This window comes from Mya arenaria, chromosome 10 (genome assembly GCF_026914265.1).
Source record: "Mya arenaria isolate MELC-2E11 chromosome 10, ASM2691426v1".
In the NCBI taxonomy this organism is placed as follows: domain Eukaryota; kingdom Metazoa; phylum Mollusca; class Bivalvia; order Myida; family Myidae; genus Mya; species Mya arenaria.
Window position 1 is genome coordinate 72,328,186 of NC_069131.1, and position 72,089 is coordinate 72,400,274.

At 36.2% G+C, this 72,089-nt stretch overlaps 3 protein-coding genes across 3 annotated transcripts in view; all 3 read left to right on the plus strand.

Moving 5' to 3' along the window:
• The first annotated feature begins 9,126 nt into the window (after positions 1-9,126).
• LOC128205619 (protein archease-like) lies at positions 9,127-22,339 on the plus strand. The gene is made up of 7 exons (XM_052907378.1): positions 9,127-9,422; positions 10,063-10,087; positions 11,576-11,618; positions 13,419-13,500; positions 16,065-16,147; positions 17,149-17,201; positions 20,995-22,339. Exons 1-7 carry the CDS (start codon positions 9,251-9,253, stop codon positions 21,119-21,121), a joined length of 585 nt encoding a protein of 194 aa, XP_052763338.1. The 5' UTR covers positions 9,127-9,250; the 3' UTR covers positions 21,122-22,339.
• A 1,713-nt stretch (positions 22,340-24,052) lies between these two features.
• On the plus strand, positions 24,053-53,554 carry LOC128205006 (dentin sialophosphoprotein-like). Its single transcript, XM_052906401.1, has 5 exons — positions 24,053-24,128; positions 25,920-26,006; positions 50,611-50,898; positions 51,421-51,555; positions 53,532-53,554. The coding sequence occupies exons 1-5, from the start codon at positions 24,053-24,055 to the stop codon at positions 53,552-53,554; spliced, it is 609 nt and encodes a 202-aa protein (XP_052762361.1).
• Positions 53,555-60,878: 7,324 nt separating this feature from the next.
• LOC128205007 (uncharacterized) overlaps positions 60,879-72,089 on the plus strand; it is a 19,230-nt gene continuing 8,019 nt past the window's right edge. The window contains exons 1-3 of the mRNA XM_052906402.1: positions 60,879-62,022; positions 63,953-64,111; positions 64,609-64,807. Coding sequence (XP_052762362.1) covers positions 61,282-62,022; positions 63,953-64,111; positions 64,609-64,807 — 1,099 coding nt within the window. The 5' untranslated portion in view covers positions 60,879-61,281. The remainder of the gene's footprint in view (positions 62,023-63,952; positions 64,112-64,608; positions 64,808-72,089) is intronic.

Below are 72,089 nucleotides of genomic sequence, written 5' to 3' on the forward strand. Positions count from 1 at the left end.
TGATTAAAGGCTGCCATATAACATATGGAACATCTATAATCCAAGCATTTTCTTATTTACTGAATGATTAAAGGTGCCATATAACATATGGAACATCTATAATCCAAGCATTTTCTTATTTACTGAATGATTAAAGGTGCCATATAACATATGGAACATCTATAATCCAAGCATTTTCTTATTTAATAAATGATTAAAGGCTGCCATATGACATATGGAACATTTATAATCCAAGCATTTTCTTATTTACTGAATGATTAAAGGCTGCCATATAACATATGGAACATTTATAATCCAAGCATTTTCTTATTTACTAAATGATTAAAGGCGCCATATGACATATGGAACATTTATAATCCAAGAATTTTCTTATTTACTGAATGATTAAAGGCGCCATATGACATATGGAACATGTATATACCAAGCATTTTCTTATTTACTGAATGGTTAAAGATGCCATATAACATATGGAACATCTATAATCCAAGCATTTTCTTATTTACTGAATGATTAAAGGCGCCATATAACATATGGAACATTTATATACCAAGCATTTTCTTATTTACTGAATGATTAATGGCGCCATATGACATATGGAACATTTATATACCAAGCATTTTCTTATTTACTGAATGATTAAAGGTGCCATATAACATATGGAACATCTATAATCCAAGCATTTTCTTATTTACTGAATGATTAAAGGCGCCATATAACATATGGAACATTTATATACCAAGCTTTTTCTTATTTAATAAATGATTAAAGATGCCATATGACATATGGAACATCTATAATCCAAGCATTTTCTTATTTACTGAATGATTAAAGGTGCCATATAACATATGGAACATTTATAATCCAAGCATTTTCTTATTTAATAAATGATTAAAGGCGCCATATGACATATGGAACATTTATAATCCAAGAATTTTCTTATTTACTGAATGATTAAAGGCGCCATATGTCATATGGAACATTTATAATCCAAGCATTTTCTTATTTAATAAATGATTAAAGGCGCCATATAACATATGGAACATTTATAATCCAAGCATTTTCTTATTTAATAAATGATTAAAGGCGCCATATAACATATGGAACATTTATAATCCAAGCATTTTCTTATTTACTGAATGATTAAAGGTGCCATATAACATATGGAACATTTATAATCCAAGCATTTTCTTATTTAATAAATGATTAAAGGCGCCATATGACATATGGAACATTTATATACCAAGCATTTTCTTATTTACTGAATGATTAAAGGCGCCATATGACATATGGAACATTTATATACCAAGCATTTTCTTATTTAATAAATGATTAAAGGCGCCATATGACATATGGAACATTTATATACCAAGCATTTTCTTATTTAATAAATGGTTAAAGGTGCCATATAACATATGGAACATCTATAATCCAAGCATTTTCTTATTTACTGAATGATTAAAGGCGCCATATGACATATGGAACATTTATATACCAAGCATTTTCTTATTTAATAAATGATTAAAGGCGCCATATGACATATGGAACATTTATATACCAAGCATTTTCTTATTTAATAAATGGTTAAAGGCGCCATATGACATATGGAACATCTATAATCCAAGCATTTTCTTATTTACTGAATGATTAAAGGCGCCATATGACATATGGAACATTTATAATCCAAGCATTTTCTTATTTAATAAATGATTAAAGGCGCCATATGACATATGGAACATTTATAATCCAAGCATTTTCTTATTTACTGAATGATTAAAGGTGCCATATAACATATGGAACATTTATAATCCAAGCATTTTCTTATTTAATAAATGATTAAAGGCGCCATATAACATATGGAACATTTATAATCCAAGCATTTTCTTATTTAATAAATGATTAAAGGCGCCATATAACATATGGAACATTTATAATCCAAGCATTTTCTTATTTACTGAATGATTAAAGATGCCATATGACATATGGAACATTTATAATGCAAGCATTTTCTTATTTACTGAATGATTAAAGATGCCATATGACATATGGAACATTTATAATGCAAGCATTTTCTTATTTACTGAATGATTAAAGATGCCATATGACATATGGAACATTTATAATGCAAGCATTTTCTTATTTACTGAATGGTTAAAGATGCCATATGACATATTGAACATTTATAAACCAAGCATTTTCTTATTTAATAAATGATTAAAGGCGCCATATGACATATTGAACATTTATAATCCAAGCTTTTTCTTATTTACTGAATGATTAAAGATGCCATATGACATATGGAACATTTATAATGCAAGCATTTTCTTATTTACTGAATGATTAAAGATGCCATATGACATATGGAACATTTATAATGCAAGCATTTTCTTATTTACTGAATGATTAAAGATGCCATATGACATATGGAACATTTACAAACCAAGCATTTTCTTATTTACTGAATGATTAAAGATGCCATATGACATATGGAACATTTATAATGCAAGCATTTTCTTATTTACTGAATGCTTAAAGGTGCCACATAACATATGGAACATTTATAATCCAAGCATTTTCTTATTTAATAAATGATTAAAGGCGCCATATAACATATGGAACATTTATAATCCAAGCTTTTTCTTATTTAATAAATGGTTAAAGGCGCCATATAACATATGGAACATTTATAATCCAAGCTTTTTCTTATTTACTGAATGATTAAAGATGCCATATGACATATGGAACATTTATAATGCAAGCATTTTCTTATTTACTGAATGATTAAAGATGCCATATGACATATGGAACATTTATAATGCAAGCATTTTCTTATTTACTGAATGCTTAAAGGTGCCACATAACATATGGAACATTTATAATCCAAGCATTTTCTTATTTAATAAATGATTAAAGGCGCCATATAACATATGGAACATTTATAATCCAAGCTTTTTCTTATTTAATAAATGGTTAAAGGCGCCATATAACATATGGAACATTTATAATCCAAGCTTTTTCTTATTTACTGAATGATTAAAGATGCCATATGACATATGGAACATTTATAATGCAAGCATTTTCTTATTTACTGAATGATTAAAGGCGCCATATAACATATGGAACATTTATATTCCAAGCATTTTCTTATTTACTGAATGATTAAAGGCGCCATATAACATATGGAACATTTATATTCCAAGCATTTTCTTATTTACTGAATGATTAAAGGCGCCATATAACATATGGAACATTTATAATCCAAGCATTTTCTTATTTAATAAATGATTAAAGGCGCCATATGACATATGGAACATTTATAATCCAAGCATTTTCTTATTTACTGAATGATTAAAGGCGCCATATAACATATGGAACATTTATATTCCAAGCATTTTCTTATTTAATAAATGGTTAAAGGCGCCATATAACATATGGAACATTTATAATCCAAGCATTGTCTTATTTACTGAATGATTAAAGATGCCATATAACATATGGAACATTTATAATCCAAGCATATTATTATTTACTGAATGCTTAAATGTGTGATATACCTTTATACCCTTAACATTTTTATCATCATCATCTATATATGTCATGTGATACCTTATTCCATAGAAATTGTTTTAGTTCATCACTTGGTATTTTTTTATTTATTTTGATATTTCAGTTGTATTTTTTAGGTATGAAATATATATTTTGTGATTATTTTTGATCTATTTGGAGTATCTGAATTATGATTTGTACTGAATTGTCAGATCAGCCAAAGTCCATTTTTAACGTGTTAGATGTTCCAGTGGTTACACAGACAATATTTCATTTCAAGAGATCAGGAAGTTGGAATGAAGGCGTGTATCTTAACAACCCCACCGTCGTTTGCCCTCAACAAAAATATGAAACTTTGCTATGGCGTGATTGGTGTGCACTATTCTTTTAACCGTTTATAATATCCTTCACGAGATTAACATTATTTTGTATACAATGTATTTAGATTAGCAAAAACGACTGAAGCCATACGATATCACCCGTACATAAGGCACATTTCGTGTCGGAATAAATAAGTGATAGGTTAATATAATATCATGGGCAATGCCTTTTCGTGGATACCGTTGCCACACTTAACATAGCGTAGTTTTGCCTGAAGTTTTATGATTTGAACTATCCGAAAATGGATAGTCTTTGTAAGATTCACTCGGAGCTCCTCGGCCATTTTTATCGAAATCAACCTCGGATGTATATGGACGTTGTGCATACTTAGCAATCGGTATGTTTAAGTCCGCTGCAAGTAGATGGCATACTAACATATCGACTGAGTACTGATATATCATGTCCTTGTTCAATCGGATCACCTCGGCCAGTATCCAACAGGAAGCTTGCCGGAGATGGCCGAGTTCATTCGGAACTCCTCGGCCATTTTTATCGAAAACAACCTCGGATGTATGCCGGTACATAAGTTGAAGTAGTTCGTAATTTTTTGAATTATATCATTAATAAAATGTAGTGTTTTAGAGTTGTATTTATTGATCTAAATTTACATTGATTGCCAGTGAAGTGTATTATTGCAAACATAAATGAGATTCCCAAGAGTTAAGTCATAAAGTTTAACTGCTAAACAAAATTACTACGCGATCTACTTGCAGCGGACTTAAACATGCCAATTTCTGGGTATGTAAAATGTCCAAATACATCCGAGTTTGTTTTCGATAAAAATGGCCGAGTAGTTCCGAATGGGCCGAGTTGTAATTACGATTGGTTCTTGTTGTGATAATAAGGTAATTATTAGCTGTAATTGTACCGTTACTTTGTTAAATATTAAACGGGAAACACATTTGACAAATAAATCATTGTAACGTTTGCTTGGAATATCTTGGTAAAAAAAGCTGCTGATATCGAGTGATAATACCACACAGGTTTTGACACGACTTTTTGACCACCGCGACCCCTCCCCCAACCCATTAAAAAAAAAACTTAGTGATAATGACGGGGGAACTGTCACAAAATGATAACTTACAAAAAAATCTTAATTCTTTTATCTTTTGTCAATACAAATCATACTTAAGTTTCTTTCTTTGACTTGACAACTGTGATATCTCCTAGATGTTTTCATTCACCTTATCGTGACCTTTAATTATTGCTTTAATAACGATGATTTAAAAAGCAAATAAAGTAAGAAACTCTGCAATCAACATTCCATTGAAAAATGTTACATTATATATTATATTCTTTCATGCAAAATATACTTAGTATTTTGCATTACATATATTTGTATCATTTTCTTTATTATTAAAGAATAATATGCCATTAAAAATAGTGTGTAATTGATAACAAGCTGTACATGCTTTCTTTACTAAATAAACTGTAGACTCTATGTTATGTTATGTTATGCCATATGTTTGTGACATGAATAATGTGTGTTTGTTGTCGTCTTTGAATGTGTCCGTTGAGTGTCTGCTATAAGGATTTGCTCAGGATGTGTGTGTATATATGTACCTAACCAGGGGTGTAGCTAGCCCTCGATATATGTGGATTCATAATTTTGCAAGAGGAATCAGGGCGCATGCCCCCTCGGAAAATATTGAAAACCAAGGTGCAATCTGGTGCATTCTGAGGTGCTTTATTTAGTACTATAAAATGGACAGTTTTAGTGTCATATAGTCAAGTATGCATACTGCATTTTTGACTGATTTTTCCTTGTCAGAATCATGTGGATTCATCCTCGTACTTGCGTATAGGCAGCTACGCACCTGCTATATATAACTACCTACAGCTACCACGAGTTATCATATATATTAACATAATCTTGCGAGACTTTGGCGAGTATTTATATTTCGTGGACGATTTGAACAAACATTGAGTAATGATTACGAATGTCAGATTCATATTATCACATACACATACACACATATATATATATGTATGTATATACAATTTGCATAGCCAATGTATCAATTTGACCGATGGGAAATAAATAATAAACAAATATGAGTTATAAGTGTGTTAATAGTGATATAACTATATTACAAGTTAAAGAAAGTATATGTATCTCAGTGCTTTGTGATTACTTTGTTCCGTAATTAAGTAATAAGCAGAAAAGAATATTGACACAATTATCACGCTGACGATGTGGAATTGACAGTCCTGCATATGCTCTACATTTGAAATAGGAGCATTTTCATTTTACTGGCCATGTCTACAGTTGTTTGCCCTGATTTGTTAATACATGATAAGTGTTCACTCCATGACACATTATTTAAACATAGAGGATTTTAGACTTCGCCAAATTTCCTCACTAACTTGGCGCTAATTATAGGTTCCATATATGCACCGTCATTGTGACGACATGTGTTTGTTTTTTTTTTCTTCAAATAAGCTATATGCTAGCCTTTACACTTGATTTACATCCTAGAAAAAGTAGTTAGTGTTATACATGTAACACAGTCTGAACGATTGAGCGGACAAACAGGCAACTGGAGAAGCAATGCATTATGATATGTTTCTGATTTAAGCGAGAAGGCTGTCAGTCGATTGCAATATTATAAGTGACCCAAACTGTATGGTTACTGGTAAGTTTATGTCATTACCTAAGATAAGGTGATGTAAATTGAGTGTTTTAATACAATGAGCTAAGTGATAAACCTTTGTACTAGGATATACAATGTATGAACATTGCTTTTGTCTCGCAAGTGTATTGCTAGTGTTATGTGAAGACCGATATTGGATGAGCACTTTGTCTTGTTTTCAATCGGTAGTACGTAAATAAAGGCAGTGTCTTTTAGTCAACATATTTCTATAATCTGCTTAATTATCCATGATTATCTATCCCCTCGGCTCCTCACCAATTCTAAAATAAGATAATTCGCCTTAGTGTCAAATTCACATTCACGTGCAACCTCATGAACGTATCTGAATCAAGTGTTATTTTCGTTTGCATTATTTTAAACCGCATAACATCAAGTGTCCCAACCCCGGCGTAATAATCATTTTAACATGACATGTCAAAATGTAGATCTGTCGATACCTGATTTCGATTTGCGGTACTAAAGTATGTAGGCCAACAGTCTAAAAGCAACAAAGCATTACATATATATGCCCCCATTTTAGGCATTAAAAACTTGAAAATAAAAATAAATCATATACACAGTGTGTGTGTATACCACGTGATAAATTACGTCATATATGCTACGTCGGAAGGCAACATTTTGCTTAAAATAAATACTTAAATCAAAGATAACTTTTCTTTTTACTACACCATTTTAAATAAAACAAAGGGCAATTTATGCCGCTTAAAGAGCTCGGCCTTCGTTTAATTACCGAAGTTTGATAAGGTGATAAGCTTCATCAAACACTTCGACAAACCTGTTTCCAAAATAATGTTTTGACAGTGCTCCGTCAGATGGTCGTATTGTGAAAAGGTTTGTTGAAGTGTTTTAAGAAACTCAACTCCCAATCAAAATCTGGTAAAAGACAGAGGCGGAGCCCCGTAAGTGGCGTTAACTGTGTTATGTTTCATTTAAAATGGTGAAAAATAGTGAGGTTATCTTTAATTAAAGTCTTCATTCGAAGCAAAATGTTGCCTTCCGACGTAGCATTTATGAGGCAATTTATCACGTGGTATACACACACTGTATAACACGATTCGTAAAATAATGTTTAATTTCTATAGACCTATTGTTCCTCAAATTAAATTATCGTGTAATGTTTTATGCTTCTACAAACATTAATTACTACGACTATGCCACAATCAGTATATTACTATCCACAGTACAGTACTTTCTAGTATACGGCTATGCCCAGTCCACAACAATACTCTACCCAGTCCATATACTGCGAACATATCAAGACTGTATCTGGATAAGGAGCAACTTTTCACCGACAAAATTTGGCATATAACTAGCTTTTGAGAAAATGAATAATTCGTACAGTTCAGAATTTCATGTTATTGGTCAGTATAATTCAAATTCAGAGAAAATGAAATAAAAAACGAGACTGCTTATAAACAAATCTGGGACTTATCGCATGTAAGATAAAGCATATCACGATTACAATCAATATATTTTATCATTTAGAGAGAGAGAGAGAGAGAGAGAGAGAGAGAGAGAGAGAGGAGCTAAGAGAGCAAGTGAACAAAGTACACAAACAACTACTGTGTTTACATTCGTATATTGCTGGCACAGATGACATAATAAATCGAAAAGCTTTATTGATATTTTCATTCGTTATGATAGTAGAGCGAAAAGTAATCTATATCTTGAAACGAGACTAGTGTACCGCAATTTACATTCGATACAGCGTATCGTTACAACGCAACCTCAACTGTACACATCGAATGGTCGAGAGCAGTCATTTGGTGTTTGATTGAAACCGATAAAAGAATATTTAAATACAACAAAAAATATTTTTATATTTCGTTTGTCATTCATTTTCACACAAATGTGTTCACTAAACCAAATGATTCATGGTCTTTTTTATAGTATTGGTTTGGAATATAATCAACATTAGAAAAGGTATCTCTTCGCTAAAGTGAATTGACCGAATTGCACTCGAAAAAGCAGCGCTTTCACGACCCCCCAACACTATAAATGGTATGAAAGTTCCAACTGTGTTCTTAACATTTAATAACATTTTAGCAACATTTGAAAACAAGATACGTTTTTATGCGAAAAAACATATTAGTTGAACGTCATCAATAAGTTTTCGATAAAATTACGCAATCCCAAGAAGGAGTTAAAACAGTCTGGTAAAACTATTTAAACAATCATATTAAAATATCTTATCACAAAACATAACTGCAGATCCAGTCATAGAGCATTTTAATGATCCCGACGTGGGATTAATTGTAATAGTCAAGGCTTTTCAGAAAATATTAAAGCCCCGGGTCCTGGTAAATATAACTTCTGTTGAAATAAAATTTGAACACTTCTTCCGTTTTAATTATATTTGCATTAAAACAAAAATAAAACTTAGGGGCCGACATGTATCTGTTGAAAATCAGTATTATAAAGGGGCCGAAAAGTCTCGAGTCAAAATATTTACGTGGCGGAAATGGCAGGGCCGAAATGTCTTAGAGGCCGATTTGATAACGGCCCGATTTGTCTCACTCCCAATAAATCTGCCCAGTAAACTGTTGACTGCTACCTTACACATGTGCAATTTATGTAAACAAACAAACGTGTTAACATTGCATAATATTATAAATCAACACATTTGAATATAAAGTTACAAAGTTTTTTGTTCGATACCTAAGTAAACAATTATGGCGGAAAAACGCGACAGAGATTTTGACATTACAAAAGACTCTGAGAAAGAAACCGTCGAAAAACATCCTCGCCTTGACAAGAATCAGGACTTAGCTGAGCCTGAGGATGATGAACGTTACGACGACGGTGGTGGCGGCGACACCGAAAATATCTACGGCAAATACGAGTGTAAGTTTTCGGATGTGTGTTGTTAAGTGCAATTTCGTTGTTGTTATTGTACATTATTTCGGACAGTTTCATTTCGGATAATATCCTGCTGATAGTACCCTGCAGACACCAGGATGTATGAACTACATGTACATGTATGAGTATGATGCAGAGCCATATTTTTGGGGTGTTTATCATTTCATGGGACATGTTACAACAACTTATTATGATTCCATGACAATATTTTCACATCCTTAACATAAAGCTATCCTCTGTGGTTAAATAAGGAAAGGGAAGAATATTTACATTTTCTGAAGAATTTTCACTCCGGGTTAAAACATGAATAAATTCAATATAAATGAGAATCATACTCATAAGCCACTTTCAGTTCAAAGAATATTCCAAACTACATCTAACAAATACATGTACATCAATTTTACCGGTTAATCCAAACAGTAGCAGAAATCTGCTGGTCTGCATGAGGGCAGAAGGTTGCCATCAAGAAGGACAGGGTGCTGCACCATATACATGTAACTCTAGCCAAAACCCTATATAATTAAATAGATTAATTTTGTTGACTGCATGATACGCCAGTGTTCATTAAACTGTTTTATAGTAATGGTATGATCCCTCATTATTAACTTATTTGTTTTCTTTGTAGATCTGGATCATACGGCAGATGTACAGTAAGTTTTTGTTTCGTTATTCAATCTTTCAATTATTGATTTTTATTCCAATGTTTTTTTCTCTACCTTATATGGGCCCCGCCCTTAATTATTAAAGGCTAGAAGGAAACACCACAAATCTGTAAAAATAATGTCAAATTTTGCATACATTTCCTCCACTGTTTTGTTTGTTCATTGAATATTATAATTATCTTCCAATAAGTGTATTTAAGCTACATCTAGAATACACTTTACAGCTACCACAATCAAAGCCCCATTTCTAGCATTTTTTTATAAGTAATGTTTAAATTTTTTTGGCTTCCCAGAATTTTGTTTCATTATTTTTACAAGTCAAGTGCCTCTGCACCATTCTTAAAAAGTTTAGAAAAAAATCTTGATATCATTGAATATAATGGCAGCTATAACCGAGCACATGTAGTTAGTCTAATTGTGTTGGCAATTTCATAAGAGAAAGCCCATGGTTTGATCTCCACTTTGAGTCGGGTATATGATTTGTACTGGTTATCACCCTGGCATACAAAATAGAAAGCGGTTGATTTTAAAACTGTACATATAACAGTTTGTTGCTCATTAGAGCTAATGTAATTTGTTTGTTTCTGGGACGTTTAATAAATCTTACCTATTAACTTTTTATCTATGAAATGTTAAACATGGACTAATGACCTGTTGAGTATTTATTATAAAAAGGCTTCTGTCATTGAAATGACACTTATGTAGCTAAATTTCAATTGCTTTATTACACAATCATGCCAATATCTTCAATGGTGTGAAATTCAAGGTAAAGAATAGACTATCGAAGGGAATGGCGAGTGGTAAGTGTATCAGAATCTGGTGAATTCGGGTCCTGGGTTCAATTCCTGCATCATGGAGCTTTTTTCTCGTTAACACACAGGTATGGTAAATAGTTTGAACCACTTATTTTTTTTGATGATTCTTAAGGCCTGGGCTCTGTTTCATTAATATTCCTTAGCTCAGCACCCGTAAAGTTATTTGCAGAATCTAAACAATAAATATTGTTATGATATTTACACCAAAAACAAGGTACAGACAGGAAATACATGATTTTAAGGCTGACCATTTTGATTGAAAAGGGTCTAATTCGAGTTACCTGACAGACTGTGTTTTTTCACCCACAACCGTTTTTGTTTTCAATTTTAATTATTTTTGAAATATATATATATATATTTATAAGTTTGTTTTTATGTATTTGCTGATCCAAATGGCTCCAAAGTCATTCGCATCCTAATATGAATATGAAACTTACGTTTAGTTGAAAGGCGAATATATTTAAAGTTACCGTTTGCCATGCAAAAAACAACAACAACGCCTACCGACAAATATTTTTTCGGGCAGTTACCAGAGACAAACTAACTTTTTAGGCCTTTTTAAATTGCATATAGTTATATTAATCACTTCATATATAAACGTCTTCAGAGCATTTGCTAACAGCAAGTTCTATTTATTTATTTAAAATTTTTTCATTTACAGGCTACATGCTTGGGGAGATTCACTAAAGGAAGCCTTCGAACAGGTAAAAAAACATTCCAGTAATCAATCCTATTATAGCTACATTTGCCATAGAGAAATCTTGATGTTCATAATGTATAAGCGGCAAGGGGTTATGACATCATTGTTGATTTAAATATTGCATTTTGATATTAATAGTGCAGCAACAATCTTTACCGGTCACGTGTTTTATTATCTGATGTTATAATTATCTGAAATTCTTTAATGTAAACATATGTTGTTAAAAACCGTTCTCTTACAATAAAAACTCAGCTGAAGATTATTTTTCTATAATTTATTCAAGGTAAAAAATTATTTGGATTTGTAAATATATAAAGGATTGATTGCTTTTACTGTGTGTTTATGCTGTTTGAATTCAAGAATGAGCATGCTTACAAAATTCCCACTTGCTCTCCTGCTGTCATACAGCATGGGCAGGCTTGTAAACTTTCTAAGAAGCACTAGCAACTTCATAGTATTTGCCTGCATGCCCTCCTGCATTTGAAAAATAATGAAGAAGCGCTAGGGCGCTACATGAAATATGCTCACAGTCCCTTGTGTGTTGGCACGCATGCAAGTTTTCCAAGAAGCTCTAGCAGACTTCATGGAATTTGCTTACGGGCACTTCTGTCTTAGGTAAATAGCACAAACGAATTGGATCAACCGTTAACACATCATTATGATGAAATGTTGACATTGTGTGTGATGAAGTTTTTCCCAAATATATTAACCTTCTAAGTGTATTTCTTAGAATGACTGTAAATATTTTCAATCAGAATATAAGAATTCAAACATTTTCACTGAATTGTTGCACAGCAACTGCAGAATGCATTTTGGTAGCCTCCCTGCATGCATTGGCCGGGTCTGATCATATAAACGAACACATATCTGGCCTCAATGTCACAAAAAAAGTACTTATGTCTATTCTCAATCTCAACTCATTTTACCATATAACTTTATAACATGATTAAAATTTCAACTTGTTTATCAATTTTAAAATGTTGATACACATTTTTGGTCAATATTTTATAGAAAACTAATTCTGGAGCAAATATTTTACAAAATGTGTCCAATAAATTATTTTTGAGTTATAAATCAAATTGGGGCCTTAAATGATTTTATAAATCATAGGTTGTTCAGGCAGATGATGGTCTGATCTTATTAATCATAGGTTGCTCAGGCAAAAGATGATCTGATATTATTAAATATAGGTTGTTCAGGCAAATGATGATCTGATCTTATTAATCATAGGTTGTTCAGGCAAATGATGATCTGATCATATTTATCATGTTGTTCAAGCAAATGATGATCTGATCATATATGCCATAGATGATCTGATCTTATTTATCATATTAAGTTGTTTAGGCAAAAAAAGATCTGTTCTTATTTATCATAGGCTGTTCAGGCAAATGATGATCTGATCATATTTATCATAGATTGTTCAAGCAAATGATGATCTGATCATATTTGTCATAGATGATATGATCTTATTTATCATAGGTTGTTTAGGCAAAAAATAATCTGATCTGATCTTATTTATTGTAGGTTGTTCACACATATGCTGATCATATCTTATTTATTGTAGGTTGTTCACACATATGGTGATCTGATCTTATTTATTGTAGGTTGTTCACTGATATGGGGATCTGATCTTATTTATTGTAGGTTGTTTGCACATATGCTGATCATATCTTATTTATTGTAGGTTGTTCGCACATATGGTGATCTGATCTTATTTATTGTAGGTTGTTCATACATATGGTGATCTGATCTTATTTATTGTAGGTTGTTCACACAAATGGTGATCTGATCTTATTTACTGTAGGTTGTTCAGGCAATGTTCAACTACATGACAACAGATTTCTCCACTGTGGAAATGACTGAAGAGCAAGAGGTTGAGGCAGAAGGTATGTATCCATGGTAACCATTTGAGGCTACTAGGATTTGACCTGGACATACTATTAAAAATTTCTATTTTTCCAAAAAAATAGTTGCAGTATTGTCATTAAGTCTTGGTGTTGCAAAAACCTTTCACATGGGCCTTAACTTTTTCAAATGAAATGTTTGAGATTGTGTACAACTGTGTGGTTTAATGTTTGTGAGTGTGTACGACTGTGTGGTTTTATGTTTGTGAGTGTGTACGACTGTGTGGTTTTATGTTTGTGAGTGTGTACGACTGTGTGGTTTTATGTTTGTGAGTGTGTACGACTGCGTGGTTTTATGTTTGTGAGTGTGTACGACTGCGTGGTTTTATGTTTGTGAGTGTGTACGACTGTGTGGTTTTATGTTTGTGAGTGTGTACGACTGCGTGGTTTTATGTTTGTGAGTGTGTACGACTGCGTGGTTTTATAATTGTGAGTGTGTACGACTGTGTGGTTTTATGTTTGTGAGTGTGTACGACTGCGTGCTTTTATGTTTGTGAGTGTGTACGACTGTGTGGTTTTATGTTTGTGAGTGTGTACAACTGCGTGGTTTTATGTTTGTGAGTGTGTATGACTGTGTGGTTTTATGTTTGTGAGTGTGTACGACTGTGTGGTTTTATGTTTGTGAGTGTGTACGACTGTGTGGTTTTATGTTTGTGAGTGTGTACGACTGTGTGGTTTTATGTTTGTGAGTGTGTATGACTGTGTGGTTTTATGTTTGTGAGTGTGTACGACTGTGTGGTTTTATGTTTGTGAGTGTGTACGACTGTGTGGTTTTATGTTTGTGAGTGTGTACAACTGTGTGGTTTTATGTTTGTGAGTGTGTACGACTGTGTGGTTTTATGTTTGTGAGTGTGTATAACTGTGTGGTTTCATGTTTGTGAGTGTGTACAACTGCGTGGTTTTATGTTTGTGAGTGTGTACGACTGTGTGGTTTTATGTTTGTGAGTGTGTATAACTGTGTGGTTTTATGTTTGTGAGTGTGTATAACTGTGTGGTTTTATGTTTGTGAGTGTGTACAACTGCGTGGTTTCATGTTTCTGAGTATGTACAACTGCACGGTTTTATGTTTGTGAGTGTGTACGACTGTGCGGTTTTATGTTTGTGAGTGTGTATAACTGTGTGGTTTTATGTTTGTGAGTGTGTACGACTGTGTGGTTTTATGTTTGTGAGTGTGTACAACTGCGTGGTTTCATGTTTCTGAGTATGTACAACTGCACGGTTTTATGTTTGTGAGTGTGTATAACTGTGTGGTTTTATGTTTGTGAGTGTGTATAACTGTGTGGTTTTATGTTTGTGAGTGTGTACGACTGTGTGGTTGTATGTTTGTGAGTGTGTACAACTGCGTGGTTTCATGTTTCTGAGTATGTACAACTGCACGGTTTTATGTTTGTGAGTGTGTACGACTGTGCGGTTTTATGTTTGTGAGTGTGTATAACTGTGTGGTTTTATGTTTGTGAGTGTGTATGACTGCGTGGTTTTATGTTTGCGAGTGTGTACAACTGTGTGGTTTTATGTTTGGGAGTGTGTACAACTGTGTGGTTTTATGTTTGGGAGTGTGTACAACTGTGTGGTTTTATGTTTGGGAGTGTGTACAACTGTGTGGTTTTATGTTTGTGAGTGTGTATGACTGTGTGGTTTTATGTTTGTGAGTGTGTACAACTGTGTGGTTTTATGTTTGCGAATGTGTATGACTGTGTGGTTTTATGTTTGTGAGTGTGTACGACTGTGTGGTTTTATGTTTGCGAATGTGTACGACTGTGTGGATTTATGTTTGTGAGTGTGAACAACTGTGTGGTTTTATGTTTGTGAGTGTGTACGACTGTGTGGTTTTCTTGCGAGTGTGTATGACTGCTTAGGTTTATGTTTGCGAGTTGGTACAACTGTGTGGATTTATGTTTGTGAGTGTGTACGACTGTGTGGTTTTCTTGCGAGTGTGTATGACTGCTTAGTTTTATGTTTGCGAGTTGGTATGACTGTGTGGTTTTATGTTTGCAAGTGTGAAAGATTGCATGTTTTTATGTTTGCGAATGAGTACGACTGCATGGTTATATGTTTGTGAGTGCGAAAGACTGCTTGGTGTTATGTTTGCCAGTGTGGGAAATTTTAAGAAAATAAGTTATGTCATGGTAACTTTAGAGGCAAATAGTTATGCCATTGTAATGCTTTGAGCAAACTATTTTTTAATGGTGAACTTTTGAGCAAACTGGGAAATCAAGTTTGTTTAGTGATTAAATGCTTATGGAATGAGTACGGTAACCGTCATTGTTAAGAATATGAGGAAAAATAAGTTTTTTTTTATGAAAATAATAATTTTATTAACTGGAGAGATCATAAAGTCTATTCCATAATTAAAATAGAAAGAAATAGTGGATGTTTGTTGCATTTTGGTAAAATTCCAAAAGTGATTTCACTGATAAAAGAAAGAAATCTTTTCAGGTGTGAAAACATAATTTTCTTCGATCACAAGTAAAATAAAAAATTATCTTACACCAAAGTCAACAAATTTTCAGTTTGATATAAATAACAGTTTGTTTCTTATTTTGTAGGCGATGACATGGAATCACTTCTATTTCACTTCATGGATGAATGGCTTTTCGCATTCTGTGCTGAACCCTACTTTATCCCCAGGGTATTGCATTTTAAAGCTGCACTCTCACAGATATACCATTTTTACAACTTTTTTTTTTTTAATCATGGAAGGAATCATGTTTTTTTAATATAAAGTACATATGTATTTCAAGAAAACAATATATCAATACTAAATGTTATCTAATGGCATTGTTTCAGGTTTAAAATGTCATAAGATATCAGTACCAAAACAATTCCGTTCAAGCAATGAAATGACAAGAAATGACCACATGTTTAAGTTGTTACATGTATGCCAAAACGCCTTATTTCGTGGGTATGCAGTTTTCCGTGCCGCCCGTGGACGCGCTGGTAGCAATACAATCAAAATCATCAAAAATTCTAGAGGCACGAAGGGATAAAACTAATTCTTTGAAATTAAATAAGCATGCTTATTTGGTTAAGTTTTTACAAATAACTAATCAAGTGATCCTTATCAAATTTTGAGAACAGGTAGTATATAAGATTGCTGACAAAAAATCAGATCGTAGATTTTTATATTTCCGTTCGAAAATTAATGTTTTATGGCTTAAACCGTTACATATCTAGACATTTTAAATAATTGAAGCCTGTTGAAATCATTTAATATTTTAAAATATATTTAAAATTTATTTTCTGCTGAACGTTACTTTATGACAAGGGTAAAGCTGACTTGACTAAAACTAACAAATACAATCATGTAATTTTTAATTTTTAATGATTAGTGGTTATGTTATTGTTGATCTTGTAATCTTTGAATACTGTTTATGATTTTAAAATTATGATATAATAGTCAAAACGATCAAGTCTTTATAAACAATCAAGTCTATATACATTGTAGAATTTAATGTATTTTATGTGAAACATTTAATATAGTATAGGGTTATAACCATGTTAAGTATGAGCTCTTGAAGTGTTTTAAAAGCTCAAAAGCTTTTTATTCAGGTTAACATTTAATTTATCTGGAGAAATGCACATTATTATCTTGTTACTATACATCAAGGAACAGCATTTTTTTCATTTCAGAAAATTGAGATTACAGAAATGGATTTGGAAAATTTTAAAATCAAGTCTAAAGGGTAAGTAAACTTTCATGAAATATTTGCTTCACTATCAGCAGCCAATGGAACAAAACTTGGATAAGTTGTCCACAAGTTATCTTTAGGCAAGTTTGCACATTGAAATGATTTGATTGGTTAATATTTTCTTTTCGATAAATATTGACCAATCAATAACTATGCTGGCTAACTCTTCCCTTTTTTGACAAGTTTTGTAACTCAAGCTTAAATTTTATAAGATTGATGGCACTTTATAATCAGAAAAAATCAGTAAATGATCAATTAACCTAATATCAGAACATGGACAGTTTTCAAAGGATTTGTTTTGGACTTAAAGATGCACTCTTACTCCCAGATAAAATTTACCACAGTAAATGATATTGTTTTAATATTCCAAAAAGGATAAATACATGTCGAAAACAATGGCACTTTTGAACGTGTGTTTTTTATGATAAAAGTGTTATTTCAATGGGGTATAATAACAATGGCTCTTATGAAGGATACTGAGTTTAACTTGGAAGAAATTAGCATAAACATGGTATTTCTACCTTATGAGACTATGGTTGACCACAGTAAATCTTTTAGCAATCACCAATCATTTAATATTTTTGCGCTTCCTGCTATTAAATACACGGTTACAATCTTGTTATCAGAAATGATTTTTTTCCATAAATGCATTATTTAGTAAGTAGATCAAGTTTTATCAGTCAAAATTGATGTTTGTTTTACATGTGTATGTACTGATTTTGAATAAGAGTGTCCCTTTAACAATCAACATAGTTCTGGCAATGTGAACATGTGTGTAGTACAAGGATCATATCCCTTTGACCCATTATTACCATATTGCCTTTCTTGATTACAAAAAAGAAAATGCTTCAGCACAAAATGATGAAATAAAGAAATGTTTGATTCATGTACATTACTAAAACGATAACTCTGTGATCCACTTTTCCATTACTGTCACCCTAATTGTCTCCCTTGAAATAAAGAGTTTTAGCCAATTAACTTACTCTAAGTTAGAACTGTATGTCTTCTGTTTTAATTGAAACTATATAATTCAATGCTCCAGCCAGGATTTGAAAAGGGCAGGGTGCTAGGTCAGAAAGGGTTCTTTTGATGCGCATTAAACAAATCTTAATGGGGCATTTGCAAGGGTCAATTTTCAATGCATATTGTGTGTATTTTGTAACTACTTTCAATACTAATAGTTTGTTATGAATACCTCAGGTTTAAAATATCTTAACTGAAATGTCAAAATTGTGTATATTTATTATTCTTATTTCTGATAATTGACTTGACAATATGTCCAATATATTTATTGTAAATATCAAATCAAGTCCATAATCATCAAAGGCGGCTCTGTCAAACAAAAGGGCACAGGGTAAATATTTAAAAGGCAACAGAGTGCCAGAAAAAGGGCAGCTGGGTGATGAAAAAGGACAGCAGGGTGCCAGGAAAGGGCAGCAGAGTGCCAGAAAAGGGCAGCCGGGTGCTGAAAAAGGACAGCAGGGTGCTGAAAAAGGACAGCAGAGTGCCAGAAAAGGGCAGCAGGGTGCCAGAAAAGGGCAGCAGGGTGCTGAAAAAGGACAGCAGAGTGCCAGAAAAGGACAGCAGGGTGCTGAAAAAGGACAGCAGAGTGCCAGAAAAGGACAGCAGGGTGCCAGAAAAGGGCAGCAGGGTGCTGTAAAAGGACAGCAGAGTGCCAGAAAAAGGGCAGCAGGGTGCTGAAAAAGGGCAGCAGGGTGATGAAAAGGACATCAGGGTGCCAGAAAAAGGCAGCAGGGTGCCAGATAAGGGCAGCAGGGTGCCAGAAAAGGGCAGCAGGGTGCTCCCCCTGCTATTTAGTCTTAGCTGTAGCACTGCTTATAATAAGATTATAACATATTTTACATATTTGGCTAACATATTAAGGTAATAATAATTCAAGTTTACAGCATGATTCAATGTGCTCTTTTCTCCCCTAGCACCCAGTCCTTCTTCTGCAGCACCCTGTCCCTCTTATGCAGCACCCGGTCCTTTTTTTAAATTAGGCTAAAACCATAAAGACAAGATTAAAACTTTAAGGAAATATCAGGAAAATGGATGTGCTGTTTTTCTTTTTCCCTACTTTGGTCATGAAAACTCTCATAATTTTCCTTCTATTTTGAAAAGAACCCTTCTGCTTTTTTCTACATTTCTATGGGCAGCGCTGGAAAGTCTGCAAAAACTTGTTTCACAGATGATAATATCTTAAGTAAAAACAAAACGTAAAATAAGTGAAATATCTTGTTGACAATTCATCCATTTTTAGCTTGACTATTCGAATAATAGGTGAGCTATACTACTCGCCCTGGCGTCGGCTTTGGTGTCCGGTTAAAGTTTTAGGGCAAGTTGGGATTTTCACTTATAAGTCCAATACCCTTCATTCAATTGACTTAATACTTAACACAGTTGTTCAGGGCCATCACATGATGAGGTTAGATAACTCCATATTATTCTTTACACAGATTATGGCGCATGATTGACCATGGAACTTAGGTTAAAGGTTTAGGGCATGTATTTATTAATAACTTCTATACCCTTTGTTCAATTGACTTAATACTTCACACAGTTGTTCAGGACCATCACCCAATGAGGTTACATAACCCCATATTATCCTTAATACAAGTTATGGCCCCTGATTGACTTAGGTTAAAGTTTTAGGGCAGGTTAAAGTTTTAGGGCAAGTTGGGATATAACTCCAAGTCCTTAATACAAGTTATGGCCCCTGATTGACTTAGGTTAAAGTTTTAGGCAAGTAAAAGTTAAGGGCAAGTTGGGATTTTAATAAAAACAATTTATACCGTTCATTCAATACACTTAATAAAATTCAAAATTATTTACGACCATCTTACAACAAAAAACATGAATCCATTTTAACCCTAAATACAAATTATGGCCCTTGATTTTTTTTTTTTCATATTTGTATATTCTTAACCACATTTTCATAATGGGAAATCAAGTTATTTGAATGACTTGCGTCATTGTTCGGGCGGACTGGTGAGAGGGCAGAATCAAAGTCACCTTATCTATTCACTTCTAAGTCAAAGTGGCGTAGTCGAGCGCGCTGTCTTACGACGGCTCTTGTTATTGATAGAATGACTAGATTTTGCAAAGAAAAAAAAAAATATGTAAAAAGAATTTAAGGTGTCCAATAATTATGTGACATTTGGATGTTTGGTGACACCGTCATATTTTGGTATCATTTGAAACCATTTTATGTGTACAGGATGCACATGTAAGTATTATCATAAGAAAATATTTCAAGCACGAGTTTAAGGCTTTAAAAGATTGTCAATTGGTCATGCAAAACTTATCTGTAATTTGTTTTTGGAAATTGAATCATCAGTAAGTACTTTCATTTCATATTTTTTCATTTACAAATATTATATAGGGTATTTAGCAATAATACAATTAACATTACTGACAATGGCATACAATGACAAGCTTATTGGTACATGGAATACCTTTATACTTACATTTTGTGAGGGTTTATAATAGAAAAACAATAATTTAAAAACTTTTTTATTTTAAATATTAAAGCAGGTAAGTGGTCGCTTATGGTTGTTTTTATTTTTGTTTTTGAAAAGCCACCTTTGCTCATGCATCTTGGTGCCCACCCCTTTGACTGCTTTTGGGGGCTAACGTGGCCCCTTACCCCTCGCCAAAATGGTTTCAGCCCTTCAACTGCCTTGTTATTGACATTCCGTCACTCCAACACCACACGGGCTTAATAGCTATTCATTAATATATACTTTATTATACATTGATCCATGTATTGGTTTTGTGCTTTCAGGTATGGTGAGGAGTTTGACTTAGAAAAACATCCACAAGGCACTGAAGTAAAGGCAATCACATACTCCAACATGCAAATCTACGATAACGACAAGAAACACGAGGTGTTTGTTATCATTGATATATAACCATTACAAGGCAACTTATCATCTCGCGTTGGACCAAATATGTCAGATTACGGTGTTTGTTAAAGCTTGTATTATATTTAAAATCATTTATCGAATTAATCGATCACTTATTGAATTAATCGTGTTATTTGCAAAATCAAACTCACTGTGTCTGAAGTGACCTATGAAAAAAATTGTTTTGAAATAAATAATATTGCTTCTTGGATTTACCCGTTGGAATAAGAGATCGTATAAAATGATTGTCGATAAGAAAGTCCTTAGATAGTGTTTTGAACGTGACACAAGTCTATAACATTGTTGATGTTTTACATTTGATATATTCATCATGACGTGGATCCATATTAAGTAACTTCTTGAGCCTGAGTAACAGAAAACTGAATTCTTAAATGCTTCAAAATATCTATTATATAACTTATGTTGACAAAAGATGTGTGCCTGGTTGTTGAACAGATTATTTGTTATGAATACATAGCATAAAACAACACAATTAAAACATTGCTATTCTGAGTCCCAAACTCAGACTTGGGACGTTAGTGTATCGGACCCGGTCGTTTATCATTGGTATTTGAGATAACTTAATGAACTTGAAGTGAGAGGGACTCGCTCATGTTTTGGACCAAAAATTACCGGTATATCCAAATTGCAGAAATTATACAATTATAGAATAGACAAAGTATTTCTGGGTTTACTGGGGTGTGAACCCTTGCCAGCCAGTAAAGCCAAGAAAAAAACAACAGATGCCTTTACCACTAGGCCACCATTTACTTATTTAAAAGCGATGGATATTTTGACCTTTTAACAAAGCATTGATAACATAACAGGATAATTTCTTGCCACAACGATTCACCCATAGCTGTTATTATTGCTAATGAAAATTTTGGTATTCAAAGACGATATTTAAGCAAATATGAACATTTGCTGAAGGGTTCTAGCTTTTTATATCTAAGTTTAACACTCCTGATGATTTGCCGAACTTAATTTCGTCATACAAAAAAGTGCATTTAACAAAAATATGAGCAAGTCCCTTTAATATGTTTTTTTCATTTTAATTGCCTAATATATTTGATACCAAATGTATATAAGATATTTTGTGTGAATTTTTAGTATTATCTAATACTGACATTTAAGGCATTATAATTATGTATATATGACTATTTTCCATGTTTGATATTTTAAATGATGCATATTGGTTTTTGACAAATAAATAATGATAATTTACTTTTTACCTTTGATGAAGGATTTATTTTAAGACCAACCTTGAAATTCAACTTGATCCAGTTATAAAAAAAACTTTCATTTTGAGCTGTCGTGATTGGTCGATTTTCGTCATACATTGTCCATCTTAAGGAGTGTGTAACCGTCATTTATGGTTTGCTGTATTTAGGGGCTCCGGACTGAGGAGGTTGGTAGCCGGTACGCAATCACTCAAAATATGACATTATTTGATAGGCCTCAAAATATTATAGTTATATTTGTTACACAGGATTCTGGTAGATCATATATAGGACATTATGTGAGTGGTCATGACTACTCTTTTGATAATTTACTGTGGTAATTGTATAAAACATTGTTATATGATACTCTTTATTGATAACAGGATGTTAAAAGTTAATGTGAAATAATACCCTGCTTCAACAGACTATTGCTGGACAGTACTTATAAGTAATGCACAAAGTGATGCATTTGTATCTATTTACTTTGATTGAGTTTGACCTTTTCCGTTTCTCCTAAGACAATTCATACTGGTTACATCAAGCCAAACCGCCTTGATAACTTCATGTTCGCCTCGTGTGCAGAAGGTGGCGGGTCCCAACCCCGGCCTCGTCAAACCGAAAGGCGTTCAAATATGGTACAAGTAACACTCTTGCCTAGCGTTCGGCATTAAAACAGGAATACTGGGACAGAGGTGTACTTAGTACAGGTTAAACACCGGTGTTCAAAGTTACCTGGTATTTGAAGATTGTATGACGTCTTATCTCTTTATTTGACTGTTAATTGCAGTCACTTCTGTCTAATACAACTTATGGCATTTAAAATCAATAAAGTCATGATGGCTACTCGGCATGTCAAACTCACAGGCGTTTGGGCTTTGACGTGCCTGTTTTACAAAGGATTTCACATGACGTATGGTGACAGAAATCAATCTCATATCGACCATATTTCGATGAACTAGGAGTTATTTTATTCATCCGCAATTGCACTGTAATCGTCAACCCACCAATGAATGTTTCTTGACCCCAGGCACTCTGCCATACCCTACCAGGTCAGCTATAGTCACCGGACCCCCCGGCTTTACATCTATAGAGAGGATAATTGACCTCCAGGCACTCTGCTCAGCCTTACCAGGTCAACAATGGTTTCTGGACTTCCGGTTTTACATCTATAGAGGAGATTATTGACCTCCAGGCACTCTGCTCTGCTTCACAAGGTCAGCTTTGGTCACCGGACTCTCGGCTTTACATCTAGAGAGGGGATTATTGACCTTCATGGACTCTGCTCCGCCTCACCAGGTCAGCTATTGTCACCGGACTCCCCGGATTTACATCTTTAGAGGGGATTATTGACCTCCAGGCACTCTTCTCCGCCTCACCAAGTCAGCTATGGTCACCGGTCTCCCCGGCATTTCATCTATAGAAGGGATTATTGACCTCCAGGTACTCTGCTCAGCCTTACCAGGTCAACAATGGTTACTGGACTTCCAGCTTTACATCTATAGAGGAGATTATTGACCTCCAGGCACTCTGCTCTGCTTCACAAGGTCAGCTTTGGTCATCGGATTCCCCGACTTTACATCTAAAGAGGGGATTATTGACCTCCAGGTACTCTGCTCCGCATAACCAGGTCAGCTATGGTCACTGAACTTCACGGCTTTACATCTATAGTGGGGATTGTTGACCTGCAGACACTCTGCTCCGTCTCACCAGGTCAGTTATGGTCACCGGATTCCCCAGCTTAACATCTATAGAGAGGATTATTGACCTCCAGGCTCTCTGCTCTGCCTCACCAGGTCAGCTATGGTCACCGGACTCCCGGCTTTACATCTATGGAGGCCATTATTGACCTCCAGGCACTCTGCTCCGCCTCGTAAGGTCTGCTATGGTCACTAGACTCCCGGCTTTACATATATAGAGGGGATTATTGACCTTAAGGCACTCTGCCCAACATTACCAGGCAGGGCTTGTAAAACTTTGGAACCTCAATCGGTCCGGACCCGGCGAAGACCCCCCCCCCCCCAAAAAAAAAAAAAATCCCCCCCTTAAAAAAAGAAAGACCTGTTCAAGAGTCCGATTTTAAAGAGATGTCATACATTTTCGCGACGTCTTGTTAATATTTTTTGCGATGTGGCAATTTGTAAGAGGGCTCTAGAGCCAGCATAGCCGATTCGGGTAGTCATTGATACAAGTTTAATTCAAATGAGATTCTCATCCAGTTCTGCGGCGTTTCTAACAAGAATATATATGACGTAAGCGGCGGACTCAGCTGTCAGACTATGTAGTTAATCAAGCGTATCGCTGTTGATATCCTATATATTATTACGTTTATTAATTCGGTATTTTAATGCTTTCACGGATTTACAATGACATGCATTTATCTTTAAAGCCGTTTTTAACCAGCAATGATTCTTTATAACAATTTAAATTTAACCGTTTTGTAATCAACAAACGGATATCATGTAATAATCGACGAAGACATATAGCATATTGCCATGTGAAAATATGGACCGATTTTAACACTTAATCAGGAAAGCTGCAAGCAGTTTAGCACATAGTTTGTTTAATTGTGTCTTCTGCTTATACCAAAACACGTGATTGGACCGATTACAAGCGTCTGCTAATTAACAGAAAGGCTATATAGTGATCTGACAGCGTAGCGGAAAAAGCAGCTGGTCGCATCGGTCTCATGGTAACCAAGACACTTTTATGACCCATTGGCTGTAGTTTTGAATGTGTGAATGACCCATGAATGTTTATGTATTACAATTTAGTCGTTTTGGACCGAAATTACAAAAAAAAAATTAGAAAATTTCGGACCGATTTTTTTTTACACTTTTTGAAATTGAAATCGGTCTGGATTGGTCAAAATCGGTCCAGACCGGCAAATTGCCGGTTTTTAGAAGCCCTGTTACCAGGTCAGCCTTGTCACCGGACACCCCGGCTTGACATCTATAGAGGGAATTTTTGACCTCCAGGCACTCTGCTCCGCCTCACCAGGTCAGGTATGGTCACCGTACTCCCCAGCTTTACTCCCAGGCTTTTCATCTATAGAGGGGATTATTGACCTCCAGGCACTCTGATCCGCCTCCCCAGGTCAGTTATAGTCACCGGACTCCCAGCTTTAAAAAATTAAAGACAGGTTAATGTACCTCCTGGCACTCTGCGCCGCCACACCAGGTCAGTTATGGTCACCGGACTCCCCGGTTTTACATCTAAAGAGGGGATAATTTACCTCCAGGCACTCTGCTCAGCCTAACCAGGTCAATTATGGTTACTGGACTTCCGGGTCTGCATTTATAGAGGGGATTATTGACCTCCAGGCACTCTGCTCCGCCTCACCAGGTCAGTTATGGTCACCGGACACCCGGCTTTACATCTATGGGGGATTATTGACCTCCAGGCACTCTGCTCCGCCTCACCAGGTCAGTTATGGTCACTGGATTTCCCGGCTTTACATTTATGGGGGATTATTGACCTCAAGCCACTCTGCTCCGCCTTTCCATGTCAGCTATTTTCACCGGACTCTTCGGCTTGACATCTATAGAGGCGATTACTGACCTACTGACACTGCCCAATATTACCAGGTCAGCTCTTCTCACTGGACTCCCCGGCCGGCTTTACATCTATAGAGGCGATTATTGACCTCCAGGCATTCTGGCCAATCTCACCAGGTCAGCTATGGTCACTGTGTTTAGATTTATAATTAAATCGATTGCTGGGTTTGCTACAGTGATACGAATAATTTCAATCAATTGAATACCGCTGACATGTACAGAAGAAGTTTAACATTCAGTATGCAATAACCAGTGTCATGAGAGAGCTTATCATGTACATGCAATCGTTATAAACATAGGAAAAGTTCAAAGCAATTACTGGAGGCGAAACTATTATCACAATAATAATGTAAAGTACCGACATCAGTTTTTTAACTGTTCTTTTACTTCTTTAAAAAAAACAACAAACAGCAGGCGCGGCTCCAGGATTCGACGTTAAAGGGGGCGTAACTAGGGAGCGTAGTCTTATGACTTGTGCCCCTTTCTCAGAAACAAAATTTATTTTGTTTAATTAAAGTATTGGTTGGGGGGGGGGGTGTTGAAGAAAATTTTATCACTTTCTTTTCTGAAATGGTGCCTTCTGGGCGTATTTTATGACATTTCTCCTATATTGAAATACAAGGATAACTTGGACAATTAGATGGTGGGAGGGGGGGGGGGGGGGCACGCACCTGGTGCATCCCACCTGGATCCGCTAGTGAAAATCTATGATAGTGCACAAACCGGACCTTTGTTGTTTTCATATTTTGCTCGGTGAAAAATAGAACATTTGAGACATTGAGTAATGCGGATCAAATTCCGTTCATGAAGATATGTCATTATGTTATCCTGCTTTAAAACAAGTGCAGAATGTGATCATTTCTATGTTATTTTATTTTCAATATCTGCGCCTTTGTATTTGTCTGTTTATTCATTTTCGACAAAAACCTGAAGACACATTTGTAAAATACACTTTTGTCCCTATTTATATTCCTGTTTTCCATTTTAAAGCATGATGTTTAAAATATTTCCAATGTATTGAAGATTTAAATAGTGTGAATCTTCGTAACACAAAAGAAATTTGTTTGATATGTAAAACCTTCCGCATCTATGCATATTTCAGCTGCATGCAAACAATGTACATATGTTTTTTTGTTCATTTCTGTCATTTGTCTATAATTTATTTTAAATATGTTGTACCCTCAAATTATTAATAATAATAATAATAATAATAATAATAATAATAATAATAATTATTATTATTATTATTATTATTATTATTATTATTATTATTATTATTATAATATTGCTTAGACTTGAAGTCAGATTGGGGATATGCATTTGTAAATCACATTAAGTTATTCCTCAAAATTTAATTTATTATTATGGTGTGACTACTGCTACTTCTACTACTACTACCACCGAAATAAAAATCAACACCATCTTCCAATATCACTTCTTCTATCACTACTTATCTGCTACCGCTGCCACTATCGCTAAAAGTTTGCTTGCTATTCCAGTTACACCGCTATTACAATTCCAATGCTGCTTCCACTAGACCTACCTCCACTAAAACCACTACAACCACCACTCTGTAACCACTAACACTACCGACCACCATCACCCCCACCACTTAAATTTGCTACCGCTGAAACTACCCCCACCAACACTACCACTACAACTCTGCTACTGCTGCCACCACCCACACCTAACTACTACTACCTCTCTGCTACCGCAACCATTACCAGAGCAACTATCACTGCCACTACCATCACCACCACTTCAAACTCAGCGACTGCTGCCAATAACACTGCCACTACCACACTGCTACCGCCGCCACTACAACCACCACCACCACCACCACCACCACCACACTGCTACCGTTTCCACCTCAACCACTACCACTATCACTCTGCTACCGCTACCACTACCAACACTTGTACCACTCTGCTACCGCTGACACTATAACAAGTTCTACCAATTTGCTACCGCTGCCACTAGCACCACCCGGCTTACACTTTGCTACCACTACAAATATCACATCACTACCACACTGCTGCCGCTGTCACTACTACCACCATCATCACTACCACACTGCTACTGTTGCCACTACAACCACCACAACTATCACTCTGCTACCATTACAAATACCACCACCAAAACCACTATGCTACCGCTGACACTATAACAACCTCTACCACTTTGCTAGAGCTACCACTAGCACCACCCGGCTGCCACTTTGCTACCGCTTCCAATATCAACATAACAACCACATTGCTACCGCTGCCACTTTCTCCACCACAACCACTTTGCTACTGCTCACACTACCAACACAACTACCACATTGCTACTGCTGCCTCTCCCACCACCACTGTCACTCTGCTACCGCTGCTACTTTCACCACCACTGCCACTCTGCTTCAACTGCCACAACAACCACCACTACAACACTGCTACCGCTGCCAATACCAACACCACGACTACCACTTTATTACCGCTGCCACTACCACTTACCTACCGCGGCCACTACCACCAACACTACCATTCAGCTACCACCGTTGCCAATATCAACACCACTACCACAAAGCTACTGCTGCCCCTACCACCAAAACTGCCACTCTGCTACTGCTGCCACTACCACCACCACTACCACTCAGCTACCACTGCCACTATCAACACCACTACCACTCAGCTACCACTGACACTATCAACACCAATACCACTCTGCTACCACTGCCACTATCAACACCACTACCACTCAGCTTCCACTGCCACTATCAACACCAATACCACTCTGCTACCACTGCCACTATCAACACCACTACCACTCAGCTTCCACTGCCACTATCAACACCAATACCACTCTGCTACCACTGCCACTATCAACACCACTACCACTCAGCTTCCACTGCCACTATCAACACCACTACCGCTCTGCTACCACTGCCACTATCACCACCACTACCACTCAGCTTCCACTGCCACTACCACCACCACTACCACTCTGCTACCACTGCCACTATCAACACCACCACCATTCTGCTACCACTGCCACTATCAACACCACTACCACTCAGCTACCACTGCCACTATCAACACCACCACCACTCTGCTACCACTGCCACTATCAACACCACTACCACTCTGCTACCACTGACACTATCAACACCACTACCACTCATCTACCATTGCCACTATCAACACCACTACCACTCTGCTACCACTGACACTATCAACACCACTACCACTCTGCTACCACTGCCACTATCAACACCACTACCACTCTGCTACCACTGACACTATCAACACCACTGCCACTCAGCTACCACCGCCACTATCAACACCAATACCACTCTGCTACCACTGACACTATCAACACCACTACCACTCTACTACCACTGCCACTATCAACACCACTACCACTCTGCTACCACTGACACTATCAACACCACTGCCACTCTGCTACTGCTGCCACTATCACCACCACTACCACTCAGCTACCACCGCCACAATCAACACCAATACCACTCCGCTTCCACTGCCACTACCAACACCCCTACCACTCTGCTACCACCACCACCACTATCACCGCCACTACCACTCCGCTTCCACTGCCACTATCAACACTCCTACCACTCTGCTACCACCGCCACCACTATCACCACCACTACCACCATTTTTCAACATTAATAATTAACCATTGCAACATTTCAATATATTTTATCAGGACAGTCGTTGAAAAAATGATCGGCGTCAAAATAATTCCAGTAAGGGAGTCATTTATTACCGAATATTTGATTAAATTAAACGCCATATTAATTTATGAAAACATACTGCACGTCGTAGAAAACACTAAGTTGTCTCTTGAAATAACCAGCGACATCCGCAATCTTACAGGCTAGTTCCTTTACCGACAACGCCGAGCCCAATCTCCAACCTTCAACTTCATACACCGGTTTTTAATCACGAATGTTATTTGCATTAGAGTCACCGACATAGGTTTAACAGAAAGCATCTCTGTTTCAGTGGAAAACTGTTGTTTCTTTCCGACTATAATACCAATGTGACCTCGGGTTGAGACCATCAATATGTTGGTTGGGGAGCGTGGGTGGAACTTACAATTCTAGTGCGTTATCAATCGACCACGGAGTCATGTGAAATTTTAACTATTAAAATAAGAAATACTAGCCTTCAAAATACAAGAGTTTTAAAATATAAACTCACCAATTTTTTTGTACATTGGCAAATGTTTTGGAATTCAGTCGCTCTGTCCGCCTGTATGGAGGAAGAGTAGTGCGTGGCTATCTTTCAGAAAATCATTATAAATGGGGACATTACGTCTAAATTAGTTCGTTTTGCAGATGGTTCTAGATAACCCCTTTCGACTTAGCTTCATCTTTAGTTATTTATCTTTCTTGTTTTATCTACCGGGTATGCATAAAACAAACAAGTCTACTTTGTGATGCACTTATTCATGCTTGTACGAGTAATTTAAGTCCCACAATAGGCTTTGTTCATCTGACAATTGATAAAAAGAATATCACACAGCAACAATGTTTCAGTTTAGGGAGAAAAACTGATAATATTCAATTCACCAAAGAGTAATATTTAAGACTTTACAAGCATTTATCACTTTAGCTACATTAAAAAAAAATAACAAAGCACTATATCTTTAGAAAATTTAGAGAAAGAAATATTCAAAATATGATATAAGTTTAATCACATCAACAGTTTTCTTTTTTTCTGACTAGTCAAGGCTCTTGACTTAGAAAACCTCCATACCATTTCAGCTTATGGCATACGTTTCGTAAGAAGTTAATATTTACTATTCCAAATATGAGTAATTTGCATTTGGGTGTTTGTTAATATCGGTCCCAATAAATCTCAGATTGGTGCAGCTAATCGGATTTCGTGATATAAATAACCAACATATACAATTAAAACATTTGATGAAGAATGATAATAGGTTTTACTTAGTTTGATATTGAACTCAAACTTCAGTTTTCAATGAGGGTTAACTTTTCAATTGTTAACTAGAGAACCCTATAGAAAGACAAAAATAAACGACTTTCAGAAGCAAAAAAAATACCAAAGAAATGCCCCCCGAAATTAGAAAAAAAATGTCAGAATAAAAAAAAATGTAAGATGGCGATATGCATAAACAGGTAGAACAAAAACTAAGGTAGGTCGGGAAACCAGAAAGAAACACTCATTTGTTACTCCTAGCCATAGTAGGTTCTGACTCTTGTGTCCCTATAAAGGATAATCGGTAAAGTATTACCTACACAGCTTGTCCCTGTAGTTTCAATTTCCTGAAAGAAATTATACTGGCCCTATGGTTAATTTTAGCACCGAAAACAATAAACGGTTGGTCGGTTTGACGGTGGGGCGGTCTGTTGGAAAACGTTTGAAGAGCGACCGTTCCACTCATTTTTAGAGATATTACTCTGATACTTGGTACCCATTGCCATGGTGATAAGTAGTTGTGTCTGGCGTTTTATGACTTACGACCATCTCGTTTTAGAAATTAACACATGTTGGGAAAAAGTTAATTTGTGGAGCGAACTTCTGCCACATTTAGAAATATGATTCACCTGTATGACTTGTATGCTGTCGATGACACTAATACAACAAAGTCAAACAAGTGATACAAGTCATTCAAGTCCGACATATGATATAATTCATAAAAGTGATAAAATCATCTAATGTAAACTAGCCATACAGGTGATACAAAGCCATACAAGTGATACAAGTGATACAAGTGATACAGGTGATACAAGTCATACAAGTCATACAAGTCATACAAGTGATACAAGTCATACAAGTGATACAAGTAATACAAGTGATACAAGTCATACAAGTGATACAGGTGATACAAATGATACAAGTGATACAAGCCATACAAGTGATACAAGTGATACAAGTGATACAAGTCATACAAGTGATACAAGTCATACATGTGATACAGGTGATACAAGTGGTACAAGTGACACAGGTGATACAAGTCATACAAGTGATACAGGTGATACAAGTGATACAAGCCATACAGGTGATACAGGTGATACAAGTGATACAGGTGATACAAGTCATACAAGTGATACAGGTGATACAAGTGATACAAGCCATACAGGTGATACAAGTGATACAAGTGATACAGGTGATACAAGTCATACAAGTGATACAAGTGATACAAGTGATACAAGTGATACAAGTGATACAGGTGATACAAGCCCTACAGGTGATACAAGTGATACAAGTGATACAAGTGATAAAAGCCATACAAGTGATACAAGTGATACAGGTTATACAAGTGATACAAGTAAAACAAGTGATACAAGTGATACAAGTGATACAAGTCATACAAGTCATACAAGTAATACAAGTGATACAAGTCATACAAGTGATACAAGTGATACAAGTGATACAGGTGATACAAATGATACAAGTGATACAAGCCATACAAGTGATACAAGTGATACAAGTGATACAAGTCATACAAGTGATACAAGTCATACAAGTGATACAGGTGATACAAGTGAAACAAGTGATACAAGTGATACAGGTGATACAAGTCATACAAGTGATACAGGTGATACAAGTGATACAAGCCATACAGGTGATACAGGTGATACAAGTGATACAGGTGATACAAATCATACAAGTGATACAGGCGATACAAGTGATACAAGCCATACAGGTGATACAAGTCATATAAGTGATACAGGTGATACAAGTGATACAAGTGATACAAGTAATACAAGTGATACAAGTGATACAGGTGATACAAGACATACAAGTGATACAAGTGATACAAGTGATACAAGTGATACAAGCCATACAGGTGATACAAGTGATACAAGTGATACAGGTGATACAAGTCATACAAGTGATACAGGTGATACAAGTGATACAAGCCATACAGGTGATACAAGTCATACAAGTGATACAGGTGATACAAGTGATACAAGTGATACAAGTAATACAAGTGATACAAGTCATACAAGTGATACAAGTCATACAAGTGATACAAGTCATACAAGTGATACAAGTAATACAAGTGATACAAGTCATACAAGTGATACAAGTAATACAAGTGATAAAAGTAATACAAGTGATACAAGTCATACAAGTGATACAAGTCATACAAGTGATACAAGTGATACAAGTCATACAAGTGATACAAGTCATACAAGTGATACAAGTCATACAGGTGATAAAGGTGATACACGAGATACAGGTGATACAAGTGATACAAGTGATACAGGTGATACAAGTGATACAAGTGATACAAGTGATACAAGTCAAACAAGTCATACAAGTCATACAAGTGATACAGGTGATACAATGATACAAGTGATACAGGTGATACAGGTGATACAAGTCATACAAGTCATACAAGTGATACAGGTCATACAAGACATACAAGTCATACAAGTCATACAAGTCATACAAGTGATACAAGTCATACAAGTCATACAAGTCATACAAGTGATACAGGTGATACAAGTGATACAGGTGATACAAGTGATACAAGTGATACAAGTGATACAAGTGATACAAGTCAAACAAGTGATACAAGTCATGCAAGTCATACAAGCCATACAAGTGATACAAGTGATACAAGTGATACAGGTGATACAAATGATACAAGCCATACAGGTGATACCAGTCATACAAGTCATACAAGTCATACAAGCCATACAAGTGATACAAGTCATACAAGTGATACAAGTCATACAAGTCATACAGGTGATACAAGTCATACAAGTCATACAAGTCATACAAGTCATACACGTGATACAGGTGATACAAGTGATACAGGTGATACAAGTGATACAAGTGATACAAATTATACAAGTCATACAAGTCATACAAGTGATACAGGTGATACAAGTCATACAAGTCATACAAGTGATACAAGTGATACAAGTCATACAAGTCATACAAGTGATACAAGTGATACAAGTCATACAAGTCATACAAGTGATACAAGTCATACAAGTCATACAAGTGATACAGGTGATACAATGATACAAGTGATACAGGTGATACAGGTGATACAAGTCATACAAGTCATACAAGTCATACAAGTGATACAGGTCATACAAGACATACAAGTCATACAAGTCATACAAGTCATACAAGTGATACAAGTCATACAAGTCATACAAGTCATACAAGTGATACAGGTGATACAAGTGATACAGGTGATACAAATGATACAAGTGATACAAGTGATACAAGTGATACAAGTCAAACAAGTGATACAAGTCATGCAAATCATACAAGCCATACAAGTGATACAAGTGATACAAGTGATACAGGTGATACAAATGATACAAGCCATACAGGTGATACCAGTCATACAAGTCATACAAGTCATACAAGCCATACAAGTGATACAAGTCATACAAGTGATACAAGTCATACAAGTGATACAAGTGATACAAGTGATACAAGTCAAACAAGTGATATAAGTCATACAAGTCATACAAGCCATACAAGTGATACAAGTGATACAAGTGATATAGGTGATACAAGTGATACAAGTGATACAGGTGATAAAAGTGATACAGGTGATACAAGTGATACAGGTGATACAAGTCATAAAAGCCATACAAGTGATACAAGTGATACAGGTTTTACAAGTGATACAAGTGATACAAGTCATACAAGTGATACAGGTCAAACAAGTCATACAAGCCATACAAGTGATACAAGTCACACAAGTGATACAAGTCATACAAGTCATACAAGTGATACAGGTCATACAAGACATACAAGTCATACAAGTCATACAAGTCATACAAGTCATACAAGTCATACAAGTCATACAAGTCATACAAGTGATACAGGTGATACAAGTGATACAGGTGATACAAGTGATACAAGTGATACAAGTGATACAAGTGATACAAGTCAAACAAGTGATACAAGTCATGCAAGTCATACAAGCCATACAAGTGATACAAGTGATACAAGTGATACAGGTGATACAAATGATACAAGCCATACAGGTGATACCAGTCATACAAGTCATACAAGTCATACAAGCCATACAAGTGATACAAGTCATACAAGTGATACAAGTGATACAAGTGATACAGGTGATACAAGTCATACAAGTCATACAAGTCATACAAGTGATACAGGTGATACAAGTGATACAGCTGATACAAGTGATACAAGTGATACAAGTGATACAAGTCAAACAAGTGATACAAGTCATACAAGTGATACAAGCCATACAAGTGATACAAGTGATACAAGTGATACAGGTGATACAAGTGATACAAGTGATACAAGTGATACAGGTGATACAAGTGATACAGGTGATACAAGTGATACAAGTGATACAAATGATACAAGTCATACAAGTCATACAAGTGATACAGGTGATACAAGTCATACAAGTCATACAAGTGATACAAGTGACACAAGTCATACAAGTTATACAAGTCATACAAGTCATACAAGTGATACAAGTCATACAAGTGATACAAGTCATACAAGTCATACAAGCCATACAAGTGATACAAGTGATACAAGTCATACAAGTGATACAAGTGATACAAGTGATACAAGTCATACAAGTGATACAAGTCATACATGTGATACAGGTGATACAAGTGGTACAAGTGACACAGGTGATACAAGTCATACAAGTGATACAGGTGATACAAGTGATACAAGCCATACAGGTGATACAGGTGATACAAGTGATACAGGTGATACAAGTCATACAAGTGATACAGGTGATACAAGTGATACAAGCCATACAGGTGATACAAGTGATACAAGTGATACAGGTGATACAAGTCATACAAGTGATACAAGTGATACAAGCGATACAAGTGATACAAGTGATACAGGTGATACAAGCCCTACAGGTGATACAAGTGATACAAGTGATACAAGTGATACAAGTGATAAAAGCCATACAAGTGATACAAGTGATACAGGTTATACAAGTGATACAAGTAAAAGAAGTGATACAAGTGATACAAGTGATACAAGTGATACAAGTCATACAAGTCATACAAGTCATACAAGTCATACAAGCCATACAAGTGATACAAGTGATACAGGTGATACAAGTGAAACAAGTGATACAAGTGATACAGGTGATACAAGTGATACAAGCCATACAGGTGATACAGGTGATACAAGTGATACAGGTGATACAAGTCATACAAGTGATACAGGCGATACAAGTGATACAAGCCATACAGGTGATGCAAGTCATATAAGTGATACAGGTGATACAAGTGATACAAGTGATACAAGTAATACAAGTGATACAAGTGATACAGGTGATACAAGTCATACAAGTGATACAAGTGATACAAGTGATACAAGCCATACAGGTGATACAAGTGATACAAGTGATACAGGTGATACAAGTCATACAAGTGATACAGGTGATACAAGTGATACAAGCCATACAGGTGATACAAGTCATACAAGTGATACAGGTGATACAAGTGATACAAGTGATACAAGTAATACAAGTGATACAAGTCATACAATTGATACAAGTCATACAAGTGATACAAGTCATACAAGTGATACAAGTAATACAAGTGATACAAGTCATACAAGTGATACAAGTCATACAAGTGATAAAGGTCATACAAGTGATACAAGTCATACAAGTGATACAAGTCATACAAGTGATACAAGCCATACAAGTGATACAGGTTATACAAGTGATACAAGTAATACAAGTGATACAGGTTATACAAGTGATAAAAGTAATACAAGTGATACAAGTCATACAAGTGATACAAGTCATACAAGTGATACAAGTGATACAAGTCATACAAGTGATACAAGTCATACAAGTGATACAAGTCATACAGGTGATAAAGGTGATACACGGGATACAGGTGATACAAGTGATACAAGTGATACAGGTGATACAAGTGATACAAGTGATACAAGTGATACAAGTCAAACAAGTCATACAAGTCATACAAGTGATACAGGTGATACAATGATACAAGTGATACAGGTGATACAGGTGATACAAGTCATACAAGTCATACAAGTGATACAGGTCATACAAGACATACAAGTCATACAAGTCATACAAGTCATACAAGTGATACAAGTCATACAAGTCATACAAGTCATACAAGTCATACAAGTGATACAGGTGATACAAGTGATACAGGTGATACAAGTGATACAAGTGATACAAGTGATACAAGTCAAACAAGTGATACAAGTCATGCAAGTCATACAAGCCATACAAGTGATACAAGTGATACAAGTGATACAGGTGATACAAATGATACAAGCCATACAGGTGATACCAGTCATACAAGTCATACAAGTCATACAAGCCATACAATTGATACAAGTCATACAAGTGATACAAGTCATACAAGTGATACAGGTGATACAAGTCATACAAGTCATACAAGTCATACAAGTCATACACGTGATACAGGTGATACAAGTGATACAGGTGATACAAGTGATACAAGTGATACAAATTATACAAGTCATACAAGTCATACAAGTGATACAGGTGATACAAGTCATACAAGTCATACAAGTGATACAAGTGATACAAGTCATAAAAGTGATACAAGTGATACAAGTCATACAAGTCATACAAGTGATACAAGTCATACAAGTCATACAAGTGATACAGGTGATACAATGATACAAGTGATACAGGTGATACAGGTGATACAAGTCATACAAGTCATACAAGTCATACAAGTGATACAGGTCATACAAGACATACAAGTCATACAAGTCATACAAGTCATACAAGTGATACAAGTCATACAAGTCATACAAGTCATACAAGTGATACAGGTGATACAAGTGATACAGGTGATACAAATGATACAAGTGATACAAGTGATACAAGTGATACAAGTCAAACAAGTAATACAAGTCATGCAAGTCATACAAGCCATACAAGTGATACAAGTGATACAAGTGATACAGGTGATACAAATGATACAAGCCATACAGGTGATACCAGTCATACAAGTCATACAAGTCATACAAGCCATACAAGTGATACAAGTCATACAAGTGATACAAGTCATACAAGTGATACAAGTGATACAAGTGATACAAGTCAAACAAGTGATATAAGTCATACAAGTCATACAAGCCATACAAGTGATACAAGTGATACAAGTGATATAGGTGATACAAGTGATACAAGTGATACAAGTGATACAGGTGATAAAAGTGATACAGGTGATACAAGTGATACAGGTGATACAAGTGATACAAGTGATACAAGTCAAACAAGTGATACAAGTCATACAAGTCATAAATGCCATACAAGTGATACAAGTGATACAGGTTTTACAAGTGATACAAGTGATACAAGTCATACAAGTGATACAGGTCAAACAAGTCATACAAGCCATACAAGTGATACAAGTCACACAAGTGATACAAGTCATACAAGTCATACAAGTGATACAGGTCATACAAGACATACAAGTCATACAAGTCATACAAGTCATACAAGTGATACAAGTCATACAAGTCATACAAGTCATACAAGTCAAACAAGTGATACAGGTGATACAAGTGATACAGGTGATACAAGTGATACAAGTGATACAAGTCAAACAAGTGATACAAGTCATGCAAGTCATACAAGCCATACAAGTGATACAAGTGATAAAAGTGATACAGGTGATACAAATGATACAAGCCATACAGGTGATACCAGTCATACAAGTCATACAAGTCATACAAGCCATACAAGTGATACAAGTCATACAAGTGATACAAGTGATACAAGTGATACAGGTGATACAAGTCATACAAGTCATACAAGTCATACAAGTGATACAGGTGATAAAAGTGATACAGGTGATACAAGTGATACAAGTGATACAAGTGATACAAGTCAAACAAGTGATACAAGTCATACAAGTCATACAAGCCATACAAGTGATACAAGTGATACAAGTGATACAGGTGATACAAGTGATACAAGTGATACAAGTGATACAAGTGATACAGGTGATACAAGTGATACAGGTGATACAAGTGATACAAGTGATACAAATGATACAAGTCATACAAGTCATACAAGTGATACAGGTGATACAAGTCATACAAGTCATACAAGTGATACAAGTGACACAAGTCATACAAGTCTTACAAGTCATACAAGTCATACAAGTGATACAAGTCATACAAGTGATACAAGTCATACAAGTCATACAAGCCATACAAGTGATACAAGTGATACAAGTCATACACGTGATACAAGTGATACAAGTGATACTAGTCATACAAGTGATACAAGTGATACAAGTGATACAAGTCATACAAGTCACACATGTGATACAAGTCATACAAGTCATACAAGTGATACAAGTCATACAAGTCATACAAGTCATACAAGCCATACAAGTGATAATAGTGATACAGGTTTTACAAGTGATACAAGTGATACAAGTGATACAAGTCAAACAAGTGATATAAGTCAAACAAGTGATAATAGTGATACAGGTTATACAAGTCATACAAGTGATACAGGTCAAACCAGTCATACAAGTCATACAAGTGATACAAGTCAAACAAGTGATACAGGTGATACAAGTCAAACAGGTGATACAAGCCATACAGGTGATACAAGTGATACAATTCATACAAGTGATACAAGTGATACAGGTGATACAAGCCATACAAGTGGTACATGTGATACAAGTGATACAAGTGATACAAGTCATAAAAGTGATACAAGTCATACAAGTGATACAAGTGATATAGGTGATAAAAGCCATACAGGTGATACAAGTGATACAAGTTATACAAGTCATAAAAGTGATAAAAGTCATACAAGTGATACACGTGATACAAGTGATACAAGTGATACAGGTGATAAAAGTGATACAAGTCATACAAGTGATACAGGTGATACAAGTCAAACAAGTGATACAGGTGATACAAGTCAAACAGGTGATACAAGCCATACAGGTGATACAAGTGACACAAGTGATACAGGTGATACAAGTGATACAAGTGATACAAGTGATACAAGTGATACAAGTCATACATGTCATACAAGTGATACAAGTTATACAAGTGATACAAGTCAAACAAGTGACACAATTCATACAAGTGATACAAGTGATACAAGTCAAACAAGTCATACAAGTCATACACGCCATACAAGTCATAAAGGTGAAAAAAATCAAACAAGTGATACAATTCATACAAGAGATACAAGTGATACAAGTCAAACAAGTCATACAAGTCATAAAGGTCATACGAGTCATACAAATCGTACGGGTCATACAAGTGATACAGGTTATACTAGTCATACAGGTCATACAGCTTAAAAACAAGTGATACAAGTCATACAAGTGATACGAGTCATACGAGTCATACAAGCCATACAGGTGATAAAAGCCATACAGGTGATACAAGCCATACAGGTGATACAAGTCAAACAAGTCATACAAGCCATACAGGTGATACAGGTCATACAAGCCATACAGGTGATACAAGCCATACAAGTCATACAGGAGATACAAGTCATACAGGTGATACAAGTCATACAAGTCATACAGGAGATACAAGCCATACAGGTGATACAAGTCATACAAGTCATACAGGAGATGCAAGTCATACAGGTGATACAAGTCATACAAGTCATACAGGTGATAAAAGTCATACAGGTGATACAAGTCATACAGGTGATACAAGCCATACAAGTTATACAGATGATACATGCCATACAAGTCATACAGGTGATACAAAGCCATACAAGTCATACAGGTGATACAGGTGATACAGGTGATACAAAGCCATACAAGTCATACAGGTGATACAAGCCATACAGGTGATACAAGCCATACAAGTGATACAAGTGATACAAGCCATATCAGTCATGCAGGTGATACATGCCATACAAGTCACACAGGTGATACATGCCATACAAATCATACAGGTGATACATACCATACAAGTCATACAGGTGATACATGCCATACAAGTCATACAGGTGATACATGCCATACAAGTCATACAGGTGATACATGCCATACAAGTCATACAGGTGATACATGCCATACAAGTCATACAGGTGATACATGCCATACCAGTCATACAGGTGATACATGCCATAAAAGTCATACAGGTGATACATGCCACACAAGTCATACAGGTGATACATGCCATACAAGCCATACAAGTCATACAGGTGATACAAGTCATACCAGTCACACAGGTGATACAAGTCATACAAGTCACACAGGTGATACATGCCATACAAGTCATACAGGTGATACATGCCATACAAGCCATACAAGTGATACAGGTGATACAAGCCATACAAGTCATACAGATGATACAAAGTCATACAAGTCATACAGGTGATACATGTCATACAAGTCATACAGGTGATACAAGCCATACCAGTCACACAGGTGATACAAGTCATACAAGTCACACAGGTGATACAAGTCATACAAGTTATACAGGTGATACAAGTCATACAGGTCATACAGGTGATACAAGTCATAGAAGTCATACAGGTGATACAAGTCATACAAGTCATACAGGTGATACAAGCCATACAAGTCATACAGGTGATACAAGCCATACAAGTCATACAGGTGATACAAGTCATAAAAGTGATAAAAGTCATACAAGTGATAAAAGTCATACAAGTGATACAAGTGATACAGGTGATAAAAGTGATACAAGTCATACAAGTGATACAGGTGATACAAGTCAAACAAGTGATACAGGTGATACAAGTCAAGCAGGTGATACAAGCCATACAGGTGATACAAGTGACACAAGTGATACAGGTGATACAAGTGATACAAGTGATACAAGTGATACAAGTCATACATGTCATACAAGTGATACAAGTTATACAAGTGATACAAGTCAAACAAGTGACACAATTCATACAAGTGATACAAGTGATACAAGTCAAACAAGTCATACAAGTCATACACGCCATACAAGTCATACAGGTGAAACAAATCAAACAAGTGATACAATTCATACAAGAGATACAAGTGATACAAGTGAAACAAGTCATACAAGTCATACAAGTCAAACAAGTGATACAATTCATACAAGTGATACAAGTTATACAAGTGATACATTTCATACAAGTCAGACAAGTGATACAGGTGATACAAGTCATACAAGTTAAAAAAGTGATACAAGTCGTACAAGTCAAACAAGTCATACAGGTGAAACAAGTGATACAATTCATACAAGTGATACAAGTCATACAAGTGATACAAGCCATACAAGTGATACAAGTCATACAAGTGATACAAGTCAAACAAGTAACACAATTCATACAAGTGATACAAATCAAACAAGTGATACAATTCATACAAGAGATACAAGTGATACAAGTCAAACAAGTCATACAAGTCATACAAGTCAAACAAGTGATACAAGTGATACAAGTGATACAAGTGATACAAGTCACACAAGTGTTACAAGTGATACAAGTGATACAAGTCAAACAGGTCATACAAGTGATACAAGTGATACAAGTTAAAAAAGTGATACAAGTGATAAAAGTCATACAAGTAATACAAGTCAAACAGGTCATACAAGTGATACAGGTGATACAAATGATACAAGTGATACAAGTCATACAGGTTATGCATTGATACAAGTGATCAAAGTCAAACAGGTTATACAAGTGATACAAGTGATACAGGTTATACAAGTGATACAAGTCATACAAGCTAAACAAGTAATACAGGTGATGCAGGTGATACAGGTGATACAAGTCATACTAGTCATACAAGTGATACAAGTCATACAAGTCATACAAGCTAAACAAGTCATACAGGTGATGCAGGTGATACAGGTGATACAAGTCATACTAGTCATACAAGTCATACAAGTGATGCAAGTCATACAAGTCAAACAAGAGGTTCAAGTCATGCAAGTCATACAAGTCAAAAAAGTCATACATGTCATACAAGTCAAACAAGTGATAAAGGTGATACACGGGATACAAGTGCTACAGTACATACAATTCAAACACGTTATAAATCATACAAGTTATACAGGTGAGCAAGTGGTACAAGTGATACATGGCATAAAAGTCATAAAAGTCATACAGGTGCCAAAAGTGGTACAAGTGATCAAAGTGAAACATGTCATACAAGTCATAAAGGTCATACGAGTCATACAAATCGTACGGGTCATACAAGTGATACAGGTTATACTAGTCATACAGGTCATACAGCTTAAAAACAAGTGATACAAGTCATACGAGTCATACAAGCCATACAGGTGATACAAGCCATACAGGTGATACAAGTCAAACAAGTCATACAAGCCATACAGGTGATACAGGTCATACAAGCCATACAGGTGATACAAGCCATACAAGTCATACAGGAGATACAAGTCATACAGGTGATAAAAGTCATACAAGTCATACAGGAGATACAAGCCATACAGGCGATACAAGTCATACAAGTCATACAGGAGATACAAGTCATACAGGTGATACAAGTCATACAAGTCATACAGGTGATACAAGTCATACAGGTGATACAAGTCATACAGGTGATACAAGCCATACAAGTTATACAGATGATACATGCCATACAAGTCATACAGGTGATACAAAGCCATACAAGTCATACAGGTGATACAGGTGATACAAAGCCATACAAGTCATACAGGTGATACAAGCCATACAAGTCATACAGGTGATACATGCCATACAAGTGATACAAGTGATACAAGCCATACCAGTCATACAGGTGATACATGCCATACAAGTCACACAGGTGATACATGCCATACAAGTCATACAGGTGATACATGCCATACAAGTCATACAGGTGATACATGCCATACAAGTCATACAGGTGATACATGCCATACAAGTCATACAGGTGATACATGCCATACAAGTCATACAGGTGATACATGCCATACCAGTCATACAGGTGATACATGCCATACAAGTCATACAGGTGATACATGCCATACAAGTCATACAGGTGATACATGCCATACAAGCCATACAAGTCATACAGGTGATACAAGTCATACCAGTCACACAGGTGATACAAGTCATACAAGTCACACAGGTGATACATGCCATACAAGTCATACAGGTGATACATGCCATACAAGCCATACAAGTGATACAGGTGATACAAGCCATACAAGTCATACAGGTGATACAAAGTCATACAAGTCATACAGGTGATACATGCCATACAAGTCATACAGGTGATACAAGCCATACCAGTCACACAGGTGATACAAGTCATACAAGTCACACAGGTGATATAAGTCATACAAGTTATACAGGTGATACAAGTCATACAGGTCATACAGGTGATACAAGTCATACAAGTCATACAGGTGATACAAGTCATACAAGTCATACAGGTGATACAAGCCATACAAGTCATACAGGTGATACAAGCCATACAAGTCATACAGGTGATACAAGTCATACAAGTCATACAGGTGATACAAGTCATACAAGTCATACAGGTGATACAAGCCATACAAGTCATACAGGTGATACAAGTCATACAAGTCATACAGGTGATACAAGCCATACAAGTCATACAGGTGATACAAGCCATACAAGTCATACAGGTGATACAGGTGATACAAGCCATACAAGTCATACAGGTGATACAAGCCATACAAGTCATACAGGTGATACAGGTGATACAAGCCATACAAGTCATACAGGTGATACAAGCCATACAAGTCATACAGGTGATACAAGTCATACAAGTCATACATGTGATAAAAGTCATACAAGTTAAACAGGTGATACAAGTCATACAAGTTATACAAGTCATACAAGCCATACAGGTGATACAAAGCCATACAAGTCATACAGGTGATACAAGTCATACAGGTTATACAAGTGATATAAGTCATACAAGTGATACAGGTGATACAAGTAATACAGGTGATACAAGTCAAACAAGTTATACAGATGATACAAGTCATACAAGTAATAGAAGTCATACAGGTGATACAAGTCATACAGGTGATACAAGTCATACAAGTGATACAAGTCATACAAGTGATACAAGTCATACAGGTGATACAAGTCATACAAGTGATACAAGTCATACAAGTGATAGAAGTCATACAGATGATACAAGTCATACAGGTGATACAAGTCATACAAGTGATACAAGTCATACAGGTGATACAAGTCATACAAGTTATAGAAGCCATACAGGTGATACAAGCCATACAGGTGATACAAGTCATACAAGTTATAGAAGTCATACAGGTGATACAAGTGATACAAGTGATACTGGTTATACAAGTGATACAAGTGATACTGGTTATACAAGAGATACTGGGTTATACAAGTGATACTGGCGTTACTGGTTATACAAGTGATACTAATGATACTGGTCATACAAGTGATACAAGTGATACTGGTAATACAAGTGATACAAGTGATACTGGTTATACAAGTGACACTGGTTATACAAGTGATAGTAATGATACTGGTCATACAAGTGATACTGGTAATACAAGTGATACAAGTGATACTGGTAATACAAGTGATACAAGTGATACTGGTTATACAAGTGACACTGGTTATACAAGTGATAGTAATGATACTGGTCATACAAGTGATACTGGTAATACAAGTGATACAAGTGATACTGGTAATACAAGTGATACAAGTGATACTGGTTATACAAGTGACACTGGTTATACAAGTGATAGTAATGATACTGGTCATACAAGTGATACAGGTGATACTGGTTATACAAGAGATACTGGTTATACAAGTGATACTGGTGTTACTGGTTATACAAGTGATACAAATGATACTGGTCATACAAGTGATACAAGTGATACTGGTAATACAAGTGATACAAGTGATACTGGTTATACAAGTGATACTGGTTATACAAGTGATACAAGTCATACAGGTGATACAAAGCCATACAAGTCATACAGGTGATACAAAGCCATACAAGTCATACAGGTGATACAGGTGATACAAAGCCATACAAGTCATACAGGTGATACAAGCCATACAAGTCATACAGGTGATACATGCCATACAAGTGATACAAGTGATACAAGCCATACCAGTCATGCAGGTGATACATGCCATACAAGTCACACAGGTGATACATGCCATACAAGTCATACAGGTGATACATGCCATACAAGTCATACAGGTGATACATGCCATACAAGTCATACAGGTGATACATGCCATACAAGTCATACAGGTGATACATGCCATACAAGTCATACAGGTGATACATGCCATACAAGTCATACAGGTGATACATGCCATACCAGTCATACAGGTGATACATGCCATACAAGTCATACAGGTGATACATGCCATACAAGTCATACAGGTGATACATGCCATACAAGCCATACAAGTCATACAGGTGATACAAGTCATACAAGTTATACAGGTGATACAAGTCATACAGGTCATACAGGTGATACAAGTCATACAAGTCATACAGGTGATACAAGTCATACAAGTCATACAGGTGATACAAGCCATACAAGTCATACAGGTGATACAAGCCATACAAGTCATACAGGTGATACAAGTCATAAAAGTGATAAAAGTCATACAAGTGATACACGTGATACAAGTGATACAAGTGATACAGGTGATAAAAGTGATACAAGTCATACAAGTGATACAGGTGATACAAGTCAAACAAGTGATACAGGTGATACAAGTCAAACAGGTGATACAAGCCATACAGGTGATACAAGTGACACAAGTGATACAGGTGATACAAGTGATACAAGTGATACAAGTGATACAAGTGATACAAGTCATACATGTCATACAAGTGATACAAGTTATACAAGTGATACAAGTCAAACAAGTGACACAATTCATACAAGTGATACAAGTGATACAAGTCAAACAAGTCATACAAGTCATACACGCCATACAAGTCATACAGGTGAAACAAATCAAACAAGTGATACAATTCATACAAGAGATACAAGTGATACAAGTCAAACAAGTCATACAAGTCATACAAGTCAAACAAGTGATACAATTCATACAAGTGATACAAGTTATACAAGTGATACATTTCATACAAGTCAGACAAGTGATACAGGTGATACAAGTCATACAAGTTAAAAAAGTGATACAAGTCGTACAAGTCAAACAAGTCATACAGGTGAAACAAGTGATACAATTCATACAAGTGATACAAGTCATACAAGTGATACAAGCCATACAAGTGATACAAGTCATACAAGTGATACAAGTCAAACAAGTAACACAATTCATACAAGTGATACAAATCAAACAAGTGATACAATTCATACAAGAGATACAAGTGATACAAGTCAAACAAGTGATACAAGTCATACAAGTCAAACAAGTGATACAAGTGATACAAGTGATACAAGTCACACAAGTGTTACAAGTGATACAAGTGATACAAGTGATACAAGTCAAACAGGTCATACCAGTAATACAAGTCAAACAGGTCATACAAGTGATACAAGTGATACAAGTTAAAAAAGTGATACAAGTGATAAATGTCATACAAGTAATACAAGTCAAACAGGTCATACAAGTGATACAGGTGATACAAATGATACAAGTGATACAAGTCATACAGGTTATGCATTGATACAAGTGATCAAAGTCAAACAGGTCATACAAGTGATACAAGTGATACAGGTTATACAAGTGATACAAGTCATACAAGCTAAACAAGTAATACAGGTGATGCAGGTGATACAGGTGATACAAGTCATACTAGTCATACAAGTGATACAAGTCACACAAGTCATACAAGCTAAACAAGTCATACAGGTGATGCAGGTGATACAGGTGATACAAGTCATACTAGTCATACAAGTCATAGAAGTGATGCAAGTCATACAAGTCAAACAAGAGGTTCAAGTCATGCAAGTCATACAAGTCAAAAAAGTCATACAAGTCATACAAGTCAAACAAGTGATAAAGGTGATACACGGGATACAAGTGCTACAGTACATACAATTCAAACACGTTATAAATCATACAAGTTATACAGGTGAGCAAGTGGTACAAGTGATACATGGCATAAAAGTCATAAAAGTCATACAGGTGCCAAAAGTGGTACAAGTGATCAAAGTGAAACATGTCATACAAGTCATAAAGGTCATACGAGTCATACAAATCGTACGGGTCATACAAGTGATACAGGTTATACTAGTCATACAGGTCATACAGCTTAAAAACAAGTAATACAAGTCATACGAGTCATACAAGCCATACAGGTGATACAAGCCATACAGGTGATACAAGTCAAACAAGTCATACAAGCCATACAGGTGATACAGGTCATACAAGCCATACAGGTGATACAAGCCATACAAGTCATACAGGAGATACAAGTCATACAGGTGATACAAGTCATACAAGTCATACAGGAGATACAAGCCATACAGGCGATACAAGTCATACAAGTCATACAGGAGATACAAGTCATACAGGTGATACAAGTCATACAAGTCATACAGGTGATACAAGTCATACAAGTGATACAAGCCATACAAGTTATACAGATGATACATGCCATACAAGTCATACAGGTGATACAAAGCCATACAAGTCATACAGGTGATACAGGTGATACAAAGCCATACAAGTCATACAGGTGATACAAGCCATACAGGTCATACTGGTGATACATGCCATACAAGTGATACAAGTGATACAAGCCATACCAGTCATACAGGTAATACATGCCATACAAGTCACACAGGTGATACATGCCATACAAGTCATACAAGTGATACATGCCATACAAGTCATACAGGTGATACATGCCATACAAGTCATACAGGTGATACATGCCATACAAGTCATACAGGTGATACATGCCATACAAGTCATACAGGTGATACATGCCATACAAGTCATACAGGTGATACATGCCATACCAGTCATACAGGTGATACATGCCATACAAGTCATACAGGTGATACATGCCATACAAGTCATACAGGTGATACATGCCATACAAGCCATACAAGTCATAAAGGTGATACAAGTCATACCAGTCACACAGGTGATACAAGTCATACAAGTCACACAGGTGATACATGCCATACAAGTCATACAGGTGATACATGCCATACAAGCCATACAAGTGATACAGGTGATACAAGCCATACAAGTCATACAGGTGATACAAAGTCATACAAGTCATACAGGTGATACATGCCATACAAGTCATACAGGTGATACAAGCCATACCAGTCACACAGGTGATACAAGTCATACAAGTCACACAGGTGATACAAGTCATACAAGTTATACAGGTGATACAAGTCATACAGGTCATACAGGTGATACAAGTCATACAAGTCATACAGGTGATACAAGTCATACAAGTCATACAGGTGATACAAGCCATACAAGTCATACAGGTGATACAAGCCATACAAGTCATACAGGTGATACAAGTCATACAGGTCATACAGGTGATACAAGTCATACAAGTCATACAGGTGATACAAGCCATACAAGTCATACAGGTGATACAAGCCATACAAGTCATACAGGTGATACAGGTGATACAAGCCATACAAGTCATACAGGTGATACAAGCCATACAAGTCATACAGGTGATACAGGTGATACAAGCCATACAAGTCATACAGGTGATACAAGCCATACAAGTCATACAGGTGATACAAGTCATACAAGTCATACATGTGATAAAAGTCATACAAGTTAAACAGGTGATACAAGTCATACAAGTTATACAAGTCATACAAGCCATACAGGTGATACAAAGCCATACAAGTCATACAGGTGATACAAAGCCATACAAGCCATACAGGTGATACAAGTCATACAGGTTATACAAGTGATACAAGTCATACAAGTGATACAGGTGATACAAGTCATACAGGTGATACAAGTTATACAAGTTATACAGATGATACAAGTCATACAAGTAATAGAAGTCATACAGGTGATACAAGTCATACAGGTGATACAAGAGATACAAGTGATACATGTCATACAAGTGATACAAGTGATACAGGTGATACAAGTCATACAAGTGATACAAGTCATACAAGTGATTGAAGTCATACAGATGATACAAGTCATACAGGTGATACAAGTCATACAAGTGATACAAGTCATACAGGTGATACAAGTCATACAAGTTATAGAAGCCATACAGGTGATACAAGCCATACAGGTGATACAAGTCATACAAGTTATAGAAGTCATACAGGTGATACAAGTGATACAAGTGATACTGGTTATACAAGTGATACTGGTGATACTGGTTATACAAGTGATACTGTCTATACAGGTGATACTGGCCATACAAGTGATACTGGATATACAAGTGATTCTGGTTATACGATTGATTCTGGTTAAACAAGTGATACAAGTGATTCTGGTTAAACAAGTGATTCTGGTTAAACAATTGATACTGGTGATACTGGTTATGCAAGTGATACTGGTTATACAAGTGATACTGGTTATGCAAGTGATTCTGGTTATGCAAGTGATACTGGTTATGCAAGTGATTCTGGTTATACAAGTTATACTGGTTATACAAGTGATACTGGTGATACTGGTTATACAAGTGATACAGGTGATACTGGTTATACAAGTGATACAAGTGATACTGGTGATACAAGTGATTCTGGTTATACAAGTGATACAAGTGATACAAGTTATACTTGTGATACTGGTTATACAAGTGATACTGGTGATACAGGTGATTCTGGTTATACAAGTGATACTGGTGATACAAGTGATACTGGTGATACAAGTGATACTGGTGATACAGGTGATTCTGGTTATACAAGTGATACTGGTGATACAAGTGATACTGGTGATACAGGTGATACTGGTGATACAGGTGATTCTGGTTATACAAGTGATACTGGTGATACAAGTGATACTGGTTATACAAGTGATACTGGTGATACCGGTGATTCTGGTTATACAAGTGATTCTGGTGATACAAGTGATACTGGTGATACAAGTGATACTGGTGATACAGGTGATTCTGGTTATACAAGTGATACTGGTGATACAAGTGATACTGGTTATACAAGTGATACTGGTTATACAAGTGATACTGGTTATAAAAGTGATACTGGTTATACAAGTGATACTGGTGATACTGGTTATACAAGTGATACTGGTTATACTGGTTATACAAGTTATAGTAATGATACTGGTTATACAAGTGATACTGGTCATACAAGTGATACAAGTGATACTGGTTATACAAGTGATACAAGTGATTCTGGTTATACAAGTGATTCTGGTTATACAAGTGATACTGGTTATACAAGTGATACAAGTGATTCTGGTTATACAAGTGATTCTGGTTATACAAGTGATTCTGGTTATACAAGTGATACTGGTTATACAAGTGATACTGGTTATACAAGTGATACTGGTTATACAAGTGATACAAGTGATTCTGGTGATACAGGTGATTCTGGTTATACAAGTGATACTTGTTATACAAGTGATACTGGTTATACAAGTGATACAAGTGATTCTGGTTATACAGGTGATTCTGGTTATACAAGTGATACTGGTGATACAAGTGATACTGGTGATACAGGTGATACTGGTGATACAGGAGATACTGGTTATACAAGTGATTCTGGTTATACAAGTGATACTGGTTATACAAGTGATACAAGTGATTCTGGTTATACAAGTGATACTGGTTATACAAGTGATACTGGTTATACAAGTGATACTGGTTATAAAAGTGATACTGGTTATACAAGTGATACTGGTGATACTGGTTATACAAGTGATACTGGTTATACAAGTGATACAAGTGATACTGGTTATACAAGTGATACTGGTTATACAAGTGATACTGTTTATAAAAGTGATACTGGATATGCAAGTGATACTGGTGATACTGGTTATACAAGTGATACTGGTTATACAAGTGTTACAAGTCATAAAGGTAATACAGGTCCTATATGTGATACAAGTCGCAAGACCACACTTTTGCGCAACATCGTGGCAATGAGCGTGACTTAGTAAGTTAATGTTACTTGCTTCACCTTCACAATCGTTGTACCCGGAGGAAACATACTTGTCTCACCAAACTCACATGCGCCCAGGCCGGGAATCGAACCTGGGTCGCCTAAGTGAGAAGCGAGAACTTACAAGTAATTTTGGGCCTCTAAAAGGAGATACGGGTTTAACTAATTTGCAACTTGATTCACTATTAAAGTGAAGAGAAACAAAGATTTTCACGTGCTAATTGGTATCAATTGTTGTTGATACATTTTTTAATATCGCGTATAACCACCTCTTTTATGAATACACGCAATAATGAGTTTGCCCAATGTCCGAACCGAACGTCTAATGAAGTCAATAGGAATATTATTCAGTCTGGTTGAGATCGGTTGCTGAATGACAATGTTTGTTTATGTCGCCTCTTGACTTCACCCTGGAGCCAAGCTCGTCTCAAATATGCTCAACTGGGTTCATATCTAGTTCAGGATCGGTTAAGGCAACACGTTGACGTCATTTCTGTTCTGGAACTGTAAACGAGCCACTCGATGGCGTGGTAGCATTATTTGTCCAATTTACGGATCACCTGGCTTTTATAGACTAACGAGTTTGTCTAGGACATCACAAAACGATAAACGTTCTATTTCCGTTACCACGTAATGTGTTAGAGGCCGTTTGAAAGCGACGTCGCAGATGCGTCAACGTTATGAAACGGTCCTTTCCTGTTACACGTCGTCTGCCAGATCAGGGACAATCTGCGACACCTCTTGTTTGTTGAAGGCGATTTGTTGTTTTAATGTGGCTTCTTAACGTAACACTGACGTAAGTAAGGCGTTCACATCAAGCAAGCATCACCAATGGTTGAATTCGCTGAGTTTCAGTAAGTCTTGGCATTTTAGTTTAACTCAGATTTGAACACTGGTGTGATTTTAGCTTCATGAAAAGCACAAAGTAAGTGACCAAAGAAGTTTTGGTTGACATGTAGTTTTCCCACGAGCTGCACGTTCAAATCTATTGGAATGTCGTAATCGAAAATTCTCCAATTTAATGAATATTTGATACGTTTAAGAGATAGAAAGACTGTTATAAAAAGTTTCAGAACAATGATTACTGTTCTGAAATAAGATTTACATTGTATTTAAAAATGAAGTGAATACTTACTTTGCAGCCGGGTTTACATCGTACAGTCGGACATGAACACGTACCTCGGACATAAACAGTGTCCACTGTTAAGTATTTTAAAGCAACATTTCCTTCCAGTTATTAATGTTATTAGTTAAGGAATGAATTGCTGGATTGATGTCATTATCGGTGTATGAACGCAAGTGGGCTGGTCAAAGTGTGTGGACACCAAATTTCAGACCAAAGATCACTGTATTGAAATTAGAGATATTTAAAAAATGAAAAGTAAACAACCGAGTTTACATCGTACAGTCGGACATGAACGTGTACCTCGGCCATAAACCGTGTCCATTTTTAAGTTTTTTAAAGCAAAATTTCCTTCCAGTTATTAATGTTATTATTGTCTTCTAAACATCGCAAGCTCGTTAACGTTATCTGACAATGATCTTCAGTATTGGACGCCCAAATGGCATCTGACAATAATCTACGTTATTGAAACCCCAAACAATTCATTTTCAGACGATACAATATCCGCAGTGTGATGCGAAAGTATGATAAACGTTTGAAAAGCTGTTGTTTGTTATAAATGTATTCAGTGCTAACATTGTTCTATGTTACAAATATTCGTTTTGCATGTTCTGTCGCAATACGGAAAATAATACAAACCATTCAACGAACTGAACATAATGGAACATAAGACAGAGGTCGCATAACACAACTAGCCTCTGGAATCTTTTATCTCTACCTTTTTGAAAGACAATTTCTTCTTTTTTAAAGCCACTCACTCATATACTTTTTGACTATTGAAATAGGTTCGTTTTACTAACTTCTATGTACAACCACCAAACAGCAACTCGCAGATACCCGTTTGAGCGAAAGTTTGTATATTCAATCGTAAGACAAGTCAATTTTTAATAAGTTTTTATGAAACAATAATTGAAATAATTCTTTTTTCAGTGTCGTTATTAACGCATTTCGGTCCAATATATATATATATTTTCAGTAACGTGATTAACGGATTATTTACAGCAGAGCACTGTTTATCACGTTTGATGCATTCGGAACACCTCGGCCATTTTCCATTGAAAACAACCTCGGATTTATATGGACGGTTTTCGATGTCAAAAACCTTTAAACATTAAACTACGCTGCAAGTAGATCGCGTAGTAATTTCAATTTAGCAATTAAACTTTGTGACTTTACTCTTGGGACTCTTAATTATGTATGCAACAATACACATCACTGGCAAGCATTTCAAACTAAGATTTAAACTACTATAAATGATTAATACTATTATCTAAAATTTTACTAACTACTTCTACTGATGTACCGGCATATATCCCAGGTTGTTTTTGATGGAAAATGACCGAGGTGTTCCGAATAATGTCTTATAATTGTAACATACGTTTATTTACATTTTAACAAACTGATGAACATGAACGAGCTCATTTAAACCGAAAGTTTCTGTGTCAGAACAAACTTGAAGGAATGTTAATGCTTCAGCCGATGACTTGGCTGATATTATATTGCACAAAGCCAAAACTAATGTGCATTTTATCAAACTAGATCTTTTTCCTCTTTTGTTTTCACGATACCACTCCTTATCCTTACAAGGAAAAGGGCATCACTGCCTTGATTTTGAATAGATTGAGGAAAAATGGAAAACCAGCGCAAAGGGTCGTTCTAGCAAACTGACAGGTTTAGTGTTAAGTAAACGTTCAAACAAATTAGGTAAAATTCTTAAGGAGGCGAGGCGAGCTAGTCGTACTTAGTCTCAAAATTTTACCTAACATGTTTAAAATGTCTTAGACTTAGACTTATCAGGCGCGTAGCTTCCTATACGCGAGTAGGCGGCTGAATCCATATGATTCTGACAAAAAGTCAGCCAAAGTTGCAGTATGCGTACTTGACTACATGATTCTAAAACTGTCCATTTTCCAGTACTAATTAAAGCAACTCAGAACGCCGAGAATGCACATGCACCAGACTGCACCATGGTTTTCAAAATAATCCGAGGGGGCATGTCCCCGGACCCCCCCCCCCCCTTTAATAATTATATGAATCCACCTGAATAAAGGGCTAGCTACGCCCCTGGAGTATAACCTATTTCGCTTTCTCCGCCCTGCTTGATCTTTGAGATTGTATCTTATATGTTGTAAATGTCTTAGATTATAACCCGGTTTCAGCAGGCGGGAAACCAAATTAAATGTCATTTCTGTAAAGTTGTTAAACTACAAATCTTAATAACGACTAGTCGTGGTACTTATTGAAGACTGAAAATGTAGGTTATAATTCAACATTAATCTCTGCCGCATTACAAATGTTCGCATCTTAAATGATTGAAAATGTTCATTTGCATTTTATAAATTATGTTTGTATATTTTCTATATATTCGATAGGACCTGAACGCATTGTTAGAATAATCGGTAATTGAAACTAAAATAATTTATAATTAAAATACAATATACAAGCACAGATATGGCACTTCCGTTACTTTTGCCAACCGAGGGAGATAAAAGCTAGTCTCACCCACATCCCCCTTATTGAATTATCACCGATCATCGGGAAACTACCCCCAGGCAAATCTTGTCTCAATAATGACCCTCATTGATTGTGCCCCCCCCCCCCTCTAAGAGTGCAGACTCTGCAGACCCCGCCGACACTGTGACTACATCATCCTCTGGATTGGGCACCTTAACCTTCATATCAGCCCTATTATCAGTTAGACATACCCTGACAACGAAGGGTTGAACCTGTACCAGGCGTGGATCAGACACACAAACTACCTGTTTGGGCAAACGTCACCTCGAATAATTCCCTGAACTTTATTCCGGGCCCGGAGACTGTTCAGCCTCGCCCCCCCCCCCGCCAACTCTCGAAGTTACTACCAGAGGAAGCATTGCTCCCTCTCTGAGCTAACCATTTGACCCATAAACTGACATTAATTGCACAAACAACACCCGACTCTCAGACTTCAAACACTTCCCAATTAGAAGACCATCAAATTTACTCACACGGTTTATTTAACTTGAGCCCTACCCACTTTTGCCCACGGGGCTGCATGATTCATGTTTAACCACCTTGTCATCATGAACCACATCAAATCTTCCCCCTGCGTGCGTACTCTTAGGAATTTCTATTAGGGCTTGGCCCCCTCCCATTCCCTCGGTCGGCCTCCTGGTGTTACCAGAAAATCCGATAAGTGCAAGTTCAACCCGGCCGGTAGAGCCAGGGGATATAAGTAACCCCCTCATATGTGTCTGAACCACTACCTACTGGTGTGAAACTCAGATATCTTCCCTTGCGATTATATACCCCCTAGAACGCACGCGTATTCCGCCCAATAGCTCGCGGGCCATTGTCGGAGTCAAGGTATGACCCCTTAGTTAATCCCCGATCCTTGACATGGCGAACCAATAGCAACACCATAATGCCCCATTCTCTGCCCTGCTGACCCGATTCCCTATGCCCCTGATGCGGTACATGATACATTGCCCTATCCGGTGCATGGGATCTGTTTGACTGAGATACACCGGGGAGTATCACGTGATCTCTATAGTACATTGTCCGCACAACATGGCTGAAAAAACCGTCGATTCGACCACGAAATAAGGGGTATGCTCATTGTTACTGATATTTCAGGATATGCAGAATAGGCGCAGAGTACCCGCCTAATGATATAATATACTTACGTGCCTTTCGTTCGTCCGAGGGCTTCTTGGTTTAGGCCTGAAACTCGATACAAATTTTATTTTTGTATGTACATCGTCTGAACAAGTACTTTATTCGGGTATTTCAGCGCTAAATGCAAATTTAAGTCGAGATCTTCTACAAAAAAATGATTTAATTAGTAAATGTATCATTCGTGCCAAGTTTCCATTGTTTTCTCGGTGTTTTAAGAAAGTTATTGATTCCTTTCTTACCGAGTACACAGTCTGAACAAAATATTCATGAGTACATCGTCTGAACGTTTTTTTTCAACGCATCTATTGCTGTCACGAAGTCATTAGGACTTATTCTGAATACAAAATACTACGAAAAAGTACTAGAATATCTCAGAATATCTCTTCGATGTGGTAATGTCTTTTCACATCTGATTCTTAATTGCATTATTTAATTTATTTCAGAATCCGATATACATCTATCAGAATGGTACGTATTTCTACATGATAATTACCATTAAACGTCTTTTAAAAATATTATAGTTGTTTTCGCTTACGGAATTATTTTCTTGATGTAAGCATAATTCACGAAAATTGTAAAGAGCGTCAGATTTAATGATCATATATGACAATACAGTTAATCTGCAAACTGTCAAACTGATTGTTAATGTTGTTTGTGCAAACGTTGAAATGCTGTATGATATAAAGATAAAGTCCTGTAAATGTTTGTAAAAAAATTGATCATAAACGTCTTATGATATATAAAGTATACGTAGAAAACGTATAATTTCAGGAATCTGGAAAGGAGTTGATGTGCCGTCACTGCGGAAAGTCGTATAAAGGCAGATCTGGGCTTTATCAGCACGAGAAAAGCCATGACGGAAAGGCGCCGTATAGATGCTGTGGAAAGCTTTTCTACAGCAAGTCGAAAGTTCAGAGGCACAGGTTTGCACAATTATTTTCTTACTCAGTATTTCAATAGGCAAAGATGATTTAATCTGGTCAATAGATGTTATTTATACAGTATCTATGAATACATGAGTGTTGTCTTGTGGACGGCACATGGTTAATATAACAGTATCAAAAATGCATTGTTTATATGCATTATTTTCAATATAATTAAGTTGTGTATTAATAGCAGGGCAGAAACCCAAACATAAATTATCAGTGTGGCAATGCTGTGAACACTAATTCGATATTCTAATAAACGCTAAATACATAACACGTCCCTATATATAGCGCATATTGTCATTGCTATTTATTTATTTTGTTACGTCAAATACGTTTATACTAACTTGCATATTTATTACACTAGTTAAACGGTAATAGATCGTATATAAAAATATATATAACGACGTAATTTCAAGACGGCGACATCTATGTGATATAAATAACTAAGTACGATAGTATATATTTTGAATTTATATCTAGTGTAATAACTGTGTTTGGAATAATATCATTTGGCGTAACATTGAAAAACGTTTTAACTATCAGCGCTATATTAAAGGACGTGTCATGTATTTAGCGCTGTAAATCATCAGCCAGATATGTATTTTATAAAAATAATACTAAGTATTTCATCCGTGTTCATGCAATACAAATTTTGTTAAACTCGTTGATCAATTTAGACAAGAAAATAGTTCAGTAAAGACCGTTTTGAATGACCACTTATGTAATTGCATCTACATATCAGTTGGTTTTAAATTCTTAAAGACTTTACTATACAAGAACATGAACACAAACTAAATGCTAAATAAGAATATGAATCGCAAATGGTGAGTTTATTCCTGTTCAAGTGTCGACAATTAAACTATATATTTTAGGGTAATATTATACAACTACAGGAATATTCAATCAACAACACAAAACTACAAAAACTGTTATAAGACTATTGTTAACCAAAGACTGACTCATTTTCATTAAGATAGTACGATTCCGATTGAAACAGATTGGTTTAAACTATATTCGTATAACGTGTAAAGTAGACCAGATATACTTCACAAGTACACTTGTTATAATTTTTTATATTACCTTCTTATCTGTGTATCCCTTGGTAACCATGCAAGAGCAGGAACGAAACGCTTGTTGTGTTGCCCCAAACTACAAAGAAGAAAGTATAGATGAGAAAAACGGCGTTGAATAAATTAAGAATCAGTTGTGTAACGACATTATCACATCGAAGAGATATTCTGTGATATTCTAGTACTTTTTCGTAGTATTTTGTATTCAGAATAAGTCCTAATGACTTCGTGACAGCAATAGATGCGTTGAAAAAAAACGTTCAGACGATGTACTCATGAATATTTTGTTCAGACTGTGTACTCGGTAAGAAAGGAATCAATAACTTTCTTAAAACACCGAGAAAACAATGGAAACTTGGCACGAATGATACATTTACTAATTAAATCATTTTTTTGTAGAAGATCTCGACTTAAATTTGCATTTAGCGCTGAAATACCCGAATAAAGTACTTGTTCAGACGATGTACATACAAAAATAAAATTTGTATCGAGTTTCAGGCCTAAACCAAGAAGCCCTCGGACGAACGAAAGGCACGTAAGTATATTATATCATTAGGCGGGTACTCTGCGCCTATTCTGCATATCCTGAAATATCAGTAACAATGAGCATACCCCTTATTTCGTGGTCGAATCGACGGTTTTTTCAGCCATGTTGTGCGGACAATGTACTATAGAGATCACGTGATACTCCCCGGTGAGATAGATCCAGAGGATAATTCAGGGATCCGCATGCGAATTACCATAAGTTTGGAAGTGTGTCATTAACTTGGTCATGTGGCAAAGTAGGGTACCCCTGTCCTCAACCCAAAATCCTTGGTGGGGACGGTATTACTCCTGGTTGTTGAACCCGTGTTCACTATGCACCATTATTGGGTAGTTAAATGGGGGTTTGCGAACGGGGAACCATAAATTTGTGGGTCAATGTTATCGTTTCTACGAAAATCAGATGGGTAACAAACATATTATGGATACGGCTGCGGGATGGGCCACTTTCGTCCAAATTTGTGTAAAAACGAATATGAGGGTCTATATTTCTAAATTGAATCCATGAAGGAACCCATCTACGGTCATTGTTGGTATATGGGTACGTTGCGGTCGGGTGATGTTGCGAGTGGGGATACTTAGCCCAAACCCCATGATACTCTTCCCATAATTCTGATGGAACCCGATACCCCGAGAGTCGTCAATAATGTTCGGAAATGTTTCTTCCCTTTCCCTATGAACATGTGGGTACCCTGTGGGACTATGGGCCTCTATACCCCAAACTTATAGGATTAATTTTCTGATCCCAATAGATGCCCGTGGACCCCGAAGATTCTACGATCTTCAGGCCCATTACCTAAATTTGGATCTTATAAGACCTTTCACTACCCCGACTATAAACCTTTTCCCCTCCATAGCACCCTTAAGACTGATATTCCGCTGTGAAAGCCACCTCGCCCAAGGTATAAGAACTCTCATGATAAAACATAGGACCATCTGTAGGGCTCATCGTTGTTAACGAGAATCCCCCTGGTGCATCTAGGTCATGTACCTTACCATCACCTTCCCGGGAGGGCGCTAACGCTGGGGCCGCTGACATAAGTTGTAGACTCTCATGGTCTGTAATATAAAAAAGTAACTGATATCGATGTGTTTGATATTGCGTTCAGATAACAGGCGAAGCGACGCATAATCTACCAATATGGTTCCTGTATTACCATATGGACACCAACTCATATGAAATCATATTTAAGGTGTCCGGTTAGCGCACTCGTTTTACACCAAGGCAACCCGGGTTCAGATCCCGTCCTGGATGCATGCGTGTTTGGTTGATGGTCACCAAGCCGGATAATGTAGTTTTTTCTGGGTTCTCTGGTTCCCCAACAAAACAAAATCACACTTGGACGCAATATCGTGCCAATGAAGTTAATGTAATATTATTTTTTTTAAATCTTATTAAAATAATTAAAACTAATTTATAAGTAAAATCATATCGTAATGATAATATAAAATGCTGGCCGTTTGACACATTTCCTTGATACGCAATGAAGTTTTTGTTTTTCTGTTTAAGTACTTTTTGAATGACCCTCGAAGACGTTATTCTTTACTTTCACCGATTTTGAAAATCACGCCATTTGACAATGATCTGGAGTATATAAAAGATACAAGTATGTTTTGAAATTAACCATTCACAACGAACCTCGAGAGCGATAGGAGACGTTATAATTACAATATCATTTTTGTGCTTGAAAATGCTTGAAAAGATTATGACTGGAATTGATATATTAATATTCGAAAGTATTGTGTAATTAAATTCAAAAATACTCATTGAGTTATAAAAAGAAATCATTTCGTTCTGGAAAAAGTGTAAAAAGGTGCACTTAAAAGAATTTATGTTCCGTCAAAAGAATTTCTTTTAAACCTAACAACTCTGACAGTTATTTTGTAGCTGATTTCAAACAGTTTGATGCCATTGTGTATGTTCTTATTTCTTTAATTTGCATAAACTTCGGATACGAATACTAATGCTCGCCGAAAGATCGCCAAAAGACTAATTTCAATCATAGATTTTTAAGAAGGTGTTGCCAATGTGAACTTAATACTATGGCGCAGTACAATGAACACTTTACTACACCCGAAAGTCAAAACTGGCTAAAGGGATGGGTGGCAGTGAAGACAGCAGCAGAAGCACTCGCTCCGTTTGCTTGTAACGTCTGTGATGATATTCGAGTAAAAAAGTTAAAAAAATCAATAAAACATCTTGTTCCTGACCTCTGTGAGAACTGCTCCATTGTTGAAATTATACCGTGCGATCCAAATAACAACATTTGTAATGCAGGACAATGCCGTTTTCACAACGGGCGTATCTTCCGTCCGTGCCTTATAGTAAAATGTAACGAATATCGCAATACTGTTACCGACGACATCCAAAAAGGGATCGATATACGTTTCACTTGCAATAGCTGCAGGACAACAGAAATCGTAAAGTGTAATCCAAGAAATAAAGTCTGCAATTCGGGAAGGTGCAAATTCCATATGGACCAAAATACGAAACAATTCATCCCCACAAGGCCATGCCGGAATAACATTTGTGATACGCTCCGGGATGCCATAGAACAGAAACACAGGTTTGGGAATCCGTCATGGAAGAATACAGATGCGAGGAAATGGTGTGTTAACGCCTGGGATATTGCCAAGTGCTTTATGCCCCCAGATGGCTACGCAGATGTGGAAAATGAGGAAGATACTGACTTGAATGGGATAATAAGTGTCTACATCAACTGTGAAGAATTTCAACAGTATTTTACCGCTGACCTGTCCCTTCCACGCAATCTTTGCACCAAGGTACGTAGAGTGTAATGCCTTATTACTTACATTAAAGTTATAGCGCAATTCATTCTCTACATATTCTTGACTTTGTACTGTATTGATAGATCAACGTGATGCAAAACATTCGTCAGATTTGGACCTTAATTATGAGTTAGTGAAAAATACGTTTCAGAAAAATTGAGATTTGTCAATTAGTTCCATTTACGAACTTCCTGCCTTAACCTTACGTCCATTACTTAATACCCTTAGGGTTCAGTTAGTTCAATCACTTCATCTCTTTTGCTTTATGCTAATTCACTCACTTAATTCCTTCAGCCTTCGATCTTTTTATTGATTTAAAACATTGGTTTTCGGTCAATTTACGCAATTTATACCTGTTGCTTTCGATCAAATTACGCACTTCATTATTTGTTAGCACGCCAATTTTGACATTTTGTATCGAATCTCACGTCAATGTACACACTTGTCACCTTGATATTATGTCCAACATATACACTGCACAATAAATGTAGACAAGATAACGTCCATTTACAACACTTCGCACACCAACGAGCTAACGTCCGTTTGCGCAATTATATGCCTTCAGAAAAGGTCTTTTTATACGCATTCGTTACCATTCGATAAATTCAATTTACGCATTCTATATATATTATATAGTTCAATGATAGGTATTTGAATGGAGAACTATATGTTATGTTTACTGAATTGAATGTTCAAATACAAGTAGATGAAATAAGAAAAGCTTGTAGAAAACTAAATAATGAAAAGGCTGCTGGACCTAATTATCTTCTGAATGAATTTTTCAAAAAACTGTATTATGGATATATTGAACCTCTTTTTAAAAGGAGTAATCTCAACAATGCTTATTACATAGGGGGATAAGGACATACGGAAAAATCTTTACAAAGGTTTTAAATGGTTAAATGAGTTGGTTGAAAAATATTATGCATACATAGGGTAAAATATGGCTTTAGAAAGAATATTGATCTTGCACGATATTACGGCTTACGACGTTATACCTTAAGCTCATATAAATGTCATAGCCTTACTTTACATCCACTTAAGGAATATATTGCGGGGTTGATGCCATTATCTATTACACCAATAGTTCATTATTTTATACAGGAGTTGTTACAAAATATTCATATCATATCAGAAAACCTTACAGTTATTATTTATCAACAGCTCCATAAATGGAACGACCCGACCGTAAGCGGAAACAGTTTAACAAATTACGTCACAATAGCTCGACAACCACTTGAAATAACTTTTATTTAAAACGTAAAATTTTAACACTAATGCCTTCAATACATTTAACATATCATTAATTAAATCTTTATTAAATGTCAATTTAAGTTTTTCGACGCATTCTGACACCATATATAAATACATAAACAACAAGATGAAGTAGATTCAATCTTCATGTATGTTGTTATGCGTCCATTCTGAATCTGAACATATCCGAAGATGTTGCGTTCATCGGAATGATTCGCAATTGCCGAAAGGCAGTTCATTTAAGGTGTGTGTATTAACAATTAACGATGTACGCTTTTCCTTTATTTCACGAATATACGCTAATCAGACGTTTTACCATTAGCTCACGACCATAACCGGTTAACGTACCTTAAGCTTGCGTCGGAAAACAATTAACGACGGGCATTATTTCTTGAACTTACGTCCATAAATTGTTGGCGGACGTTAAACCTTAAGCTTGAGTCCATTTATGGTTATATTCTTAATACCATTATCTTACATCTGGCAACAGTTAAGTGGCCTTATAGCGTTAACCACGTTCAATTACGGTTAACCGACGTATTATCTTTAGCTGCGTTCATTAACGGTTAACAAACGTCATACCTTTGGCTTTCGCTCATAAATAGTTAACGACGGGCGTTTTACCTTGAGCTTACATCACTATTCACAATATAATGATTCCCTTATGCAGGTCCGTGATGTTGGAAAGCATGTCCGCCATGCCCCGAAACCGGAGGTTACTGACGATAACTTGAAAGTCTGGTTTACAGACCTGAAGGCCTTATTATCTGACCCAACATTTCACAAAGCAAATCCCCGAGCGCAAGATGCCATAGACCAGCTTGATAAGGTAAGACTTTGTGGGATACATTCTAGATATAAAGGATCGCTTTAATGTTCGAGGTGAACATGAACTTTATGGGTTTTTTTCTATTTTTGTGTACGTCGGAATACACATGTGGTTAGTAATTAATAATTTCAGAGCTCCTCGGCCATTTTTATTTAAAACAACCTCAGATGTATGCCGGAACAACAGTAGAAGTAGCTCGCAAAATTTGGAATTATATCATTAATTAAATGTAGTGCTTAGCTTGTAATTGTTGATCTAAGTTTTAATTAAAGACTCCTAAGTGTTAAAGGCCTAGTTTATGGAATGTTTGGCATCTTTTGTTAATTGCACTTGGTGTGAGTAGCGGCCAATTTCCTGCGTATTTGATTATTGGCTCAGGGCCATTTAAGTTTGACACTTTGAGAGAAGATTATCGCATTGTCTCACTTTTACATGAGAGGAAAATGGCCGAGGAGTTCCGAATGTAATAAATATAGACATATTAATTTTCTTTACAGCTGGAGAGTGACGACTATGTGATTCCACCTTCAGACATCAAAGCAGCACTTGAAGGGCTAGAGAGGAAAGCGATAGACCTTGTTGACGTGCTTCAGAGGAAAACAGATGATGGCGTCCTTGCTATACAAGAGGCTGAAAATATAGCCACTCAAAACATAAAATCGTTGAATGAATATGATCAGCCCTTATTTAAATCAGGTCAGTGTTGTTTTTTTGTAATAAAATTAATGCTTTCTGCAAGAAAGCTTCACTGAATTTTCTTGCGTGCCTTTTTGCGTTCATACTAGGGAATGCTGTTAAGGCTATCGCCTGTAAATGTGTTGATCTGAAACGCGATACTCGATAGTACGATAATGAAAACGCGAAATCACGAAACTACGATAACGAAAATACGACAGTACGATGATTAAAACGCGACAGTACGATAACGAAAACGCGATAATACGACAGTACGATGATAATAATGCGATATACTGTCGTGGTTTCACCACCGTATTGTCGCGTTTTCATCATTGTAGTGTCGTGATTTCACGTTTTCGTAATCGTAGTGTCGTACTGTCGTGTTTTCATCATCGTACTGTCGCGTTTTCATCATTGGTCTGTCGTGTTTTCCTCATCGTTCTGTCGTGTTTTCCTCATCGTACTGTCATGTTTTCATTATTTTACTGTCGTGTTTTCATCATCCTACTGTCGTGTTTTCATCATTTTACTGTCGTGTTTTCATCATTTTACTGTCGTGTTTTCATCATCCTACTGTCGTGTTTTCATCATCGTACTGTCGTGTTTTCATCATCCTACAGTTGTGTTTTCATCATCGTACTGTCGTGTTTTCATCATCCTACTGTCGTGTTTTCATCATCGTACTGTCGTGTTTTCATCATCCTACTGTCGTGTTTTCATCATTTTACTGTCGTGTTTTCATCATCCTACTGTCGTGTTTTCATCATTTTACTGTCGTGTTTTCATCATCCTACTGTCGTGTTTTCATCATCGTACTGTCGTGTTTTCATCATCCTACAGTTGTGTTTTCATCATTTTACTGTCGTGTTTTCATCATTTTACTGTTGTGTTTTCATCATCGTACTGTCGTGTTTTCATCATCGTACTGTCGTGTTTTCATCATCCTACAGTTGTGTTTTCCTCATCGTACTGTCGTGTTTTCATCATCCTACTGTCGCGTTTTCATCATCGTACTGTCGTGTTTTCCTCATCGTTCTGTCGTGTTTTCATCATCCTACTGCCGTGTTTTCCTCATCGTTCTGTCGTTTCATCGTTCTGTCGTGTTTTCCTCATCGTTCTGTCGTGTTTTCCTCATCGTTCTGTCGTGTTTTCCTCATCGTTCTGTCGTGTTTTTATCATCGTTCTGTCGCGTTTTTATTACCAAACTGTCTTCTAATCACCATCGTACTTTCGCGTTTTCACCATCGTTCTGTTACGTGTTCATTATCGTACTATCGTGTTTTCATCATCGTACTATCGACATCCGGTGCGCATGCGCATAAATAATTTGCCCTACGTTTGACAAAATGTCGGATGCAGGGGTGCGTTTCAGAAGGATTTTACAATCTGCCATTATCGGAATTGTACGATCGTAATAACGACCAACTTAATGTTAATCATACATTCCTTAAACAAACGTCTGGTAAACTCTCCATTTGATTGGAACAACTAACAATAGCGAACCGTTAGAGCGAATGACAAAGACTGAAGTAAAGTGACGTTACGTCAAATTAACCTGATAAGAGCACCTGCCTTTTTTATCAATGATACTAATACAACCACCACCACCACCACCACCACCACCACCACCACCAACACCACCACCACTACTACTACTACTACTACTACTACTACTACTACTACTACTACTACTGAAAATATAGACTGTATTCTTAAAACAATAGCGTCTAAAATGATCCACAACCATTTCTTCTAAGAACACGACATAATAATGAGTGCTTTCTAGTGACTTTGATGAATTAGAAGTTTCTGCCGGGGAACCCGACCCTCCCTTATGATGATGATGATGATGATGATGATGATGATGATGATGATGATGCGACTACGACGACAACAATAATAATAAAACAAATCATAATGTGACGAAACGACGACGACAACTAAGGTGATGAAAATGATATGATGATCCGACACGACGACAATGATGATAATACAAGTAATGATAATTCGACGATCACGACTAGGATGATGATAATTATAATAACAATAATGCAACGACGACATATTGCTAAACATGATGCGACGATGACTAAAATGGTGATAACGATATATATGATGCGTAATTGTCATAGTTGATGATGATGATGATGATGATGATGATGATGATGATGATGATCGTACTGTCGTTTGGTCACGTTTTAATCATCGTACTGCCGCGTTTTCATCAACGTAGATTCGTGATCATCGTTTTCATCATCGTCCTATCGAGTATCGCGTTTCAGATCAACACAATTACAGGCGATGGCCCTAACGGCGTCCAATATTATACCGCATGGGCACACGTTATCAATCCTTTAAAAACGCATTCTCATTTAATTAGAAAAGAGTGTCACTTTAATAAGATGGATTGTGTTGGATACATTATACGTAGTGAAGTAGTCAATATACTTCAAAATAACGTTTGTATCATTCACTGGCGCTCCAACGAGACTAAATCCCCGATACTCGCAAATAACGTCAAAAGCGCTCGTAGAGAGCATTTTTCAGGCTTACTAAACAAGTGATATTCCCTTTATTGTGATTGAAGTCAATAAAACGTTTTCGAAAAAAAGAATGCTGAAAATTTATGTTGAAAATGATTGAAAAATGGAAATATATTTACATAATTTTAATAATTGACCTGTTTACTTTTAACACTGTCGAAACATTTGACGGTTTCTGTTGAAAGGGGGGTATTTTTGCCTATAAGTGCAACTACTTTTCTAAATTGATACATGCACATGTACAACAAACATCATCATTGAGAAATAAACTTTTAACTGCTTACTAAATAATGCATTTATGGAAAATATTAACTACCGATAACGAGATTGTAACCGTGTAAAAAATGGCTGAAACGCACAAATATCAATTAACTGGTAAGTCAATTTACAGAAATCGTCTCATAAGGCAGAAACACAGTGTTTCCTGTACCTTTCATTCAAATTAAGCCAAATTTATCATTCGTAAAACAATTGTTTTCGATATTTATACATCCTTTTCGGTAATTAAAACAATTTCATGAATTGTGGTACATCTTATTTGGGAGTAGCAACACATCTTTAAATTATTAAGGAAGTGTGCTTTGATAAACTGTTTGTTATTTCATACACCAAAAGAAGGCATTGGGCAAATACGCTCTGTTATAACTAAAACGCTTTTCTTTACGGCAGCCATCTTCACAACATCCCTCCTTTTATTTTCACTGCATTACGTCTGCAATCTTGTCTATGGTCGTCAAACATACCTCATAACCATTCAGACGTATGACACATACTTCCGTTTATTTCCCCGCGTTACGTCAGCCATTTTGTCTATGGTCGTCAAACATACCTCCTATCCATTCAGAAGTATGACACATACTTCCGTTTATTTTCCCGCGTTACGTCAGCCATTTTTGTCTATGGTCGTCAAACATACCTCCTATCCATTCAGAAGTATGACACATCCTTCCGTTTATTTTCCCGCGTTACGTCACCCATTTTGTCTATGGTCGTCAAACATACCTCATAACCATTCAGAAGTATGACACATCCTTCCGTTTATTTTCCCGCGTTACGTCAGCCATTTTGTCTATGGTCGTCAAACATACCTCCTATCCATTCAGACGTATGACACATACTTCCGTTTATTTCCCCGCGTTACGTCAGCCATTTTGTCTATGGTCGTCAAACATACCTCCTATCCATTCAGACGTATGACACATACTTCCGTTTATTTCCCCGCGTTACGTCAGCCATTTTGTCTATGGTCGTCAAACATACCTCATAACCATTCAGAAGTATGACACATCCTTCCGTTTATTTTCCCGCGTTACGTCACCCATTTTGTCTATGGTCGTCAAACATACCTCCTATCCATTCAGACGTATGACACATACTTCCGTTTATTTCCCCGCGTTACGTCAGCCATTTTGTCTATGGTCGTCAAACATACCTCCTATCCATTCAGACGTATGACACATACTTCCGTTTATTTCCCCGCGTTACGTCAGCCATTTTGTCTATGGTCGTCAAACATACCTCATAACCATTCAGAAGTATGACACATCCTTCCGTTTATTTTCCCGCGTTACGTCACCCATTTTGTCTATGGTCGTCAAACATACCTCCTATCCATTCAGAAGTATAACACATCCTTCCGTTTATTTTCCCGCGTTACGTCAGTCATCTTGTCTATGGTCGTCAAACATACCTCCTATCCATTCAGAATTATGACACATTCTTCCGTTTATTTTCCCGCGTTACGTCAGTCATCTTGTCTATGGTCGTCAAACATACCTCCTATCCATTCAGAAGTATGACACATCCTTCCGTTTATTTTCCCGCGTTACGTCAGTCATCTTGTCTATGGTCGTCAAACATACCTCCTATCCATTCAGAAGTATGACACATCCTTCCGTTTATTTTCCCGCGTTACGTCAGTCATCTTGTCTATGGTCGTCACATATACCTCATATACTATAAGACGTATATCACATCCTTCTACACAACTCCCCGCGTTACGGCAACCATCTTGTCTATGGTCAAACATACCTCATATCCTTTCAAACTTACGACACACCCTTACACAAATTTCCCAGCAATTTTGTAAAACGTTTTAACTCTATTTAAAGATTGAATAATTGAACTCACGATCATCGAAATAAAAGTGCTTGATATAAAGTAATTGTTTGCTCTGAAACCCAAGATTTTGAGGAAAAATGGTCCACATGTTACAAAATGTTGCGTTACATCGAACTTTTGATGTTCTATTCTAATAACGACGATGCAAATTACTGATAAGAAATATATAAATCAAAATTGCAAATACGATTTTATTCCATTTAAACACGTTTCCCAAATGCATGTATATTTGTTCATCAGAAAAGCCTTAGGTAAACATCCTCTTATTAACGGCTAATTGACGCCTTGTGGGAACGAGGCGCTCTGTATGAAATGCCGGTGCTCCGCTGAGTTATTAAGTAATATCCGTGTAAATAGACGTACATCGTGCTTATCTAAAATTGTATTTAAGGTTTTAAAAAAGCACAATGCACGTCTAATTACACGAATATTAATTTATAACTAATGATAGAATGTTTTTTAACATAGTCAAAACTTTGTAAGGAAAGTTGGTATTAATTTCGTAATTTCTAATTTCTCTGAAAGATAATACAACAACACGTTGATCAACATGTGTACAGCTTGTTCCCTAGCTGTGAATATAATACATAATTTGTATTTATTAAAGCCTAGAATACAACAATTCGGATGTCTGTTGTTTCATCTTAAGTAACGTTATGCAGTTACTTACCTTATTTAGTGCATGATGCCGTTCGAAGCACGTTTCGTATCTTATTTGTAAGTATTAGTTGCATGTAACCCTGAGTGATTCGGGTGATATGTTTCCGTTTGTGATATTAATGATATCGTTTAAAACAGTTTATAAGCAATAAACGTTAAATTGTTAGGAAAGATTGTTCTGAATGATGAAATTTTGAAACGTCTTCGACCAGAGACGTAATTTATTTATAGAAAAGCGTAGCAGAAAACATTTTCAGCGGTCTAGTGTTAGCGATATTGTTGTGCCGTGCGTTTTTAACTATAAACCCGTTATTTGACACCTATGGGGAATTAGCTATTGAAGTCAAAACCAAATCCTTTTCACGAAGCAAGTTCTTTTCACGATTTTATTCTGTTGTTCTTTCCTTAACACATACTTGATGCAATAACACAGTATTTGTAGTCCAAAAATTAACACCAAATATATTGTATAACAGCGACAACGCTATAGTTTGCTGGACTGTGGTAAAACCATCTCCGAGCTCAGACAAATTTCAAGAGTCCGTTTTCTATTAAGAACTACCTTTTTTCTCTCCTCTCCTCTCAACATTTAAAAATCTGTTACCTTATATTGTGCGGCTCGGTCATGCATTACATAAATTAAACTAATAGAAAAACAGGAAATACTTCAAAAAGATTGTCAGCTCAGCTCAAACTAATTACTTCTGATTTCAAATAGTTCACAATCAAAACATGTCAAGGTTCTAAGTTAGATACAAAGAAACAATAAAACAGTAAGCTAAGGTCAGCATGGCTTCGACTGACACCTCCTTTGTTTGGCAATTAGCAACATCCTAAATCGTTGGCGTTTGCCAACCTGTTACAAACACAGTTGCATATTTCAAATAACAGGTGTAAAAACATCTAACAAATAATTTGTAAACAACCCAACGCTGAAATTATGGAAATGGTTTCAATTAACAAAACAATTTTAACCAAAGTATGGCATGACGTACAGCATAACAATATGGTTGACTACTACCATTGACTTCTACACGGCATTATCTCCCATCTGAACATATATTTTAAAGCTTTAACCTTAAAATAGAAGTAACCTATATACTTAATAGTTTTCCAAACGCCAGGCAATGACCGACACAATGCAAATAAGACGTAAAAATAGTTTAATCCAAGACTTGATTCTGTCAAAAACAGAATTGTACATCATCCAGTCAAAAGTACGATCCGATTTTACTGTAAATATTAGAATAATTCTGTATTCTTTGCAACAAATGCATAAATTATACTGTCAAAAATCATTCAACTGTTATAAAAAAATCTTAAATATGATAACAAGAAAACAGTTATATCATGTTGATGAAAAGTATTTATTCATGATTCATGGGTCAAAATCATCTGCGTATCTGCAATTACTTAATTACTGCGTAAAATAAAATATATCTATCGCAATATACACATTGTCTGGACGAGAGTAGTCACGTGGTGTTTGTAATTGACACCGGAAAAATATATTTAAAACTAATATTAAAAGAACCGTATCGCAATATATCACGTTACGGATACATATATCACAGTGTACATCACGATCGGCTTCTCGGCGTATCATTCCCACTCTATTTGTAAGACACAGACTGGACGAGAGCCGTCACGTGGTGTTTAATTAAAACCGATGAAAGAATATTATTTAAAAAAGCTATTTTTATAATTCGTTTGTCATTCATTTCCAACGAACTTTACATGCTAAATTTTGGCACCCTTTGATGTGTTGCATCAATGGTCTTTCTATCATCGAATTGTATTTATAAAACGTTTATTTATTTTACAATACATTCATGTGTATTTAAAAATGTGTGTTTCGGGCAGGGATCTTACTTAAGAAATATAACACACCACTGAGGGTCATATGACATTATAAGGACCGGCCATTCAGCCACCACTGGTGTATATGGACTCAGGCACTAGCCGAGATCCATTCA

What these genes read in the sequence shown, in the direction of transcription:
- LOC128205006 (XM_052906401.1), top strand. Translation starts at nt 24,053, where the DNA reads ATGGTCACCGGATTCCCCAGCTTAACATCTATAGAGAGGATTATTGAC. An exon ending in TCTCTGCTCTGCCTCACCAG is followed by an intron (nt 24,129 to 25,919) that starts GTCAGCTATGGT and finishes CAATATTACCAG; the next exon opens with GTCAGCTCTTCTCACTGGAC. An exon ending in AAGTGATACTGGTGATACAG is followed by an intron (nt 50,899 to 51,420) that starts GTGATTCTGGTT and finishes CTGGTTATACAG; the next exon opens with GTGATTCTGGTTATACAAGT.
- LOC128205619 (XM_052907378.1), top strand. Translation starts at nt 9,251, where the DNA reads ATGGCGGAAAAACGCGACAGAGATTTTGACATTACAAAAGACTCTGAG. An exon ending in GATCATACGGCAGATGTACA is followed by an intron (nt 10,088 to 11,575) that starts GTAAGTTTTTGT and finishes TTTCATTTACAG; the next exon opens with GCTACATGCTTGGGGAGATT. An exon ending in GCAAGAGGTTGAGGCAGAAG is followed by an intron (nt 13,501 to 16,064) that starts GTATGTATCCAT and finishes CTTATTTTGTAG; the next exon opens with GCGATGACATGGAATCACTT.